This window comes from Anopheles cruzii, chromosome 3 (assembly GCF_943734635.1).
Source record: "Anopheles cruzii chromosome 3, idAnoCruzAS_RS32_06, whole genome shotgun sequence".
Lineage (NCBI taxonomy): Eukaryota > Metazoa > Arthropoda > Insecta > Diptera > Culicidae > Anopheles > Anopheles cruzii.
In genome coordinates, this window is record NC_069145.1 from 11,349,428 (window position 1) to 11,410,689 (window position 61,262).

The 61,262-nt window shown below is 51.0% G+C and overlaps 8 protein-coding genes across 9 annotated transcripts in view; 3 read left to right on the plus strand and 5 right to left on the minus strand.

Moving 5' to 3' along the window:
- Window positions 1-4,354, plus strand: part of LOC128269841 (zinc finger protein 704-like) — a 55,577-nt gene extending 51,223 nt beyond the window's left edge. Inside the window, exons 6-8 of the mRNA XM_053007246.1 lie at window positions 3,175-3,272; window positions 3,347-3,815; window positions 3,884-4,354. Of these exons, the coding sequence (XP_052863206.1) occupies window positions 3,175-3,272; window positions 3,347-3,815; window positions 3,884-4,354 (1,038 nt within the window). The remainder of the gene's footprint in view (window positions 1-3,174; window positions 3,273-3,346; window positions 3,816-3,883) is intronic.
- Window positions 4,355-14,267: 9,913 nt separating this feature from the next.
- LOC128271254 (probable pseudouridine-5'-phosphatase) lies at window positions 14,268-18,643 on the minus strand. 2 transcript variants are annotated; one of them, XM_053008700.1, is made up of 4 exons: window positions 18,432-18,643; window positions 17,383-17,776; window positions 15,296-15,514; window positions 14,268-15,063 (listed from the first exon to the last, which is right to left on the minus strand). In XM_053008700.1, the coding sequence occupies exons 2-4, from the start codon at window positions 17,489-17,491 to the stop codon at window positions 14,651-14,653; spliced, it is 741 nt and encodes a 246-aa protein (XP_052864660.1). In that variant the 5' UTR covers window positions 17,492-17,776; window positions 18,432-18,643; the 3' UTR covers window positions 14,268-14,650. The 2 variants fall into 2 exon arrangements, with proteins under 2 accessions (XP_052864660.1, XP_052864661.1); XM_053008701.1 differs by lacking the exon at window positions 15,296-15,514 and adding an exon at window positions 15,700-15,918.
- A 147-nt stretch (window positions 18,644-18,790) lies between these two features.
- Window positions 18,791-22,727, minus strand: LOC128274756 (protein ABHD18). The gene is made up of 4 exons (XM_053013058.1): window positions 22,338-22,727; window positions 20,902-21,169; window positions 20,717-20,829; window positions 18,791-20,649 (listed from the first exon to the last, which is right to left on the minus strand). The coding sequence occupies exons 1-4, from the start codon at window positions 22,427-22,429 to the stop codon at window positions 19,410-19,412; spliced, it is 1,713 nt and encodes a 570-aa protein (XP_052869018.1). The 5' UTR covers window positions 22,430-22,727; the 3' UTR covers window positions 18,791-19,409.
- A 2,056-nt stretch (window positions 22,728-24,783) lies between these two features.
- Window positions 24,784-29,241, minus strand: LOC128275543 (poly(A) polymerase type 3). The gene is made up of 9 exons (XM_053014086.1): window positions 28,971-29,241; window positions 28,596-28,897; window positions 28,271-28,526; window positions 27,994-28,190; window positions 27,718-27,932; window positions 27,312-27,639; window positions 26,883-27,233; window positions 26,025-26,716; window positions 24,784-25,956 (listed from the first exon to the last, which is right to left on the minus strand). Exons 1-8 carry the CDS (start codon window positions 29,119-29,121, stop codon window positions 26,387-26,389), a joined length of 2,130 nt encoding a protein of 709 aa, XP_052870046.1. The 5' UTR covers window positions 29,122-29,241; the 3' UTR covers window positions 24,784-25,956; window positions 26,025-26,386.
- A 3,745-nt stretch (window positions 29,242-32,986) lies between these two features.
- Window positions 32,987-40,618, minus strand: LOC128269842 (SR-related and CTD-associated factor 4). The gene is made up of 9 exons (XM_053007247.1): window positions 40,553-40,618; window positions 39,884-40,174; window positions 39,535-39,789; window positions 38,964-39,420; window positions 38,793-38,851; window positions 37,152-37,536; window positions 35,425-36,088; window positions 34,477-35,357; window positions 32,987-34,404 (listed from the first exon to the last, which is right to left on the minus strand). The coding sequence occupies exons 1-9, from the start codon at window positions 40,580-40,582 to the stop codon at window positions 32,987-32,989; spliced, it is 4,440 nt and encodes a 1,479-aa protein (XP_052863207.1). The 5' UTR covers window positions 40,583-40,618.
- Window positions 40,619-42,748: 2,130 nt separating this feature from the next.
- LOC128272220 (serine/arginine repetitive matrix protein 1) lies at window positions 42,749-46,169 on the plus strand. Its single transcript, XM_053009987.1, has 6 exons — window positions 42,749-42,902; window positions 42,983-43,599; window positions 44,100-44,188; window positions 44,355-44,574; window positions 44,635-45,254; window positions 45,350-46,169. Exons 1-6 carry the CDS (start codon window positions 42,779-42,781, stop codon window positions 45,621-45,623), a joined length of 1,944 nt encoding a protein of 647 aa, XP_052865947.1. The 5' UTR covers window positions 42,749-42,778; the 3' UTR covers window positions 45,624-46,169.
- Window positions 46,170-46,474: 305 nt separating this feature from the next.
- LOC128273263 (NADH dehydrogenase [ubiquinone] 1 alpha subcomplex subunit 2) lies at window positions 46,475-47,174 on the minus strand. The gene is made up of 3 exons (XM_053011199.1): window positions 46,987-47,174; window positions 46,789-46,895; window positions 46,475-46,712 (listed from the first exon to the last, which is right to left on the minus strand). Exons 1-3 carry the CDS (start codon window positions 47,082-47,084, stop codon window positions 46,624-46,626), a joined length of 294 nt encoding a protein of 97 aa, XP_052867159.1. The 5' UTR covers window positions 47,085-47,174; the 3' UTR covers window positions 46,475-46,623.
- A 2,467-nt stretch (window positions 47,175-49,641) lies between these two features.
- Window positions 49,642-60,643, plus strand: LOC128272664 (myotubularin-related protein 13). Its single transcript, XM_053010524.1, has 14 exons — window positions 49,642-49,696; window positions 53,624-53,709; window positions 53,781-54,718; window positions 54,869-55,921; window positions 56,006-57,162; window positions 57,229-57,927; window positions 58,150-58,938; window positions 59,023-59,238; window positions 59,341-59,611; window positions 59,679-59,834; window positions 59,899-60,120; window positions 60,196-60,320; window positions 60,395-60,483; window positions 60,551-60,643. The coding sequence occupies exons 1-14, from the start codon at window positions 49,642-49,644 to the stop codon at window positions 60,641-60,643; spliced, it is 5,949 nt and encodes a 1,982-aa protein (XP_052866484.1).
- Window positions 60,644-61,262: the final 619 nt, after the last annotated feature.

Sequence of the window (61,262 nt, forward strand, 5' to 3'; positions counted from 1 at the left end):
GGGTGACGTGTTCTGATGGGGGGATGGCAGTAAATTGGACATGGAAATAGCCTCCCGGGGAGAGGGGTCTCTTATCCGTCCAACAATCGTTCAAAGTATCAGTCTGAGGGCATCCAACATCAAACGGATCCCGTCGGGCGCACTCCGATCTCTCCCGGGTGATACTTCACTCGGGCCGATCTAGATCTTCATTAATTCAATAGAGCCTTGGAAGTGGCGTGATGGTACCGACGTTATCGGGTATCGAACACTCACCGACCGCGTCATTAGCAGGCCTTCGCCACTTCAATTAGTGGGTTTCTGCAGTGCACCAACAATTTCCATTGTGTCAGCGGCCATTCTAGTGCCTTGGAGTCTTGTGATCCGGGATCAAGAAGAACCACGGACGATGTGAAAACGGCCAGCCGCGAGGGCCCTTTTGGGGAGGTTATCTTGGGCCGCGCTTAGATAGTGGAGTAGGTGTGTAATGTTGGGCACAAGCGTTGTTCCTGTCGCCCGCGCTGGCCCCAAAAGTAGGTCATCCAGCGAGAGAGGAACTTCCCCCGCTCCCGAAAAGGTGTGGTGCTGCCGCTGCACTGCGTGACTCAAGTTACACACCCGAACGAGGAAGACAGGGAGAGAGAGCCCATCCCGGGTCCGAGGTGGCCCCATTACACAGTAACACAATTGGCCCGTTGGCGCGCGCTGGTTTGGCACAAAATGGTGGCCACCGGCATCCATTTTGTGGTGCGGCCCCTAAAACAAACAAAAAACAGGCCGGGCCGGGAAGAGGTCAGCGTTGACCCACATTTGGTCGCCGTCGGCGAAGAGGGTTACAATTCACAAAAACAAACGGCGGACCACAAAATGCCATTGGAGGCCATTGTTGTTGCCCATCGTGTCCTGTGATGCTGTGACCATCGGCCATCGGCCATTTTCTTCTGACCAGCGAAACAGAGAAAAGGCTGTGGGTCGGAAAATCGGGTCAACTCTAATGAAGTATTCCGCGGGTCGCGCCTAAAGGTAGGCAATCCGCATTACACCAACGCCGCATCGCACAGCGAACACGTTTTCCTCGCGATCCAAGATGGCGACCCATTTGAACGGTCCATTTTTGCGGACGCCATGCGCTGCGAATTTCACCCATCAAAGGTCCATCCATTCATTGGCCGCCCGTTCGCGTGCGGACCTTTTCATCGAAGCGTTACACGGCGTGCGTTACGGTGACGCATTTCCTTCCCGGACCCTGGGGGAAGCCAGAACGGCGTCCACGTTGCGATAGGGCATTAATAATCGTTAATGTTATCTCGCTGACATCGAAACTAGCTCCGGGGGGAGCCAAAAAACCCCGGAGCCCGGAACCAGGAAACGGGTAAAGGGACATAAGCCAAAAGCACTTCCCGAAATCAAATATTCGATGCGTGTGCGCGTCGTGTGCTGTAAACAAAAACAAATTTTCGGAGTTTCACACAGTTCCCGCAAATGGCCGGCGCGCGGGCTACATAAACCCAAAACCCGAACACAAACACAGCACAGCCGCGTGTAACAATGTGTAACGGCAGAGCACCCTTCTAAAGTAGGTCAATCGATAGTGTGTCCACACACACAGCCCGGTTCCCGGTTCCCGGTCCCGGTCTTTGTTGCTTGCGGCTCGCGGATTCGGGTTCCCGTTCACACTCCGGGTCTTGGGACGAAGCCAAGGACGAAGAAGGACATATGGTAATCCGTTCGGGGTATGGTTCTTTGCCGCAGCGCGCGCACTGCTGGCGGCCCGGCCACGGACCGGAAGCCGCGCACAGATGGTGTGTGCTGCGAATCATAACATGGCCTGGTCGTCCCGGCCGGCGGCCCGGCGCACCTTAGCCGGGGGACGTGTTAGCACACATACTAACGCACACCAAAACATTGTAAGCGCACCGAGTCCGCGTCGCCTTCCGGTAGGGGAAAAGGTCTTCCCGGTAGTTCCCGGTTTTTCGTCCTGCCGCGGGCGACGCGAGTCTTTGTTGCCTGCCGTGCCGTGTAACATCGCGCGAAAGCGCGCGCAATCCCGACCACCACACACACACACACGCCCATGTCCGGTACTCACTGGGTCACTGGGTGCTCCAATGCGCTTGGCCGGTATTGGTGACACACACACATTGTTGCGCAAAACAGGGAACGCGGCGCCATCCGGGAAGACCTGTTACTGAGGGAAGGGCAGGACCAGGAGTCCCGCCCCTCTCGCCGGAGTCCTGCAGGAAGGCACACACAATGTAATGGCGTCGTGTTATGTACTTTGTAGCCTAGTTTAGCCCGCGACGGGGCAGCCTAATACCGGGTAACCTAACCTCTCTCTCTCTCTCGCTCCCGGAACGGGTAGCGCGCTAGAGAGCTACATAACGCGGCGAATCCTGGAGCGGCTTTCCCGGGACCCGGGTGCGGCCGGTAGGCGAGGAAGTAAACAATGTAACCCCCGTGCGCTCCGGCCCACCGTAAACAGAGTCCGCGACCCTCCGGGATAGATGCGCAACCTGACCGTGCGCGACGTCAGCTCCTTCAGGGTACAGGGTCCGGTGGGTGAAAGGGGAGTTGTCCAAAAAGTAGGTCACCACACCGCAAGGGTGAGCAGAAAAAACACATAAGCCGCTCCACTCCACCTTCCACCCCAAACCGGGAATTCGCAATCCCCGGGCCGGGAGTAACGCGCACCGCACCGACCACTCCTGGGCGGGGAAAAAAACCCAAACCCGAATCACACGGACGGAGCGGAGTGTGGGGCGGCCCGAAAAACGGGCCCCACGCAAAAGCACGAACGCGCGCGCGGGGACGACGCGGCCAGCGCGTCAGTAGTAACGTGACGCTCCGCGAGCCGCACGCACGCACGCTCACGGTCTCCGGGAAAATCGGAACTAGGGAAAAACAGGGAACAGGGAACAGGGAACAGCTTGGCTTCCCGCATGACCGGATACGGGATAGTGACGGCCACCGTCGGTCGTGGGCTGAAGTCGCGAACGCAACCCAAAATGGCCAGCGGCCAAGTGTTGATATCGCGGTCCTGTGTCGCCCGCCGGACGCAAGTGTTCAAGCCGAAGGTGCGCCACGACCGAGTACGCGACAGTGGCGCCCCCCCTACATCTCCTTCAACTGGACACTTCCCAACGCAACACTAACGCGCCGCTCTCTCTCTCTCGCGCTCTCTCACACACTCAACAGGCCAGTCAGCGTATCTTCAAGTGCACCTGGAAGGGTTGCGGCGTCATCTACACCACATGCTCCGAGATCACGGCACACGTTAGGAACGCGCATCTTGGGTAAGTGTGTCCGCGTCCACTCCGTTCCCCCCCCATTGTCCTTCGGTTCAACTAACGCTCTGCCTATGCCGTAGACCCCGCAAACCGAACGAGTACAGCGACGAGGAGGAATTCTTCTTCACCGACACCGAGGATGAGAGCGACGGGAGCGCCCCGAATCCACCCTCGCCGCCGACCCTGAGCCACCGCGATATGGCCCGTCCACCGCACGAGGATCCGGAGTACCAGCGCCAGATCGTTGGCAACTACCGCCAGGGACTGCTGTCCCAGTCGCAGGCCCTCCAGGCGCAGCAACAGGCTGCCCAGCAGCAGCAGCAGCAGCAGCACCAGACACAGCAACAGCAGCAGGTCGCGGCCATCAAGCCGCCCCTGCCGGCCGGCCTGACCGTCGCCGCGCTGAGCGGCACCAGCAACGGCACCACCAACGGCGGTGCAACGTCCAACGGTGGCGGCACGAACGGATCGAGCTCCAGCAGCAACGGTAGCAGCGTGTCGCCCCTAATGCATCACAACTACATCACAACCTGGTCCCAGATCAGTCCGGTAGGTGGCGGCATCCCCGATAGCCTGTATCCGCCTTTCTCTCTAACCTCTAGCTCTTTCGCTTGTAGACATCGCCGCAGAAGCACGTGCGACTGTCACCTCGGCCGCCGGCATCGTATCCGTACCCGTCGCCGAACTATCAGCATCACTACCAGGCGCAGGTGGCCCAGCAGCAACAGCAGCAGCAGCAGCACCACCAGCAGCAGCTCGGCCACATCCAGCTGTCGCCCGGCAGCGGCACCGGTGGCAGTGCCGGCAACGGAAGTACCGCCGCCTACCAGCAGCTGCTGGCCGGAGCCGGCGCCGCCGGCCTTAGTCTCGGCTCGTACAGTGGCAGTGGCTCCGGGTCCGGTGTGACCGGCTCGGCGGCAGCAGCGGCGGCCGCCGCCGGTGGCCCCCAGCATCGGTCGCCCGTTTCGCCGAACCGGAGGACGCGCGGTGAGAACAAGAAGTGCCGCAAGGTGTACGGGATGGACCACAAGGACCAGTGGTGCACGCAGTGCAAGTGGAAGAAGGCCTGCAGCCGCTTCGGGGACTGATCCAAGCCGGCCGCCGGCAACCGAAAACCACCGAACAGCAGCAGCAGCAGCAGTTCCAAGTTGCCACCACCACACACACCCACAGCACCAAGCTCCAGCGCGTCGTCGGCGGCGGTTCCGTCAAACTTCTCAATATCATCGTCGTCGCCTCGGTCGTCCTCGTCTTCGTCGTCTTCTTCCACGTCGTCGTCGCGCGCGTCGTCGTTGCTGCCGGTCTCGGCCGTCCGGTCGACGATGGTGAAGCAGCAGCCGCAGCTTCCGGTGGCCGCCGTACACTCCTTGCTCGGTCCGCCACAGCAAGCGCACCACCACCATCCCCATCAGCAGCAGCAGCCGGTGCTGCCACACCATCACCACCACAGCCAGCAACAGCGCAACGGTGGCCAGCAATATTCTTCGCAATCGCTGCTGCTACTGCAGCACTCGCAACGGCCACGGCCACTCTCCACTGCACCGGTGACCGTCTGAGCGGCGATAAGACACACGATTGTTGCCGATGCTTGCGAGCCGCCCCAGGCCGGCCCTCCGTCGCGCGGGGTCTCAAGTTTAGCAATCTATCAAGAAGCTAGGCCAGCGGCCGGCGACTAAAAAACCCCTGCGTACCCCGTGGCGTACGAAGCGGAGCGCAGCAGGCAGCGGCGGCGGCGAGCCCCCCGAAACAGCAAATGAAATGGAATACGAAAACCACAAGACATTAAAGGCTGATTTAGTTCATAAAAACAAGCAAAACCAGGGAGAAGAGGCACCGAGAAAAAGGCGAACAAAAGCGGCCACGGGGAACCATCCCCCCGGGCCGGGCGGCCGATGCACGAGATGGGAAAAGCAATGACACACAAAAACGCAGATTCGCGTGTCGGGGACCAGGTTTTCGGCAATAACCGCTTGGCGCCCACCCGCCCTTGGCGAACCGAGGCGGGTGATCGATCGCGGGCCGCCAAGATGCTGTCTGAACTGAACCTTTCTTCTGATGAAACCAAACCCAAAGGCCCCGGAACAACCGACGACGACGATATACCCACTAATTGCCGTCCGGCATCGGCGGGTCTGGGCGGTCGATCACCGTGACCAGGCGCCTCCACCACCGCGCCCCTTGGAGCCTTGGTTCGCCACGCGCGTGGGCCGCGGACCTCTTACACAAACACTGGGTCCCCGACCCGGCACGGGTTTCCCGGTTTTTCTCGTGCATCGCTCGGATCGCTCGGATCGCCAGCAAAACCCTCCAAAAGAGCCAGTGCAGCAGCGCGCGCCAGCAAAGAGCAAGCGGCAAAGGTGTGTAAAACGGAAACGGCACGAACCGAAAGATCGATCAACGCGAAGGCGCGCGCGCGAAAAATGATAACCACTGCCAATAAGTTAAAAGCAAGCAAAGCAAACCGACAAACAAACCGACAAAACAAATCTAGAGAATCAGCAAAACAAGACGAAGCAGAAGAAGCCGCACTCGTCGTCGTCGTCGTCGTCGTCGTCGTATAAACCATTAAGATATGAGTGAAATCTATATGAAACTAACAGCTACCAGTTAAGCGAACGCAGCGGCAACAGCAGAGCCAGTTGGATGGGCGCGTGAACAGAAGACCTGCTGACGGGTCACGGTGAAGTGCGTGACGTGCTGCTGCCGGGGAACCACCACCCCTGGAGCCGGGAATGGTGTGCAGCGGATGCGAGTGAGTAAGAGCCGGAACCGGAGGAAGCAAATGCCGTACGTAGAGCCGTAAGTCGTAATCTTAAACTCTTCTAAAACAAAAACAAAAAACAAGCAAATTCTGTCTATGCGTAATTCGTAGGAGCATAAGTAGGGGAGAGCGCGAGGCAGAGATGAAGACACACATCTGTTACAAACGAGAAAGCCGGGAGGATAGCTGTAAGGTTTAAAGATACACACATAACTCACTCGCTCGAAAGGGGCCCCCGTGGGTGGTAGTGTACACTCAAAAAAAGCTCAGCTGCTGCAAGCTCTAGTGTACTAAGGAAAAAAAAGTGGACGGAAAAAGCTGCTACAAGAGAAGCTGCAAACAAAAAGGAGAAAAAAGGGAAAAGGAGAGAAAAACCCGAAAACAATGAGAAAAAACACTAAAACAAACCCACACACACACGCTCACACTTAACTTAACTAAATATGCAAAAGAAAGGCAAACACACACAAAGCATGATGGCGGCGCCGCTAACACACTGCTAAATCTCCGGGGCGTTTGGCGGGGCCAATCTGTGTGAACTGCTTTTACCTTATCGTTACCTTGTTCAAACCTCTCTGTTAAATCGCGCCCGCAACCGCCCGGGCCAGCCGGATTGCGTCCGGGTTTTTTTTTTCTTAAACTGAGATTATGGTGTTGCCCATCCGGCACATCCGCGTGAAAGGACCTCCCGCGTAATTTATTTGTGAACTGTGCACCGCGTCTCCGCGAGTGCACACTTGTGATAGAGGAGGAGAGCCCAGGCAAGCCGCGGGCACCCAATTTTTGGCCCCCTCGTGTACCTCTTGATCCATCGGGTGGGGTGTGTTATACTATTTATTATTTATCCGAGGATCGATCGATGTCCTGATCGTGCCTCTCTCGCGCAACATGTGCGCCTGTTTTTCGCGCTACCAACCAACCACCGGGGTGGACACACACAGACCACCAGCCAGACGTGCGCGTGCCCATTCGTGGCCATTCCTCTCTTGGGATCGTTACTTTGTTGTTAAACTGTTTCTCCTGGCCTGGCCAGGCTGGCTGGCTGGCTGGCTGGCTGGCTGGCTGGCTGGCTGGCTGGCTGGCTGGCTGGCCGATCCCACTCGTTTCGTTTTGGCGGGCCAACAACGGGCTAGTGTGTTCTTCGCAATTACCAAGACCCACCCAGAGCGCCGCGAATTGACAGACGGACGTGTATAGCAATGCAATGAATGATACGCAATTTTGCAACCGATGATCTCTGTAAAACTGTTCATTTTTTCTCCATACACATTAATTGTATATTTATAAATATATATTTGAGTACTCTCGTCGTATCGATCACGTTTGTCTGTCGGTCCCCGTCGGCTCCCGTCTGTCTGTCTCTATCTGTTTGACACATACACACACACGCACACACACGCAGAACACTGAACATTGAACTGGAACTGGAAGAAAACTTCACTATCCACACACCACATTGATGTGCGTTTGGGTGCGGAGAGTGCCGCGGCACAGCTTCTTGGGTAACGGAAAAAGGAGACAAACATGTCGTAAGAAGTTTTAAATTATATGCTTAAGAACACCAACAGAACACAAAAAGAAAGAGAGAAAGAGCGAGAGCGCGCGGTGTGTAAAAAGAAGCTAAACATGTTAAAGAACAAAATGACAAACGCAAAGTTGAAACCAGCAGCAGCAGCGCGCATCTACCCCCCACGTTCACTAAAACGACTAAATAATCTTCACAACAAACAAAGCAATTTTCGATGTGAAACCAGAAAGCGGGGCCGTGTGAGATGTGTACGATAATACTAAGGCGAACGGGGACAGAAAGTATATGAGATACGAATACGAGGGCAAAAAGCACACACACACGAAAAGGTTTTCCATCTCGGATTTTCATCACACACCCTCTGCGTACGATCACACCGCCCTTAGCCACTCCACTACCCGTCGGATGACAATCGTGAGCAAACGGATAAGCAAACGCAAACCGAAGAGGATCCGTAAGCGCGTTCCGGTTTTCCACACGAGGCGCGGTGGAACGCGATTTTCGTTCTCCGATTCCCCGCGATCGCGCTTCACTTTCTTCTTTTAAGAGCACCCCCAAAAAATGTAGCACCAACATCCAAAATTATCATCAAACGCAATGCTAACACACGACGTATGAATGTTGTATCCGACGTGTGTCGCCGAAGCCGCCGAAAAAGGAAAAGTTACAGGAAAAGAAAGTGTTTGTTAAATGCGCGCACACACCGGTGGTGGTGGTGGTGGACAGAGGGAAAGAAACCAAAAATGGAAACAACGCGGTATATGATGTGGAATGTATTAAAAAGACTAAATTTTTTGCCTATTTACAGTGTACAAACTCTTAAACGTAATATAAATTGAACAAAATTAACTCGAAAAGAAGAGAGAAAAGAAAGGAAAGAATCAGTTAAAGAAAGAAAGAAAGAAAGAAAGAAAGAAAGAGAGAAAGAAAGAAAGAGATAAAGAAAGAAAGAAAGAAAGAACGAAACAAACAAAAAGCAGCGAAGAAAGAAGAGTGTTCTAACGGTTCTCTGCTTCTTACAACATTATCCCACAAAGCTTGTAGCGAGCGAGAGAGAAAAAACAGAGCAGGAACACTGAGCGAAGCGAAAAAAGAAAACTCTAATACACACACACACAAAGCCCCAAACAATGGAAAGAAGCTGGAATGCTAATACGTCTCAAACGCGAATGATGAGACCCCGTGTCAGAAGGTCTCAGAAGAGTATCCGGTGAATGATGGTTTGTCGTGTGTGTGTGTCGTGTTTGTAGTAGTGAAAACATTTAGTGTTTCCTCTTCCGTTTTGTGTGCGTGTGTGTGTACGTATTGTTGTAAAACGAACGTTTGGGGGGAAGCGATAAAAGCAAGGTGTTAAGAAGGTGGTGCAGAGGCGTGCACCAGAGGTGAAACAATAGAAGGAGTGTGCACACTGGCGACAGAGATGGAGAAAGGCGAACGGATGAGAAAGATGCTAAGCTGAGAAGGGAAGACGTTACACGCAAACTGCGCGCATTAATATTTGGGTTACCGTATTTTATTTAACTGTATTTTGCCACCCCATTGTTTTAGGCGATGCGCGATCGAGTAAACCATAGAACAGGGTGTGTAATAAGGGGACAGGCTTAGCATTAAGAGATCGCACAGACAGACAGAGAGAAAGAGAGAGAGAGATCGTCGAGATGTAGGTGACTGCCAAGGAGCAGCAGTGGAAATTGTAATAAGCAAAGTATCGGAACGAAACCATAAGATTAAACGCAAAACAAACGACGGAGATGCCGGGAGCGGGAGAGAGAGAACAAAGAGAGACAATTCATTTACCACCCACCTTTTGCGATTAAGTTTTTTTGTTCGTGTCTATAGTGTCCTATAAAGTGTAGGTAGTAGCGACTCGCACGCGCGCCCCGTAGGCTGTAAGTGAGAGAAACAGGAAAGGAAAAGCAAACAAACAAACAAACAAAAAAAGCGGATGCATTGCAACAACACGCGTCTCTTGCTCTCGGGTGTGTGTGGTTCCCCATCAGGGCTGGTTCTATTTTTTCACTTCATCCGCCAAAACTCTTCTCCGCATATCATGCCGTCGGTGAATATCCTCGCCGGCGGAAACTCACTACAAAATGTCTTTCCTTCGCCGCAATTGCCGCACCTTGCGGTCGCACCATTGTTTCTCGCGCTTGTTGTTGCGTGTGTGTGAGAGGAGCAGCAGGAGCTTATTAGTTCGAGGAGGTTTTGTTGCGCAGCGTAGAGGTTCTTGTTTGCGGAACTTTTAGTATATGTATTTACACACACACCCTGTACCGTAGCGAGCGAGCGAGACACGGAGTTAAGCTATTAAGTGGATAAGTCACACACACACACACACAACATACAAAACGAAACCTAAATGCCAAGGCCAAGAAAGTAATAATGGTATCTCTGTATAGTTTTACGGTATTAGTTATCAGCAATCGTATGATTTAGCAGCAGCAGCAGTTGTTGGTTAAGAACGCTCCCTCTGCTTGGAACCCTCTCTCTTTAGCACTTTCTTGTTTTCCTGTCCACTTTCTCCTTCTCTATTGGTTTTCTTGTTTTGTTTCGTTGTTGATCGACACCTGTTTCGCTATTTTCATATTCTTATTGCATTAGTTCGTGTACATACATTAGAGCAATAGAGTGTCTTTCCGTTCAGTACAAGCTAACAAATGATGCTTCGATTGCGCCACAATTTACTGAGTATAACTTTATGATGATGATGATGACGATGATCACGAAACACGCTACACACGCCCCAAACCATTCTATTTATCGGCCATTTATACCTAAGATTATGTTTATGTTTTACCTCTCGCGCGATGAAACCGCACTCTGACTGTGTGTGTGTGTCTGCGTGTGTATGCTGTGTGCCAGCAGAGGTCCGTCGCCGGGTCCGTCAGTCAGTCAGTCAGTGCCTTTTCATCATCTGTTTCATCTGTTTTGCGCGATGATGCTTTACTCTTGACCTGTTTCCAATGTTCTCGTATTTGCTTTTAGTTGAATTTTTTTTCTTAGTCGATAAGTGAAACGAAAGTACCATTTTTACATTATTTTACTTTAAAGTGCGCTTTTTGTTTGTTTAGATCGTGCGTGTGCGTGTTAGTGAGAATGGTCGAGCGGTCCTCCAGCGCCCCAGCAGACGTTTGTAGCTCGTAGTGAAGCATAGTCGGCCGCGGAATGGAATGCTTTTAGGAGATGCGTCCGGGGATTGTTCATTTAAAATCAAGCCACAACCCGCGATCACTAACACCGCCGCAACACACAACACAAGCCTTAGTTGTTAGTGTAGTTCAATATACATTAGTTGTAATTTAACGTGTCGTTTGTTTTGCTTTCGGTTAAACGGTTAAACAATTATTTATTTTGTCATTAAAACATACACACACACACGAGCTGATTGGATCGCAGGACCCAAGAAGAACCTGTAAGGGAGCTAGATAGACGGCGGTGGCACCTACAATCATCTTACAAACGAGAGACCCCCGGCAGAGTGGCAAAGGTTTGGCTGTCCAATGTTTGAGTTTGAATTGGTCGCTGGGTTCCATAAAATCTCCAATGCCCCCCCACACACCCACACACACCATTAGGAAATAAGCAAAGACGATAGAGTTATCTAAGGGGACAGGATAGAGATGTACAGAGAGAGAGAGGGCACGAAGAAATCAGATGAGTAAAGCAAGAGCTCTAACAATGAACTCTAACAAAATGGTGTACCACACAATACAATAGAAAACTAACTCTAACAGACCACAGCGCGGAGGCAGAGATCATCGCTGGCAAATGTAAAGTTGTAAATAGCTCTATCAGAAGAAACCAGCGTCCGGCGAGCACCGTCACACACACACACACACACGCAGCTTCACCAAGAACCACCCAACGAAATTTAGGCCACGTTTCTGTTCGTTCGTTTTGTTAGTGTTTCTTTTCAAAACCCCTTTCCTTTCTTCCTTTGGTTTGGCTTTCCTTTCTTCCTCTGCTCCACTTTTTTTCTTCAGTCGTTTCGTTTCTGTGTTTTTTGGTTAAATTTACAATTTTTGTATCATCTTAAGTCCCCCTTTAGCTGCTCTTTTGGTACGTACTTTGGTTTGTTCGTTCGTTTCGCCTTACACACACTGCATGAGTTAGAGTTTCAAAGCTTAAAGCCCGTGAAGCGACACCAAACTAAGTTTTACTAAACAAAGCAACAAACAAAAACACAACAAACAAGCAAACGAAAGGAAAAATCCGATCGCAGGACTACCTATAACGCAGAGGAGAGGAAGTGCGCAATACTAAACACAATTATAGAAACAGAAAGAGAAAACTAACTAAAGTAGGAAGTGGATGGGAGATACAAAGATAGAAAGAGAGAGAGAACGAGAGAGAGAGTGCAAAGAAACGGTATAATGAAGAGGAAAAGATGACCGGAGGAAGAACGATGGAGTCAGAGTATAACATATAACAAACAAAATTGGTAGAATAGTGTGAATGTCCAGTAAAAACAAGCATCGATGGATAAGATTATAATAATGGATGCGGAAGCATTGGGAGTAGTGCAGAAGTATATAAGAGAAGGAAAGAGAGAGCAAGAGAGAGAGTGGCACATTTCACACAAATCAACCAAACACACACACGCGCGCAAGAGCAGACAGTTTAAGAGAATAACCCTATTCACCCTTTACTGACAACATCCAACAATCATCAGCCCCCCAAAAAAAGAAGGACTCGTGTGTAAATGAAAGACCGGCACAGATTTCAATTCGATTCCACGCTTGTGTTGTCCAAGCAATTCGACGACAACCCACAGGACGACGCAGGACGATCCGCCGACGAGTGTGGATGAGGTCGTGGTGGTGGTGGCCGCCGCCGCCAGTTGACTGTTGGTGGTGTTGGAAGCTTTCTCGCTTTTCGTTCGACAAAATTTAGGCAAATTTTCTCAATTCGGCCAAAACGCAGCGCGCACCACAGAGAAGAGCGGACGGACAAGCAGCAGCAACCCTCCTATACACGCTCACCACTGGCACAGGCACACCACACACGCACACACACGCGCGCGGGCGGTCCAACTCCGGAAAAAAGGAAACGCAAACAAAACACAAAAAAAGGAATCATCATTCGAATCACGAATCATCATTCGCGCCCAGGATCGCCGCGGGTCCTCGGGAGGATCTTTTAAAGAGGGAGAAGAGAGAGAGAAAGAGAGAGAGAGAGAGAGAGAGCTGCTCATTGATACTGTTGACCGTTGTTCGTTTGTGAGCTCGTTGTTTTTGTTTATTTTTTTGATGTGGCTTTTCTTGTTTGCAAAAAGCTCACGTTAGCCGATCCGATGTTGTGTCGTTTTTCATTGATCATTGATCATCTCCACACTTTACGCCTGTACGCCTTAATACCGCCGTCGTTGCGCCTTTGTTTGTTATATTTTTCCGTTGTTGTTTGTGTTTGTGTGGCCACCCGTCAAACGTTACGAAAGGTAGCCTGCCAGGTTGGGGAAGTGAAAAAATAAATCGGAAACACTGCAACCGGCAAAAAACGGATTCCTGTGTGTTGTGATTTGGCCGTATGGCCCAGCCGCAACCCAAATGTGTCCGTGTTTTGTTGTTGCTTTGTTTCGAGTTTATTCGGGGATGCGCGTGAAACGCATTCGAAAGGTGTTTTCGGTTCACCTGTTACGTGTGTTTCGTTCTCCTTGCATCGATATTTATTATTCTTTGACAAAACGCAAATGAAAAAACAAAAACCGATTCTTATCACACGGTCTCGAAGAAAAAATACGCGGCAAACACAAATAGCCGAACCGATCGAGCCGATCATATGAGCAAAATATGGTGAGAGAGAACCCTCTGAACAACGGCGGAATGCGAAGTGCGCGAAGCACAGCTTCGCCCCAGACAAAGCGAAACAAAGCAAGAAAAGGATAACGATACAGATGATCGTTTTTTGATAGTGTGGACCGGAAAGCGAACGCAAAACGGAATAGGGATCGATCGAAAAGCGAACAAAGCAAATCCGCAGGAGCAAGAGCGCTTGAAAAAGTGAAGGATGCAGAACAGTTGAGCAAGAAAAACGAACGACAAATGCGCGAAACAAACGCGATCACGCGATGATTATGAAGATGATATGATGATGGCAAATGATGATAATGAAGAGGATGTTCAAATTCGATTTGAATGATTTTTTTTCTAGTTTTAAGTAAATACAATATTATACATATTATAAATATATACACGGTATTAGATAAAGATAAAACTCTGTGCGATGTGTTTTTTCCCGCGGGTTAGGGGTCTTTGGGTATTGGGATCCGAAATTGGTGCAAAGCCGGCGTCAAAATATCGCCCGGAAAGAGTAAGTAATGTTCCATCCTCGCCTCTGGCTTATGGTATTCTCAATTGTACCAAAACAGCGAAAAACAATCGAAACAAACATCGTAAATCTCAGCTAACAAAAATTCAAAGCGCTACGCTGTTACCATTTAGCAAAGTTTCGAACCGCCTAGGTGCACCACCGATTGCATAACGTTAGGCGTCAATGAAACCAAACGTTGACAACCGCCGACAACGTAATGCAACCCGGGATGCATCGGGCTACCTACTGCCCTGGTATGATTTCCTGTTACGTGACGCCGATTTCCGAACCCGGGGCCCCGATCGGTTTTTTCGTCCTTTCAGCTATTATGAATTTCGTTGCCGGGGCCAGTTTAGAATTTCTTTCGTTTCGTAATTAAATAAATCGAATCGCTTTCGTTGCAAATTAGTTTTATTCTATCGATTTTTCTTTCCTCTTCAGGCGTTCATTGTTCGCTCCATCTCTCTTGCACGCTCGCTCGCTCTCTCTGTTTCCAGTAAAACATATGTGGCGTGGCCTTCGTCAAGTACGCTCACTTGCTCGACACATCCATTTACTAACTACGAAGAAGCTCATTCAAACATCACTACTACAACAGAGGGAATCGGACGGGTCGCGAAATCCGTGTGTCCTGGGCTGGGCCGCGTACGCTCTTCTCGCGATTCAACAACAAACAAACGATCCTCGGCGGGTGTGCTGCAGGCTGGGTGTTCCGATCATCTCGCGCAGCGAGCTCGGGTCCCGGCGGGCTGGCGCGCGAGCTCTCGATCTCGATCGTCGATCTAATCACGTGCTGAAGGGCGGCAGGCCAAACTGTTCCGGTTTAAAGTCTTCTAGCGAGCTCAGCACGAGCGTCGCGTGCTTGCGCTGGTCCTCCTCGACGCGCGGGTCCGGCACCATCACGGTCTGCATTCCCGCCGCAATGGCCGCCGTCACACCGTTCGGTGCGTCCTCGAACACCAGGCAGCGATCGGGCGGTGGGCTGTCCGCGAACCGCGAAGCCGCCACCAGAAAGATGTCGGGCGCCGGTTTGCCTTCCTTCACGTCCGGATCGGACGAACCCATCACCTTGTGGCCGAACAGCTCGAACAGCTCGCGGTGGTTCTTCGTCTTCACCTCGACCGAATCCACGCCCGAGCTGGTGGCCAACGCGATCGGTATGTTGTGCTGGTGCAGGTGCCGTACCAAGCGTTCCGCTCCTGGCAGGAACCGTAAAGCAAATGCGATCGATCAATGCGAAGCTTCTTTCGTTGGGGCGCGGAAAATCGTACGAAAATCGGATTCCAAAAGGAGGGTAGGGATGGGGATTAGCCAAAAAGTAGTCCGAAGCCGAGGAGGATCAAATAGGACACTAGCTACCGAAACGAATTCATACATTGTTAGCACAAACACAAAGACACACACACACACGTGTCAGTGACGATGGCTGACCTTGCAAGAGCGGTGCCTGGCCGAGGTGAAGCAACTGATTGCGCCGGAACTGCGCCAGAAACTCGTCCACCGAGCACGGTACCCGCAGATCGTTCACCAGAATCTCACAGGTGCGCTGCTCGGTCGTGCCCATCACCTTCATGCGAGTCGTCCGCGGGTACGCTGTGCTGTACCGCTTCAACAGATCGCCCAAGATCCGCTCGTAGACCGGTTCCGTGTCTGTGACACCGACGACGACGGCGGATGGTATCGGAACAGAACAGAACGCAACGCAACACAAAAGTGGCCAACGGGTAAAGCGGCAGGGGTGTGTGGGTGAAGGAGGGTGGTACGACGTGTGTCGATTGGGGTGGGTAGAAAAGAAGAAAGCAAAGGCATTAGTTTCTTGCGCTTTCGCCATTTACCTGGCATCAGTTGGCACTGCTCCATGGTGCGGTTGATGAGATCGGTGGAAACCTCCACGTACTCCGCCGGTGTGATCGGCAGCTCGAGTGCGGCCACGATCGCTTCCGCCGCCTCGTCCCTTTGCAGGCCCATGATCGATTGCTTGATCTCCCACGTGTACGTCTTGCCGTACGGTTCAGCGATCGATTGTGTTACCTGCGTGTAGAGAACTTCCGTGTCTTTTGGGGGAGACACGTTCGTCACGGGAAACGGGTTTGTTGTGGTTACGAGAAAATCAGGAGGTTTCGTGTCGTTATTAAACCCTTACACAAAACGCGTAAAACGAGTGCTTGAAGTACTTACTGTCCCCGGGACAGAGCACTTCACAATAATTCGCACCATAAACGCACACATTCGCTAGGACCCTTTTATTTGCGATTTAGAAACAGCAAACGTTGTTTGTGTTGAATTTTTCAACTTTTGAATGCGTGCTGCGAATTCTTCCCTCGAAATCTAACAGGAAAACATGAATGGGCTAGGGTAGCCTAAACTGGTATAAACACGCTGTTCGAATACTAGACGCGTTTTGAAATATTTTTGCAATTTTATACCAAATTTTGATTTTGTTCGCATTTTGGAAACAAAATAATGATATATTTCAGCCGGTTTTCGAAAACGAATAACAATGATATATTTCACAACAGTAATAAAACGCAATATATCAAATGGAATATTTCGAAATGTCAAATTTTCGGCGCCAGCGAGTATTCCAGGCTGTCCCGCGCTATCCTTCGCATTAACGTGCTGCCCTGTTACATTTCCCGTTTTGTGGGTTCCCGGTTTTCCACCGGAAACAAATTCACCAAAGGTCAACCCAACCAGCAAGATTCCTAATCAACTAGGCATTCCATCAATACGCAGCAAGCCGTAAGGCAGCGTCGTGCAAAAGCGTATTTGCAGCTTGGCAAATTGCCCGGATCGAATGACACACCAATTATGCCGAGTAATTGTTTCGCCCCCCCACCCTCTCGGGAACCGGGCGCTCTTCTAAAATCTAATTCACCCGAACATGCGTCCTTGACCCGTGTGTGCCCTTCGATGGTTTTCTGATTGATTTGCCGGAAAATAGCAGGAAACGGAAATGGGTTCCCTCCGAAAGTTGTGCTGCCCCCTTGGCCGGTCGGCTGAAGTGTGTTTTCAAACTCTTATCACACACTCTTATCGCACCGAATCTAACGAGCGTCAGCATAAAACGTGCCAAAGCGCGAGGCACACGCACACAAACACACATCCCGATTGAAGCTTGGGGCACACGCGTTCCCCATTGCAACGTCAACGTCGGTTACTGCGATTAGAACGGGAAGATTGGCGGAAGACGCCGACATCGAGCTCCGTTACTTCGAAGGACGATGACCGGTACACGGCGCGGTGGGTTCTCAAACACGCTCCGCTCCCTACGTGCGCGACGATGAGTGGTTTGTTAGTTCGATAATGAAATCACACCGCGAAGTTTGCTTCCTTATTCTGCACTTCACCGCAAACCGAAACACCAAACGTTGCACCCGAAAGCCAACCCCGTGCGGTGCATCATCGCGTGGCGGAATCGACTAAACAACAGAGTGCAATCCGCCGTTGCACCCTTTCGCCAACCGAACGTGAGCAGCGCGAATCGATGCTGGCCGGAGGAGATGGAACCTACTCACCCAGCAACAGTCCGTCCATGTCGAAGATGCAGTGAGTCACCTTGCCGAACGCTGCCATTTTGCTTCCGGCCGTGCCGAGCACCGAGCTACTACTGAACAGGCGGCTCATCGTGGTCTCGTCGGGTTGGTTTTCTCTTTCCTCGGAGTGTCAAGTGCGCCGACCAGCCGCTGGACAGGGAAGGGTTGAGGGGCGCCCGTCGGAACAGATGTTTTTTGTTTAGTGGCCACCGATCGTGCGCGAGCGAGAAGGCGCGTCCAGGGAGAACTTTTCACTTCCACGGCCGCGCAAGGATTCAGCCGACGACGTCCTTGTGGTTCCCTTCGCTCCGACGGTGCCGCTCGTTATCCTTGGTGTAGCGGAATTTCCTGTTGAATCGTTCCGTCCGAGGCGCCGCTGTTGCGGATAAAGAGAAAACTCAATCAAGAGCGGTGCACGAGAGAGCCGCGCCGCGTTGTGCAGTCGGGAAAAAGTAATGCAACTGCAGGGGGGTCTTCGAGAGCCTTGGGCGGGAGACAATAAATTCAAATCATAAACAGAGCGGAAGCGGAAGCAAAGAACAAAGAAACAAAGTAGCCATTGCATCGCAGGCGGCGTAGAATAAAATCGCACAAATAACGCCCAAGCACGCACCGGACATGCCGGATCATCGTGTGCATCCGGAAAGGCCGCTCCGATTAAGGTCAATATCGGAAGGAAAACGGCAACTGCTGCGAAAGGCGTCCAAATAGACGGTAGATAAACATCCGCGGCCAATCGATGGTGACGCATCGAGCGGGAGCAGAAAATAAGAAGGGCACCACGCAATTCTATCACCCATCTTCCGAGTGGCCACTGAGCTTTGGTTGCCACTTGCCAACGGCCGTTGTTTCCTTGGCTTTTCGCGAGAGGAATTTGCGACACTCGCTTATGTAACCCGCAGCAGTGCTGTTCGTCCACCATCGGTTCGTTCGGGCCGTGGCCCGTTTATCACTTCATTAACGCGTGCGAAGAACAATCTTCTGCCGTCTTCGCCGTTGCTGTTGTCGATCTTGTCCATTTGTTTACCTACCAAGACACGATGAACAATGGACCTCCACAAGCCAGTGACGTGACGCTGGGGAGAGACCGGTTGGAGGGGGGAGGCACAGTGCGAACTGATAACGAGCAACAATTAGCTGCTGCTGCACACGCACGCACACGCAACAAAAGGCACACGTGCTGCTGTTAAACGGGCGATCGTTTCCGTGCAAGCCGCTTCCCTCGTGGCAGAAGTGCACTTTTATTTACTCCACAAACGCACGACGCGTGTTTGTGCACTAACACTACTAACCGGGAGGAGGCGTTTTATTTTTGTTGTTACCAAAGCTGTCAACCGCGCGCGCGTGGCAAGTGACAGTTGCATGCAACGCTCCTCGGTAACTATGATGCAAGTGTTACACTGCGTCGCTTTCGTTTCGGTGCACTGCGGATACTCGATGCATTGTTTGTCGTTAAACTTCGTTAATCTTTTCTTTTCACTTTATTAAATGGAACCGATCGATCGAAGAGATTGTATTCGAGGTACTGAAGCCTAGCGCATGAACACAATAACGAAGCAATTGAATTTGAATACAACTAAGAAGACCGGACTCTGCGGCTCTTTCGCGGCAGGTTTCTACTAGAATTGCTCAATCTAAAAATACATAAAATTAACACTTTCTGGCGGATGACTTCAGACTGTCGCAGATGCTCTCTCCTTCTGACTCCTTTGTCTCTCTCTGTTCTGTTACTGTACACCCAATCATCAAAAGGCTTATCACATTCTCGCTAATCTCACAAAATCCAACCACCGTACCAGCAGCCACACTCCAGCCGGATTATCCTTCGGTCAGTGATAATTCGCGCGCTGTTCCTGGTCCGACGGAACGGTCGGCAGAGTCGGCAGTTACTGTGTTACCACCATTGCCCTGTGTATCCTGTGAGGGTCGCCTCCATTGTTTCATTCTTTGGTTAACCGGCAGATCGAAGGCACCATTTCCGATGGTTCCCCGAAAGGTCGGCTTTCACACTATTTGTGCGGTTCGTCTGTCGTTGGCGTACTACCTCCATTCACCTCCGTCCGCAGAGTGCCATTTTCGGGAACCCACTTTTTCTTCGCTCTCTCAAACGCCTCGATGATGCACGATCGGAACAGCTTCTGGTGCAGTACGTACGCACTGACGTGGCCAGCGTCAAGGTAGCGTATCTCGGCACCGGGCCAAATGTCTTCCAGACTGGTGCAGCCGTCCCGTGGAATGTAGGCATCGTCCTTCGCGCACACGGCAATGATCAGCGACGTGTCGTAGGGTACGGAGAAGTTCTTCAGATGCGTACATTCGTCCATCATGCCGCGCATAAACTGTAACGCTTCCCGTTCCCACCAGCGCTGTTTGGTCGTATCGATCGGAACCCGCTTCTCGCCGGGGGTGGACGAAGAGGAGCTGGCCGAATAGGCACCCCAGGTGATGTACTCCATAATTTTAGAGCCGACCGACTTGGACGAAGCAACCACGGCCGTGGCCGGGTCTTCGGTCGGGTTCGGTTTCGTGGCTACCGTGAGAATCAACTTTTCACCCGGCTGGCCGGCCCCTGTGTGATTTTCCTCGTTATGACGCTTGAGCGCGAGGTGGATCTTTACGTTCAGTTCGTCCACCTCTTCCTGGGTTAGCTCGCACCGTACGTTCGAGAGCAATTTCTCCAGCAGCGGTTCCGAGAGATTCAGTGCGTTCGTTCGGTTGATGTGGATACGACTCTTGAGCGGTTCCTTGTCCTGCTGCTGATCGCCCCGCTCCGGGGTCGCCTCTCGGATGACGGACAGATTCACGTCCGTCGTCGGTTGACCGCACACGAGATCCTTCGTTTCGTCAATGTCCAGCCGCAACTCTTCTACTGACTGGTCAAAGTTTTGCACGAAATGCTTGCCGGCGACAAAGGCGTCATCCACAACGGTCACCATCTTGGACAGACGCTCGCGGAAGTTCCCGTCGGCAAAGTACTGCGTTTCGAGCACGTCCCAGCTGATCGAGTGACTCATGACGCCTTCGGTGAACACGGGCGATGCGGTCGACCACGAGAGGCACGGTACGAGCACGAGCGGCTTTGGCCAATTTGTTGCGGCCAGCGAAGCCATGTGCCCTCCCATCGACAGCCCAGTGATACCGAGAGGTCCATAGCCGTTTCGTTCGCACCAATTCAGTAGGACGAGCGTTTCCAGCACCAAGCAACCGCCCATAACGAAAATGTCCGAGACATTCTGTAAACTTGAGGCCCTGTTTTTAACGGAAACGGATTAGTGATGGGCGGGGAATGGGTAAAGTAAATCACGGTCAGAATTACCGTTGCTCTTTGGGCTTCCGCAAACCGTAGAATGGGTTCTCGAGAATAATGGCCCCGAGATTGGCTTCCTTCAGCAGGGGTTTGACGATCAGGTTCCTTCGCTTCCAGAAGTACTGCAATACAGAGCATGGAGTACGTTGGTCAACGCGTCGTGTCCGCAACACGGGGCAAAACTAGTCACTTACATGATCGCCCGTACCGGCCAGGTGGATGCACATCGGTTTGAAGCGTTCGTCGTTCCACTTCAGCGGCAGCACGATCTGAAAGTGGGCATTCTGTGCGACGTCCGGTACCAGACCGGGCATGTAGATTTCCAGGGGAGTAATAAACTTGCCCTCAAGTATTTTGCAGTCCGAGGTGACCTCTTCGCGCGTTATTTCCACCGGATAGTCGCGCGGGATCAGCTGAGAGCAAGCGGCCCGGTTCGAAATGATCTTTCGAAACTCGAACAATCTAAAACGGGAATGAGCAGGACAAACAACATTTCTTTTGGCGATTGATCTATTTTAGATCCCCAGCTCTTGTTTATTGACGAACGTTTCGACGGTACCAGAGAGTCCATTCATCTTTGAACCATCATCCCCAGCATCCAAGTGTTGTCTTCTGGTGGGTAAAAATATGCTACCCACCGAAGCTGGGTAACATTCGTAAAGGAGCTTCACAAATTTTGCTAACCAACCATCTCTCGTTTTATCAACCCATTTGTCCATACAAGCGGCGTGGTGTACGTGACCAGCAGCATGCGTTGAGTTTTCAACGCGAAAAGGGTTTCTCCGTTGCCAGCTATGCTAGCAAGTATCCTTTCCCAAAGCATCTTTCCTTTCCAGGGGGGTTCAAATTTAAAGAGGGTTGTGTTACCGGCAACCTCTTATCAACAAGCATACACGTTACCGTAACAAATGATAAGGGGTTCCCTCGGAAACCGTCATCATCAGCAGAGTGGAATGCGTCGGCAACTATATAAAAACTCCCTTTCATTGGTCTCACCACCTAGCAACACCAGTGAGCAGTGAGCACACCGTGTGAGTGTGTGCGTGATGCCTTTATCTTTTTCTCACATTGCTCTTGTTTTTGTTTTGACCCGATGTTGCGACAACCGATCCGTGTTTATTTCATGCTCTCCTACGAGTCTCCAGTTGAAAGAACAAAGCAAAAATCTTCCCCGTGAACCAATTGCGTCGTAGCGCACGCACCGGAAATTGTAGCATATCTGTTTCATGGACCAAAATATGGTCTGACACACCTTCGCAGATACGCACCGCGGTTATTACCTAGTTTTCGCAGTGAAGGGAATCCAGAAACTTCTACCGCCCTCCCTCCTGCAGACGCACCATCAAATCAGGAGAGGGTGGTACGTTAGGAACTAAAAATAGTTCGTTGTGACGGTAACAACAACAAGCCGCAAGGAACTGATTAGCGGGTCATTGCCTGGGTGGCAGTGCCAACCAAGTGCAAACTTGGCACCGACTACGGGGCAGAAATACTTAAATTATGTAATTTCGTGTCGGATGATGCCTCACAGTAGGCAGTGATTCTGGCCAGCCGGCGGCCGCTTCGCAGTGCGAAGTGCAAAAGTACGATACAACACACCAATGGTTGGCCACTTTTGCCGTCGTCATACCTTTCGATATTTTCCGGTTTGCCCCAGCCTTTGCAGAAAAACTTGGTCAGCAGCAGCGACCGATAGAGACCGTCGAGTCGCGATGGAGGCATCTTTTCGCAATGGATTTCCTCGTACCGCTTTCTGCTGGTTAATGGGAAGATTCTGTTTTCTGTGTTAAATCGATCGTTGTTTGTGCACTGTGTCACTGCACTTGTTTATCCACGGATCTAGTGTTCATTGACTGTTTCAACGTGTACTTTAATAACACACACACGATTGGGGAGTTGCACAGGTTTCACTTTCCACTCCCCAACCGAAGAGAAAATATGGAACCGGGAGTCTGGGTACCGACAGAATGTTTTTATCCGGAACCTTGTTCTTGTTGCTCGTTGTTTGGCGTTTTGCGTACGAATGAAACGTTTTCGCTCTGATCAGCAATCGGAGCTTAAATAACATCGGCAAAACAAACACACTGAAGCGGCGTAAAAACATCTCACCCCTTTGCCGTTGTTGTGTGAGTGTTCTCACTTGTTCGCTGTGAAATGTTGAGGTTTGTTTACGAAGTTTACTCACTCGCGTCATTTATTTTTGCTTTTCTTAACACTCCGGCGAAATGCTTTTTAGGAAGGTGCAAATAAATAGCAGACTAATTAACGGCTTTTGGGAAATGTATTTAGAAAGATCATGATCAATCCGATCGAATGTACTGGGAGAACGGAAGTGAATTATTTCGGGTAGTCTCTCTTGGTTGAACTAGGGGAATTTGACGCGGTGGTGTTTTTAAATCCAAGATAACGTGGCCCACCATTCCCCCACTGTATCTTCGTTGGCCAAACCCAACAATGAGGTGTCCTTGAGAGTATAACGCGATCTCTCTTAGCAAATAAACAATCTGCCACCTCCGCGCATTAGCAGGCGCATCACAAAGCCGGCGCCAATCGGTATCGGATCACTCCACCGTGCTGGTTGCGCGCGCATCTTGTTTTGCGCCATCAAATACCTTTCTAATGCCAGCCGTCTAGACATACCACTTCTTGGCCGACGTTTCATAGTCGTCGTCTTCGTTGTCTAATATCTGCTAACGAAATACTTAGAGCCGAGCTCGTGGGTATGTCCAATCCGTATGTATGGGACAGACGAGCCTCCAAGTTGGCAGCGAGTACGCACCAACCAAATTGTGCCGTCCGAATGTCTGCGCAAGAGATGCCAGCATTAACAATGTATTTTCGAGTGTCATGATTATTTTTAAACCACTCGTCGCAAGTACAAAATTATTACACCCAAACCATGCATCTTCACCTGCAGGATGCAGGATTGATATGGATTCAGGTTTCATCGTTTTTTTCTTTCCTTTCTGGCACTGGTTTCGGTGTTTGACTGCAAAATTTCTGAACAGTATTCCCTCTAATGCAAGAAGAGAAAAAGAGATTAGATATGAAACGGGGGTTAAATGTACCTTTATTGAAAACTTCTCAAATCGGTATGCGATACATTGAATGTTACATTTGTTTGTATTTCGTTCTGTCGAAGTGCTTCTTTCGTGCTAAACCTGCGCCAGTACTCGTGTTGGTGGTCACTATCAACACTATTCTTCTCTGTTCCGTTTGTTTCATGCGTTGCGAGAAGATGATGATAAGACCCATCGACCGCCGGTTTCTGATGATTCGGCAGACTAGTCAGGTTTGTTGTTGCACATTCAAGGATCATTTAACGTCCGCGTCCCATATTCCCACAACCTCTTCGGCGTTTGCCTCACTGATGCGCGATCAGTGAGGAAAAGAAAATCGTTTGAAAAAGGTTTGTCTCGACCGATCCATAGATTCCTTCCATCGGCGATTTTCGGTTTAATTTTCTCACGGCAGTCAGCAGACGCCGAAGACTCAGACTTTCCCGGTACATGACTGCAGGGGCGCCCAGGTTCTGATATAGTTTTATGTTTGTGTATATATGTCGCGATACCTCCAGCCAGGAGTTATGGGAAACAAATATCTTTCCCGGTGGAGGTAGCTAAGATGTATTTTTATACTATAAGTAGCAATACAATCACTCTTACTTCCGAGTGAACGAAATTACGCCATGTTGTTCTCAGTTGGCTTCACTTGCTGCGCAAGAATGTCGAGGGCCGTCGTACCACGCAGGAGCAAAGATTTAAGTAAATTATCATAAGTTAATTTTTTGCTTGTCCCTTTCGAATGCCGTTACAACGGTATTATGAATCCGTGTCCCTAAGATGCTTGCTACTGCAGTCCTTACCTCTCTGGGAACCTTTCGAACCTATCTTCACCATACCGGCACCACAAACGCATTCCATTTGCTAATGTTGCTGCATTGCCTTGTGTATATCTACACACTTTGCCCTTCATTCCGAGCGACCTAGCGACTCTGGTCCCTAGAATCGACCGAATAATGATTTTTATGTAATGAAGTGGAAAACGGGATCATAGACAAGGGTGTAGTCCAAACTCGAGGATCCAATTTTTGCGAAAAATAAGCCCACAGCCTTTCGATTCGAATGCCCAAATTCAGGGATGCATGGGATATTTACTTGCTCGGTTATTACACCGTTCGTAAAGGAAAAGGCGATAACCCAAGATTCGCTTCAACATATTGTCAAACGAGCGGTAGCGGAACTGAACTGTAAAAAGTATACGTGAGAAAGTGAACAATTATGTGAAGATGAAATAAAACAGGAAATATAAGAGAAAAAAAGTTACACGCCGACCAACGATCATCGGTGGTTCGACGGCCACAAAAAAAGGACTTATGAATTACACTCGGCAGCGCACACGACACTGCTACCATATGAACGTACGTTCCCTTTTATCAGAGCTTCGACGGAGTTTGCTTGACAATTCGTCTCCGTTCATCTTGTTCGCTGCCTTTTATCTTTTTTTCCCTTTGCCGCACTTACTATGGTTCTCTATTTAAGTGTCATCTCTATCGTGCTAACTTTTACATTCTGATGTTTTTTTTATATTACTTTTATCTACTTCGTTTTTCTTTGTTGTGTGCTTACTTTAGCATCGTACTTCTCTCTATCTCTCATCGTTCTGCTTCAATGATTATTTACATTTTGCCTGCCGACGGTGGCGACGGCGGCGGCGATCGATCATACCTCAATCGATTTCGATCCGAGGGCCGCTACAGAAGCCCTTTTATATGTACTAATTACTATTTGCATACTCTTTCACGCTCTGCCCTCAACACGTACATGTTCGCCCCCTGCAAGTAGTGCCGTGCAGTGTTTGACCATTGCCTCTAATTTGCCATGAAGGCCTACGTTCGTACCTACACGCTGCTGATGCGGTTCACGTTTCAAGCTGTGGCTGTCACCCTCCCGGTGTTGCCTCGTACTGGATTATATCAAATTTAAGAAGAAAATAAATCACCTCCGTCTTCCTGCGCATGGTAGGTGTAACGCATCCATGGGTCCTTATTTTGACTTCACCTTTATCGTCGGCAGCTTGGAAGAAGGAAATCGTATCTTACCTTACGCCGTGCACCGCCGCCATCGGCGAGCTAAAAGAGCAGTCGAACTTCACGAAACATTTCAATTATCTGGAGCACACTTGCGATAAAAAAGAACTGGCGTTGATGCAGTCCTCCTTCGAACTCACTGTCGAGCAATGTTTGACCTCTGTAAAAATTGTATAACATCAATCGAGGGTCTATCAACAACGGTGACTGATCCGATTTCTCTCTTACCATTGCTTCGAAATAAACGATAACGATAGCTGATTCTCTGCATCGTGATCTTCTTTTTAACTTCGCTGCACATTGATCGGTTTGTGATCCAGCTTCGTAAAGTGTTTCACAGGATTTGCAGCACGCCCAACGTTCATTATTAACAACTACAGCCGCTCCACGACTGAAACGACAACGGGAGCAGCAACAGCAGCACCGGTACCAGCACCACCGGCAGCATCAACAACGGTAACACTACTACTGACACTACTTTTAAACTCATCACCCACCACATCACTCATCATCGGGTGAGCATCATCGGCAATCGATGAACTCACAAGTAGATCGTTCGCGTGGAACGTCTTGGAACGTCGTTGAATCAGTCAAGAGCAGACCACCTCGGTGGCTGAAGAAGCTGCCGGTGGGTTGGCTCCATTGCTGCTGCTGCTTCGATTATCTGCGCCATTACCGTTGCCAGTCGCGTGATCGGCCTTCGTTGGTTCGCATGAACTGTCCTCATCGATCAAGGTGCCACTGTTGGACGGAGGAATTGTTGCGACCTCTGACTCGAACGCCGGCTCGCAATCCGGACTGTTGCGATCGCCCGCCGGTGACGGTGGAGACGCTGCCATCTCTTCGTCCTGCGTTTGCGTAACCGGTGGCGAGTGATCGTTCTGGGATCGATCGAAACTGCTGTTGGAGGCTCCATCGAACTGAAACATTCAGAAGCGTTCCACCGCGTTACGCCACCACGAGCGATAGAGAGAAGGGAAGAGAGTGAGAAAGAGGACAAAGTAATGCTGCCAGCGCCACCACACATACTCTCCCAGTGGCCAACACTGGCTCTCTAATGTACGTTTTAGGATATGTTACACTCACGGAATCGTTTCGCCGCTTTTTCGTTGCACTTCCCGCACTGCCATTCGAGCCCGTTCCGGCGACGGGACTACTACTGCAGCTGGCCACCAGACCGCTCGTTGAGTTGGACAAATTTTCGGACGACTTTCGCTTCCGTGAACTGTGGCCGCTCGTCGATCCGCCACCATTGCCGGATGCAGGTGACGCCGAACCATTGTTGGTTGCACCGCTACCACTGCTGGCGGTGGTGTAACTGTCGGAGATCTTACGCTCGCGCTTCAACAGATTGGGGTCAAGGTATTGGGACAGTTGCTTTCGCCGTACGTGTCGTGCTTCGATTTTCATTCCGTCTTTCAGTAGTTTAATGTGCACCTGAAAGCAAAAGAACAGACGACACCCGATGAAGTAATCAGCAGCAATCAGTCGGCCGATAGAGCAAGTCATTCTTACTGCGTGCTTGTGCACGGAATCTGTGAAGCTTTGTATGCTTTCCGTGAGGTCGACATTAAGATTTTCGGTGCGCTCAAACTCGAGTCCGATGAACCAGAGCGAACAGAAAGCGGAAGGCGGTTTTCGTTCCGCTGCACCGTTCAATGTTGTGGCAGAGTTCTGCTCGTGCTGCTCGTAGCACTTTGGATTCACGTGCGCCAGATTGATGTGTTGATTACGCTCGAGGTTCAATATAAGGTAGCGTATTTTTGACTCAACCAAACCGCACCATTCCAGATGATCGTCCGCGTTACTTGAGGTCACTAATAATACAATAAAATGCCGATACCTGGAAACCATGCACAGGGACGAGTGGATTAGCTTCTCGTGGTTCGCATCGCATCGTAGCACGGCCACCGTATCGTACCTGTAGAAGAAACTTGGAGCTTCGAACAGCTTCTCCCACATCTGTTTGCCCATCATGATGTCGTCGGTAATCTGCATTCCTCGCGTAAACTCCATCAGCATCACTTTTCGCGTCGAGCTGGATACGTTGAACGTAGAGTTTTGTTGCGGATACGCCGGCGTAATGATCGGCATTAGGTGAAACCGATCCTGCACGTTTACTCGTGGATCCCAAACCTGGGACGGAAACGGAAGGGTTAGTTCTACGCCAGTGCCAAGCAACCAACGCTCTTATTACCTGAAAGCCAAGATTTACATTATCCGGCTGCTTGAGTAGCACGGGCTGAGGCCACTTCCAGCGGGAAAACACCAAGAAGAACTTGTGCACCAGCGTGGCAGCGACCGCGTTCGGGTAGAGCTGGCATGTCCGAGCCACCAGCATGGCCCACGAGACGCCTCCAAAGTATCCTAGAGAGTTCGAGTAGATACCGTGCCCTAAACCGTGGGGGGATTTAGTAAAAGAGAACAATGATGATCAAAAGAGAACTAAGACCGCACGCTCTATGGCCACTTACGTTTCGCCCACAGTTTTATCGTTCGCAGCGCGAGACGAAAGTTGTCAATGTTTGGTACGAGCCGAAGAATTTCATCCGTCACTCGACAACCGTTCAGACTGCGGACGGACTTTTGGTCGAGATTTTTCAGCAGCATGTCGTCCCGCAGATCGAAATTATCGGGAATCTCTTTCAGGGCCAACCGAGCGAACAGCAAATCGATTTCGATACCATCAAAGTTCATCTTTACGACAGGTACAAACGCTTCCTCGACAGCCTGCGCAAAAGGGATGGTGTATTAGGACTCTGGGACTCTGGCTCGACCCGTGGCAACCCGGTAACCTACCCGGCACTCCGTCACCTCCGGTTGCTGTTTGAGAAGTTCAAAGAACGATCCAAAGTAATCGGACCGGTCAATGTTGCGCGGAGCCACGCACAGGGCATCGATATCGGCGCCCTTGTGGTGCACACCGAGACGGTACGAGCCGAAGGTGTAGATTTTGCCCCCCAGCTTTTCGGCCATCGCTTCCGGCATGTTCTTGGCGATCGACACATCGCGCACCCACTGTTTGACCAGTGTATTAAGTTTGGCCAGAATCTCCATACGATGGTTCAGCTCCGACTCGGCCTCGAACACATTATACGGTTCTGCAATGGGAAAGTAAAAAGTTGTTATTCTAAAATCCATTTCGCCAGATCGGAGGGGAATCAATCTGCCTACCTAGCGACTTTTGCAGTTCCTTTGTCTTTTGTAAATCTTCCGGTTTCGGTTCCGCAGTGCTGATGGCTGAGGTCATACCGAGGGTTTTGTTATTGCCCGGAGACCCCCCGCTGCCACCGCCATTCGCATGCGATCTTTCGTTGCTCCACATTTTGCAAAACTAAGAGGGTCTACGATCGGTCTACAAGCAGCTTCGCGCCGCTATCGGAAACTCTACACACTAAGGCTGCCTCATTCGGGGCAAGTCCATCTACCATCGGCGGCAAGCTTCCCGTCCCTTTCGCACGCGGATTAGCCGAGTGCTCAGTAATCAACTCTGCGACTAAATCTACCAACATTCGCGTATCATCAACAACCTAAACTAATGTGCATGCGATGTAGGTTCACGTCCGATTTTCGTTTTGCTTTGTTTTTCTTTTAAAGTATGTCAACCAGAAACTGTATTTCTGCAATATCAATGTCGTTCGAGTCGAAACAATAAAACAGTTCTTGAGCAAGATACAATCCCGATACTAGTTGGTGCACCGTGTTCCGTTTCAAGTAGAGATCCACAAGTCAAACTTTGTAACCGGGTGTGCTAGAGAAATGATATCCTAGGTGATAAAGTAATAGAAAAACGGAACATAAGTTTGTTATGTGATTTTTCTGGCCACCGTGGGCATTTTACGTACCCTTTCGATCGAAATTAAAACACCTCTAATTGTTAACACGAAATTCCATGCTCGGTGCACCGTCGTTAAATTGTTGACAATTGTTACCCTTGCCAGCTGCAGGGCCAGGTACGCTGAAAGGCCGTCGTGACGTGCTCACCAAGGTCCTGTGGTACTTTCCCATCCACCGACCAGCAGCGTGGTTGCTGTTATTTTCTCTTCCGGCCAGCAACACCCTGGACACTCTCCGGTGTTCAACGACGAACGTGCATAGCGGTTTCGCTGCGAAGCGGAAACCCAAAACCCACAACACCGAGGAGCGTGTTGCCCAAGAACCAGCAAGGCTTTTGCGGCCTCCAGGAGGGCCTTATGCCAACTTTCCACGGTGCCGTCGCGTCGATCGAATGATGGCTTCTCTTTCTCCGTTCAACAGTGTTTTCTATACTGCGCGTTGCTTTGCGATACGGCGTGTCGCTGAAAAACATGAGTAGGCTTGTATGAGAAACAAAGCAACCGTCGCCCAGTAAGGATATTGTAACTCTCGAAGGTCAGTGATGAAATGGATAAAAGTGAAGAAAGAAACACCTTTTCACCTTAGAGCGGGGTTCGAACTCTAACGTTTCAGTAGAACACCGATTCACTGATTACTGAAAATCACTGATTACCATAAAAACGAAGATGACTCAGAAGTCAGTGTTCCTCTCAAGAGACTTCTAACAAAATGACTCGCCAATATCTCAATCCAACACTGACCACATTGCCAAACACCCTTTCGTACGTATGACCATGAACACGTTTTATTACCTTCACACCATTTTCCGCCACTAGCAGCCAGAGAGAAAAGACGAAAACCCGGCGTTTGTAACCTTCATCGGTCGCTGGACTACCCAAGCGGCGGGTACAACAACAACACGAGATAAAAGTCGTCGAAGGTGAGTAAAAGTTTCGGGCACAACGTCAACGCTTTTGTCGTAAACGAGGCACGGCGCCACACGGCGAGCCGGACGCAATCAGCTTCGACGCCGTGGAAAATAACGTCGTGTAACGGTAGTGCACGAAACGGGGTGGATGATGCGGCTCTTACTTTGGCACACGCAACAAACCGCGAGAAGGACGACAAACAATTGACGCGCACACACACGCACGGTGTTCTGTCGTCACACAGCCGGGTGCACGGGAAAAAAAAAATCAAAAGGTAAAACTGAGGGTCCAACTGAGGAGGCGCGATAAGGAGTGTTTGGACGCGCCGAATTCGAATGAAAACAAACGGGGCAGGTGGAAAGAATAAGAAACACACGTACACCGCACTCGCTGTCTCTTTCTTTCACGCGCCTGCTTTTCGGCAAAGTGGAAAATTCGTGGTAAAATGAAATCGAACGAATGAAAACGCGAAGAGGAAAAGAAAAACCGAAAACTCACTCCGCACTCGCCGTCCACCTGGAACCACTATAGGCTCGCCCCGCCTGTTCGCGGTTACATTTTACGCGTTTATTGCGGACACTGCGATGCGACGGCCAGGCGTCACCTTTCCTTCGCAATCACTCCGAAGCGCTATCGAATCTGCGCTGGCCTCGTTTCTTGCTGACATCAAGGATCAGCGCCACCGATGGTTCCGGATGTTTCCGGAGCAACCATCGCCACACGCGGAAGCACTGGTGTTGGCGCACACACACACACTCATTCGCAACACGGCCCGTGCCCGTGCCGTGTCCCAGGCCCGGAGAAATGCGTTATGCTTACTTCCGCCTGTGTGCCGCACACCGTTTCCGGACAGGGAGCACCCGTTTCTCACACGCACTGTTTCTGCGTGTCACGTTCCGTGTTATAGCAGGCCGCGAATGATCACAGCGCGCTCCGGCAACAAAGATGCGCTACGTGGTGCACTATTTCCGCAGATGAAGGGAGCACTAGACCCACGGAAAACGATGCGTCCACTTGCTTCCGGCTCCGGTCCGTGCGTATGCGGTTGGTGTTGCGAACGCTACGCGAAAAAACGTCTTTTCCAAAATGGCGGATGGCGGATACATGAAACACGAAACGTCAAAACGTGAATGTTGTTTTTATGAATTTAACCGATTTTTGAACCCAACTTTGACACTGCGAACCTAACTTTGATGACGAACCTGACACCCGAGAGAGAGAAATAGCAGCGTCTACAATTGAGTGTTGAGGGCTCCAAAAGGCCGGGCTCGAAGCACTGTGAACTGTTGTTATTATCTTGATTATAGACTTTGAGCTTGAGATTCACTGTGAACTGTGAAAAGGCGAAAGACTGAAAAAAATGTGCGTGCCGCAGAGAAACGTGCAAGAAACACGAGCAGCTAAGAAAATTTCACCGGGGACCGCTCACCATTTTCGCCCGCCTTTTGGGTGTCCGATTTTTTCGCCATTGCCCGATTTCAAAAATCAACACCGATTAATCCAAAGTATCACGTATAGATGGCGCTTCATCAACGGAAAGTTCGTTTACAACATTACAAAATATTACAACAAAATAGTAGAAAAATATTCAAAATCACGCGAACTCTTTGAGGCAGAAAATGTGACTCAAGCCAACACAATTTACTAGAGAGAAGCACAAAGTGAACCATTGATCATTGTGAAATTTTACGACCAATCGAAGAAGTGTGTTCAACTAATTAAAACTTACCTTCAATTGCATGAGCTCAACATCTTATATTTTCGATTGGGATCCGCTTCGGTTTACTGCTAGTTTGACATAGTTTATGAACAATCCGTTTTACCGGTTGTTGATGTGTTTGTGTACTTTTTTTTCTTTTTTAGCCTACAGACAATTATCCTAGAGGACACATATGCTAAAGACCGTTCAACTGAACTGTACTAGAACCAACATATTCTTGGGGGATTTTTGGACGCGTTGATGACAATGACCAATGCATACGAAAAAGGAGGTAAAACCAACCATAAGACAAATTTCCTGTTCGTGAATCAGAACCAGAGTTTCATAACTTTTATCGGCATTCTTCCTTGTTCGGGAATCGCTTTCTAACAAACACTCGTGGGACATATTTGCAATTCGTTTACTGGTGTGTTTATGGAGAAAGATGGCGAATGATCACCACAGCAGGGAACCAGCACTTGCAGTTCCAATAAGCTAATCTACTCAAAACTACTCTTATTCTATGCACAATTCTCCTCATTCTTACCCCCTATCTATCTCTGCGTCAAACAGTCTGGCTTCGTGATGATGTCCTTGAAGGAGTATAGATAGGAAATTAGATTTATATTCCTTTTGACGGTTCGTTATTGATGTCAGTGACAGTTCACTGATTGACGGCCTGAGGTTTCACTTCTGCGGCTTCTTCTTCTTTTCGACCAACAGACTTTAGCCCCGTTTCCCATAATTTACTCGGACGGAGCAGTTTCCGCTGCCACGGGGTCTTCTGGAGCACATTTAGAAGCAACGATCGAGTCTTCATTCACTTCCGGAGGCGCCGACAAATTATCTCTCGACTGCGACGGCGAAGTTTGTTCGAATTCCTGCGTGTTTTGTTGCCTCTCATCGTATTGCTGCTCCGGCTGGCAATCGTTGTGCGGTTCAACGTTGTGTCCACTTTGCAGTTCCGGCACGTGTTGCTGATCGTACTCATAGCGTTGCTGTTCGCTGTTGAAATCAGATCGATGTTCGTCGCCGTCATCCGACGCCCTCGCTCCGTGCGACGAATCGTCTTGCGTTAAAAATGATCCACCTTGGGGTTCATTTGATGGAGGAAAACCCCTTGCTTCAGCATGGTCGTTTTCACGCTGCTGCTCTAATAGTTGGTTGTTGCCGTACAGTGTTCTTCCATCCTCCTCATCGGGCAGGTTGTTCGTCTGTTCGGAGTCATCCTCCTGTTCGGGGGAATAGAGAATCGGTTGTGGACGCTCGTCGTCCGGATCATCGTTTCGCTGGCGACGATGATGATCCCGCCCGTACCGGCGATCGCTAGAAGATTCATCGTCACCACGCCGTGTTCCCAGCATCTCATTTTCCCTCACGTCGTTGCCCCTCGTTTCGCCACCATGCTCGGAGGGTGCACGATGTGATGAGGATTCCTCATTTCGCACCATCATTTCTTCGCCGACGGAGGGGCCTCCTTCTTGCTGCGCTCGATCGCCCTTCTCAGCTACTTCCTGTTCACCCTCGCCTCGGCCGCCCGATTGCTGATGATCGCGATTACTTTGCGACCGACCGCCGGCCGATGCTGCATTCCAATTATCATCATCATCCTCCCAGCGCACCGCACGAGTCGGCGCGTTTCCGCCACCGCTCCGGTTGCTACTGCCTCGAGCATTGAATGGTTGCCCACCATCACCACCACTACCGGGGCCTTCGTCTCCACTGCGCCAGTTTTGCCTTCCACGGCCGCGGTTGCCGCCATCGTCGCGGTTGCCATTGTTGCCACGACCGCCACGCTCGTTCCAATTGCGACGGTTCGAGTTGCTATTGCTGTTGTTGCCACCGGAATCGTAACCGTTGCCGCCACCATCGTCTCGATCGAAAAAGGCGCCCTGCTGTTGACGATCTTCATTGAAAAATTGTCCACCACCGCCGCGCTGATTGTTGTTCCGGCCTCCTAACCGATTGCCAAACATTCCTCCGCTGTTACGGTTTCCTCCGGCACCGCCATGGTTTGAAAACTGACCATTACGTCCTCCCTGATTGCGGCCACCACCATCGCCACCGCGTCCACCCTCTCGATCGCCTCCTCCTGCACTGTTGTTGAATCGATTCTGCTGGTAGTTGCTTCCTCCTCGGCGCGTGAAGTCAGCATTTCCAAAGTCTGTAAAATGCAACCGAAGCTTATAGAACACCCGTTTGTGGCCCTCACAACATTGGTCCTGTGAACACCTACCCCCGTCACCGTCGCCACCTCCACGGCCACCAAAGTTCCGTCCTCCTCCAGTTGCTCCTCCTGCTCCGGCCGCACGTTGCTGTTGATGGCTGAATTCCAACACACCGGCCAACTCTCGCAAGCGCTCCGAAAGGGGGCGATCGTCCTGAGTGTTGTCTCCGCTGCGGAAATTGTTGCCACCACCCCAACGGCTACCACGTTCACCGCGATCACGACGCCCGCCGCCGCCACCCCCGGCATCGCCACCACCACGGCCATCGTTTCCGCGATCAAAGTTTCCACGCGGCTGCTGGTCGCGATCGCGACTACGCCGCCCACGATGGTGATGATCGCGGCCACCATCGTCACTCGAGCGAAAGTCTCTTGCTCCCCGTCCGTTACTATCGCCACCACCACCATCGGCGCCATCGTCACCACTTCCTCCTCCATTGTCCGACATATTGCCCCCACCGAGAGGCGGCCCGCCGAAGAATGCTGCGCTGCCAGCTGGTGGCCCCGGTGGAAGATTTCCCAAACTCGGTGGCAACAGCGGTGGCGGAGGCTGATTGAAAAATGCACTACCGTGCCCCCCGCCACCCGGTGCCACCGGTCCGAGGGGCCCCGTGTTTGGAGTGCTTTCGTCTTCCATTTCAATGTCCATATCATCGGCGGACGATTTGCTCATATTCGAAACAGCAGCCACCGCACTCAAGAGGCTTGCGCTCGCTGCACTGCCATTGCCCATCAGCCCGGCCGTGGGCGGTGGTGGAGGAAGCACACCAAAGCCGCCCAGTGGCAGGGGAGGTGGGTTGCCCGGAAGCATCATACCGGGAGGTGGAACGTTTATGCCCAACCCGGACACCATGTTCGGTCCCATCGGAATTCCCATCGATAGTGGCAATCTAGAAAGAAAACCGGCATGATAAATCGAACGCGGACTTATGGGAGTGTGATGTGCGTCATACTTACCGAGTAACAGCACCCATCGGGAAGGGTGGAAGCCCCATGCCTAGCATAGCGGTGGGCGGCGGCTGGCTCGTATCGACGGCACCGAGTGGGAATAGCGAAGGATTGAGCATTCCGGCAGCGGCTGCAGCAGCGGCAGCCGCCGTTGACAGGTCCGACCCGTCGAGCTTCTTCAGCCCCATGCCAGGGGCCAGCATTCCCATTCCTTGTGCGGTGATCCCAACGCCACTACTGCCACCGGCCACACCGGGTGCACCACTGCTACCACCGCCCGGGGCAGCCTTTTCCTTCATCCATCCTGGCATCGTGTCCTCGTCGAACATGCCGCCATCTTCGAGCGAATCCAGGTCAGTGGAGGGGCCAAGTTTCGGCCAGGGAATGTAGCTGACGCCCAAATCGAGATCCCAATAGTCCTTCCACTCCTTGCTCTTGACACCTTTGCCAGCTGCCCACGAGATCGTGATCGCTCGACCGTGCATCTTGTGGTTCTTGAGGCTTTGCATGCACTTGAACGCATCCTGCCGGCGGTTCATGACGATAAACGCGCACCCGCGGGGTGGTATCATATCGATGCTCACGATGTCACCATACTTGCCGAAGGTATCGGACAGCTCCTCCTGTTGGACCAGCTTCGAAAGGTGGCCAACCCACAGTGTGGTGCTGCAAACTGCGAAGGAAAGTAACCGAATGGAAGAGTTTTATTTCGGTTCACGGGAAACAAAGAAGAATGAGCAACCACAAACACCATCGCAACGTAGCAGCAGCTTAGCTTGGCCAGCGGCACGGAAGGTGGCAATCGAAGGCGCGAATTCCGTTCACCGATCTTTAACCAATTTAGTCGCACATTCAGGGAACAGGATTCACTGTCTACAAAAAAACTTGTTCATTTCATACAGACGTCGATCGCTCAAAACGTTTCCAACAATCTCTGCAAACATTGCCGAATTTATGTTTGTTATTAACAGCAAACAATAAATTACGCCACGGGCACCAAATTGTGGTGACTTTAAAAAGAATCGATTACTTTTGGGGCTCATTTACGAAACATGAGCATTGTTCGCTGTCGTGTGTGTAGTAGGTCCGAAGGAATGACCCTACGTTGTACTCTCTGTAACTGTGCTTCTTGTGCTTCAAATATACATATATTGCTTTAAGTATTGCGAATAAAGATTGTTTTCTGATTTTTATCACCAATTTAGGTAATGTTTGAAGCTGCTAAGATAAGGAAAGTTCCAAAACATGCACCATGCTTTAACTAACAAAATACGCCATACGCCAAATGGAGATAATAAACACAGCCCGCCCGTAGCAAAAGGTCACGACATTTGACTCTAAATTTCGAGATATGGCTGCGAACATTTGCCGACATGTGTCGAGAACTGAAAAAGCCAAGCCAAAATCAATCAGTTCAAAGCCACGCACGCGTTGCCACGAAGATAACGACGACTACGAACGAAACCGACCGACCAGACACGGGTTAGCTCGTCTGGCCATTGCTGAAACAATCACAGAACTACTATTGTTTCCGTTTTCACTTCTCCGCACGAACGGCTGGCTCTTCTTGTCGATGTTGCCGCAGTTCATTTCTTTACTATCACTTTTCAGGCACACTTTTGTTCGGATCACGAACACTGAGTTATTCTGGGCACACCACCGGGCCACCGTTCGCTGCTGCTGCTTTTGTGCGCTCTTGTGGGTTGCTCCTTTTGGGCGTATGATGCCGGTCTTACCACTCAGGTGTTCCTTTTTGATCTCCGGCAATCCCTTGCGCTTGCGTTCGCGCTCGTGTTCCTTCTCGCGCTCGCGCTCCTTGTTCGAGGACCCACGATCACGTGACGATCGGCGCCGCGATGATCTCGGCGAACGGGATGCGGACCGTGAACGGGAATGGGAACGGGACGCGCGTCCTCTACGACTGCTACTGGCCCCTCCACCGCTTCCACCTCCTCCACGACGATCGCGTGGTGAGCGCGACCGGCTCTTGCGCCGAGACGACGATGAGGACGATTTGTAGCGATCGTTGTTCCCGCTTCCGCCACCGCCGCCCACGTTGCCGCCTCCTCCTCCTCCTCTGCCACTGCTTCCTCCGCCCATCGGCATGGGATCTCCGAGTATCTGCGCAATGGTTGTAGAAGAGGCATTCGGGTTTGTTGACGTGTTGGTGTTGGGTCAACAATGGTCGCCGCGATGGAAAATCGCAACCGAGCATTTGTGACAATACATGGACAAAAAGAGAAACATAGAGAAATAGAAAAAAAGAAAAGAGAAAAAAGGGGAAAGAAAAGATATCGTTTAAACTGCATATCCCGTGTAATTCCGCCTGGCCCGCGGTTTGCGGCGAGAACCCGGATCCTTCTATCGATTCGTTCGCTCAAAGGGGTTGAGCTGGTCTCTTTTCGTACTTTCGAGTTGGCAGATCGATCAATCGACCGATCGATCCACCTTTTGGCAACCGTGCGCTTCGGCTTTTGGCTTTCATTTCGTTTGGTTTGGCTTGATCTGATGCGTGTGTTTTTATCTCCCATTGGCGTAAGTTTGGCGTATATTTGAAGAAGAAAACAAGGTACAATATTTCAATCCTATTCAACTCGAATAGGAAGGAACTTACCGTCCATCCATCGCTGGAGCATCTCTGCTTCCTCGCAAAGCCGAATTTGTCCAATTTGGACAAAAACGGACCTTCGAGGGAGAGCAGGACACCGAGGGAGATGAGGAAGAAGCCGTTCTTAGGTGCACACACAAACACACGACTCGCTCGTACGGTACTTTAGCCCTACCTTTTGTGCCGCGAGCGTTCTTCTTGCCATTGCCGTCTGTTGCCGTTGGGCTTACGTGTCGGTGGTACCGCCATTACTAATGATCATTTAATGTTTGCTTTACAGTTTGAGAAACATTTCTTCGCTGGGCTTCGTTTACGATGTTACTCATAATGTCACATTACTGTTATTGTCATTAATATTATCGTCGGTATGATGGTGAAAACTCATCGTCGTGTGAAATCATCTATCCTAGGTCATGTTTTCTAAGCTCCTCGAGTAAACAAAACTTATATTTTTCAACAACATGACAGACAAACTTCGTCACAACAGTAATTATCCTCAGTTATCTTATAATATTTCTCAGGAAAGAAAAACATTTGCTGAAAAAAAGTTCAGCATACAAAGTGGGTCAGCAGATAAATTCGTCGGGAATATAAAACGTATCCCAACCTACACACTACACCACGACAGGTGGTTTGAAAGTGCAAAACATCGAAAGTAGCAAAGGACGTAGCTTGTGTCCTCACAGTCAACCATTTCTATTTGCCAGGTGTGCAGGTTGTGGTTGCTTTAGTGGGCGACAAAGAAACGAATAGCAAAAGCAATAATCACCTCAACTCCGGTTATCGCCACATCGTTATCAGTATCAACATCCTTCGCTGATGAGTGACCTAAATAGATCGAGATCGAGATCAAGAATGGAAGAGAGAAAACAAGTGTGCATTAGGAGCGGAAGATGTTTGCAAATTTCTTCTGGACTCGGGCAACGGTTCCGATACCTACCGGCATTCAGATCGATCGGCGGTTGACGACTGAGATCGCATTCATTCGCAAACGGAAGCTTCATCAGCACGCTGGCCAGATGCTTCTCAAACTTTTCCTCCTGCAACCGCATTTCGGTCAGTTTGCTCTGCTTTTCCTCCTGCTGCTTCAGTTTCTGCAGGTTCTGCAGTTGCTTCAGCACGTTCGGATCGGACAGTATCTGCGCAATGTTGCCACCCGGCATCTGTGTCAGATCCGGAAGGCCTCCCGCAGCACCACTGCCTCCGTGTGGGACGGAGGGTGAGCTTTTATCTTCCTCCTCTTCGCTGCCGTAGTCAAAGTCCAGTAGCTTCTTATTGAACTTAACCTGATCCTTCGACGCTTGGGCAGCAGCCGCAGCGGCATCGCCGGATGTTTGGCGCATCAGTATTTGCTGGAACTGTTGTAGCTGTCGGATGGTGTTGGGATCGAGCTGTTTCTGTGATACGATACGGATGGGAGCGGTAAAGCAAAACGTGTTGAAGTTAGTTTATAATTATTGGAACCAATAATAACCACGGAGTGTTACGCAACAGACCGTTTGCCAATTTACCGTTTCACCCAACTGCAGCGGTCCGCCGTGATCATCGAGACCGCTTCCCATGGAAGGGCCTGCTGGCGATCCTAGCATTAGCCCACCAGCCGAATTCATGCCGTTCGCTCCCGCTTGCTCTTGTAGTGCAGCCTGCGCATGGTACTGCTGATGGATCGGGTGATCTGGATTGGCCAGATCGAACAGAGGTTGTATCACCTCGGGCAGGAACACCATGTTCTTCTGCCACAAGTTCAGCACCCGAATGATTTTACTCTAACAAAGGACACAGGAAAGGAAGGACCAATAGTTTTGTGACTCACACAGCGATCTAGCGAGTGACGGTCAAAACGTTTAGTGGCCCACTTACCTTGTCTTCCGGCGGGCAGCGAAAGAGATGCGCAAAAGTCGCCTCCATGTTGCGTGCGAAACGAGGGGCAAAGACATCCTTCTCCGGACCAAACTGGTGCCGCGATTGGCGCACAATCGAATCGATTACGTACAGACCGGGAATCTTGTACTCGCATTTGCACTTCTGGATGAACTTTTCCACACTCTGCACCACATGCTTGTAGAACTTGATTGCCTTCATCGCACTGCGTGTAATCGAGGCCATCTTGGCCTTCGATATCGGCGGCTTTGACTCATAGAGCCCAGAGAGCTGCAAGAACAGAGAAATACACGCATTAATTATGCGCCACCACCATGCACACTATTCAACCCAATCATAATAATCCACAAATCATCACTCAAAAAACAGAACCACCACGAGATCACCCGTCATCAGCGGATTTTCCACAAATTTTTTTTTTGTTTTCATTTGTCACGGCTTTTCTCACAAAAATCCTTTCGTGGTTGTCGGCCGTGCAGAAGAGCCGGTACCGATTTGGCCGCAAAGCCTGTTCCTCCAAACACCTCGTGCACTTTTTTGCACATTATGGTCTTATCAACCCTTTCGTTTCGACCACTGCGCCACATTGCCACCGCCTATCCACGACCACCACGCGCACGGGCCACGGGTAGTGGCCCGAATTCTCACCTCCTGATTGAACACCCGCACAGTTTCCATGCTGGTCGCATCGATAGTCGCCGCCACGATGGAAAATTTTTCGCACAGAGCACTAGGCACAGGAAAAGGGGCAAAGATTAATCCGCAGCCTCTAGCACGACGACGCGACGGTAGGGCATGGAGTTTGCCACTTGTCTAGCAGAGCAAATCCGGTTGCGAGCGATTTTGGCCACAACCCGTTCACATGCACTGTTGCAGTTGGGAGGCAATCGGTTTTCCTCGTTGCCGGCGGTTTATTTTCACAGTCCAACTACTGTTTAATTCACCATTCGTAGCGAATTTGGTCGGACCGATTTTCTACGATCAGCACAAGCACAGAATTTCTCAAAATGGCTACTCCTTGTATGGCACACGGTCGTGTACGTCGATGCATCGAAACGGTTGAAAATCGAGTATCGCTGAATCGATTAATGGCAAAAACCGAGGCTGTCAAAATGGGGGTACTGAACAGCGTACAGAAAACAATTTTTCCTATCTTTTTTTAGCAAACGCACTGTTAAAACATGGACCAAAAATAAAGAAAGCAGCGTACAAAATATTAATGAATCCTTTTTCTAGTTGCCAATCGAAACCGCGAACCGTGAAACAATTCAACCGTGTCTCTTCCAACAGCACAGTCGATGAAACATTTAAAACAGAGACCTTTCGTTCGCAGTGTAACGCTTCCAACCTGTCAATCTGGTAACGGTGGTGTAGTAACGCAGCTGAAGGATAAATCCGTTCTTGGAGGCAAAGATGGCGTTTGGTTCGGTGTCTTAAAGCGAGTGTCCGTGTAAGCGCGGTTCGAGAAAATAAAGCACATTATTCGGATGTAAAAAGTAACAAATCGCAGCGAAGGGAAACGCATTTTTCGGCGGAAAATCGCGCTGACGTGAGGGAGAGTGTTGGGAAAGCACTCGCAGTGTCGTCGTGCTGCAAATCGAGGTAATAAAATGGGCTACATTCTGTGCTCTGTGCTGATGTCGTGTGTGGTGCTGTGTGAGCAATAAAAACAGAAGGAAAAATTGCATATGGCATCCTGACTTTCGGTACTTATCGGGTTTTTCGTGAAAGTCGTTGTTAAACCAACAGATAATGTCGGGAATGGTTTCGGTTCGCGTCGTGGTTCGTGGTTCGCTCGTGAAGGTGAAAAAGACGATCGGCGGCCACCCGCGGTTGTGTTGTTTGGGTTGCAAAAGAAGGAAGGCATCAATCGAAGTAGGCTGAAGCCAAAAATGCTATTCCTGGCAGTGCCGTGTGTCCTGTGTCTCTTTTGTGCATGGCGAGATGGTGGCACAAATAGAGGCCAAGAGGAGGACACCACAATCGGAGCAGCCTTACGTTGCGCGCGTTCCCGGTGAATTTTCCAGCATTTCCTGGATTGGAGCATAACTTCGCGAATATTTCAGAACGCCCGCCGCCGCGTGCTCGTCGTGATGGCTCCGGTATTCGGTCGCGCTTCACGTCCTGTATCGTGTCCCCATCGCAAATCCTACCGAGTCGCGTTTTCGATTTGAATTGAGTTTTAATGTCGCGTTTCGCTTTCGGGAAAACTGTTTCATTCGTCGCATGGAACTACCTTTGATCGCAGTCGTCCTTTCCGGTTTCTCGGTCTCGGTTTCGTTATACGGTCGTCGAATATGATGCCGCGCGATATGCCGATATGTCCGCGTAGCGAGGAGCCACTCTCGATACATTCTGTAACTGTATCACAGCTTCACAGTGCGGTTCCACGATACTGCCTTCAGAAAAAAGTCAAACAGCCTGGCCATGGTGCAGCCATGATGCACCGCCAGAAGCCGCATTCCACGATCAAGAAATTGTGGCGAATGTTTTTCGCTGCCACCGGGAGATCATCTTACTAATCCTGATTGCTTTTCTCGTTTCCACCATCTCACCGCACGGTTCCCTTGCATCTGAAGTACCCCAAGGGACACGTACTTTTGGGTGCAGTACCGACGTGCGGGACTACAAAACCCAAACAGTCACACCCAAAGGCAACCGGTACACACAATAGCACTGGTACAAGAAGCCTAGAAGTTGTTCGTGATTCAAAAGTGTGTGCGTGCGTGTGTGATCATCGATCGTTCGATCGCCCGCATTCGATTCGTATTTACTACGAATTCATAACTACGGTCGCGATCCTTGCGATCGATTCGAATCGCGCGGGTGTCACAAATCTATCGCTGATCGCCGCGTACGTTTGACCGGTGATCGATGTCGTTGCGACGGCGTGACCTAAGCCCCCTACCGCGCGGGAGTGGTAGCGGGGGTGGAGGGTCTCTCGGTGCCAGCAGCAAGCTACGAATGGATCGTAATCCAACAAGGGCAAAAATTAACGGTAAGAGTCTACACCGTGACATTTCTATGAGATCCAAAAACCATAATGTCTTCCCTTTTACCATTCACGCCCTCCACTAGATCCCAGCCACCCGGCAGGCAAGCGCAAGGAGATTGACAACGTAATGAAAAAGGCACGCGCCTTTCCGAACGAGACCTGGGACAAAAAGCTGCTCGAGGCGGAGGAGAAAGATCCCAACCGTTGGCGTCATACGGGCTACAAAAAGTTGTACATCGAGGACGACCCCAGTAGCTCCGATTCTGGACGCGGCGGTGCTCCCGCTGGACGCTATGGCAACGGGGGACGCCGCAGTCGTTCGCCGCGCTCTCCACGGCATCGTCGTACACCGTCGCCGTTGCCACCGATGCGGAAGCGGCGCATCTCATCTCCTTCACCGTTGCCGCTGCGTCGACGGTCTCCTCTGCCATCACCGATTACTCGAAAACCGTTGCTGCCGGAATCGAAACGCCGACCGCGGTCACCCTCGCCGCGAATGCGTCGCAAATCACCTCTGCAACTTATGACGCGGCGCCCATTATCGCCTGAATTACGTCGCCGATCGCCGCCACCGAACATGATGCCAGCAGGATCACCACGCCGACCTCGGCGCTTGTCTCCACAGCCGGTACCGTCATCGAAAGCGAGCCGAATGCCACCGGTTCCGCGATCGAAACGGCCACCTTCACCACCTCCCAGGGTAAGCGTTTGTTGGCTGATCTTGCACAAACACACAGTAGCAGGATCGCGTGCGATGCAACGAATCGATCGAATGCAGAGCAATCGTCTTGTTTACAAGCAGACCGACGATTGCGCCGCAGAACACCTTCTGGCGTTGAATAACCATTTTTCTTTTTCAGCCGATAAAACTTTTTTGTTAGCTTTCGGTTGGACTGTTCCAGTTCAACTATTAAGTAAAGAAGAATCATAAGCAACCAAATTTCATAAAAAAGGAAAGCATTTCCTTTCAAAATCAACATTTCACTTCTCTATCTTATCAATGTGTGCCACTTACTGCACGATCCTTCCAGTAAATAGGTTAAATGTAAAGGCCTTACATGTAAATGAATATTTTAAGAAACATTATTGGCTTATTGTTACTTTTGGTGATTATAGTAGTTCTTAGTCTGAGGTGAGGGTAAGAAAATGTTCTCGGCCTGTACTAATAGTTGCGTTATTTCTTTGCCACGATGCCCGCAGATGAGTCGTTCGGGTTCGATGAGCAGTTGCTCTGACGACTCCTGCTCTGCTTGCTCGGCCAAAGATCATCGTCGTCGTCGACGCTCTAGGTAAGCATGGTCGTTTTGATCGAGAAAATCAACGATGGGAAGTTTCCTAACACCGCTATGTCGCTGGAAGCTAAAGACGTCGAATGTAGAACTCGCGGGTGGACTGGTGTAATCCTTTCCTAAAATTACTCGTGTCCCTCTCGAATCCCTCCGGTGGGAAATGTAGATCTCGGTCGTTTTCGCATCCGCGTCCGCGCGCTCGTTCTCCGCCGCACAGCAACGGTTCGAAAACTCACCGACGCGATGGTCTCGGGGCCAGTCACGAAAACCGCATACGCCCCATGAGTCCGCCGCCGATGGATCCGCGACGCAAGCCAACAGTACTTCCGCCGTCCTCATCGCATCAATCCGAACGACTACCGAAAGCTCAGCGAAGTCTCGAGAAGGTGAGTAATTCAGTAAATGTAAGCGCGATCACTCTTATCGTAACGATCTTATGAACGTAGGATCCCCGTGATCGAGTCGCCCGATCGATTCCACACCCGTCGGTTCCAGAGCCGCGCCTGAGACGTCCTCAAACACCTGAATCGGATCGAGGACGAGTGTTATCTCCACCGAAGCGAGCAAAGCACAGCAGTAAACATTCTTCGGCCAGCTCTGTGGCAGTCCCGCCAGAGGATATCCGCCCAACCAAGAGTAGCGGCCGTTCGTCGAAGCAGCAACCACCACAGCTAGCCACTAACGGTGGTCAGGAAGCGAATGCTCAACCGGTGGCGGGACCCTCATCAGCGGCTCCGGTTGCTGCTGGTCACAAGAAACACAAAGAAAAAAGTGCGGAGAAACTACGGGCTCGCGTTAAGATCGAAGGAGAACCGAAACAAGCGAGAGCCGTCGCCCGGCCACGTTCGCCCTCCAGCGGCTCGGAGGAATCGAGCAGCAGTGAAAACTCTCTGCCTCGTTTTACGGCCACTACTCGCCTCACCCTGTCCGAGCGCTTCGGGAAGATGGCCCAGTGGAGTGTCGATCGATCGAACATGGAAAATATGCGCATCACCAAGAACTCGGCTGGTGGCGATCTGAAGGTGATGATCGAGGAGGAACTGGAAGCTCCACCGACACGCTACACGTAAGTTGGTTCAGCGGTTAAGTGGTTTCAACGGAAAAAACTGCATCCAAATGTTACGTCTTGTCTTGTGTACGTTTTCTACTTTCCAAACACAGCTACTCACCGGCTCCCGCTGGTCACTTCCCCGAGGAACTGATGACCACTGGACCCAGCGGACTCTCGTCGTGGGATGACGTACGAGTGCGCTACGAATATTACAAGGGCCGAGGCTACCTGCGCGATCTCGACCTCCAGGACTACATCAAGTGGGAGGAATGGTGGTACAAGTACCAGGAGTGGTTGAAGCAGGAGCGCTACTATGAGCTCTGGGAACGCACGCAGATAAACCGGCGACGGAAGAAAATCCCCATTTCGCAGCGTCTCAACTAAGCCTGTCCGAAGACGGACAAATGATTGTGTGCATCGTACGATCATTATTATTACTACATCGGTTTAGCGGGGGAAACCGTCTTATCATCAACTTTGATTTTTGAATTTAAGTTGATGCACTGTCTGTATTCGAACTGACGACGAACAGAAGGGAACCGGTCGATCTGTACGATGTCCGTTAGATAAGAGATCTTCCGGCGAATCACAAAAGAACATCTGATGATCGTCATGTAATGGAATGATTTCTGCAAGCTTTCATGACTGTTTTGGCCTGACGGACTCGGATAGTCACCCAAACTTCCGAGCTTAGAAAAGTTTGCCACAATTGAAGCGTCTTCTACGGGATTCAAACCCGTAACGCAAAACCATGTACGACAGTAACGAATGAAACCACTTTACAATTTGTCAACTTTTCTGTTCAATCAATCGATGATCTTAAAACGTAATGTTTAAGTAATATAAGAATGTTCGTTCTTCCTCATTTGACATGTCTACTGTTTTACGAATTCACCTTTTTCAAATATCTTTTCTTACAAACGTAGAACGTGTGGCAGTTTATGAATGTAGTTGGCACGCACGTGACACGTTTTCCGGACAGCAACGACGGGATTAGTACTACTTCCATAGTCTTTCTTTTTTTTATAGCTTTTTCTGAAATCTGTAACGTACTGTGTGCGTGGAAGTAAACGAAACAACTCATCAAACATATTGCATTGACAACTGAAATAGTTTGGCGATGAATAGAGCCGTGTGAACTTTGTTCCAGTTCGTAGATGACAGAGGACTAAGTTTAAAGAGGAGCAGTGTGTAAGTGTAAAAATAAAATCTAAATTATTGCACTTAAAGTACAGTTGTGGTTTTACATTCGAAATTATTTATTTCCTAAGCACATGCGTCTCTTTCGTGCTACAGTTTTAGTTACATACAAGCCTCCTAACGAATCCAGCACGAGACCACTTTGCGGAACCATATCGACAAAACTCCTTTTTGTGTTAGACGCTCATTGTCCTTTGCCGAGCATTTCAATGTGTTTGGAGATGTCTTCGGCAGTTGCTTTAGTCAGTGGAACCGACTTTTCTTTTCCCATCTCTACAAAAAAAAAGAAAAATACACCAAGGCTTGAGTGGAACGGACAAAGGTATCTTGCATTCGCTGTTCATCGTACCGTAACGAACCCAAAGTCTGGGCTGTACGCCGCTGCATTCACGCACCAGAATTGGGAGCGAAGGATTATCGCGCTTCAACTGAACGTAGCGGGTGTTTACGAATTCACTGTTCGAATGGACGGAAGGTGGTAGTCGGCGATGAACGATTGTGTAATAACAGACAGCTAGCGACCGAGCGGGGCAACATCGTTACTTACCGTACGCCTTGTGACTCTTCGCCCGTTTGGCACAGGTGCAGCCGGAGTTCCTTTACGGACGGGCTGAGCCTTGCGAACCGAAACAAAGTTAGCCTCATGTTTAGAGTTTATTTCACCCGCTAGGATTCCTTTTCGCCGATGGCCAAGAATATCGAAAGCACAGAAGAAAAACAAACTTTAGCCACTTTGCGTTGACAGTTTTGACATCGATTTGACGGCGTGCATCGTTTTCCTGTCATAATATGCGGCTTTCGAAGATTCGTCGATCTGATCGTTTTTCGAATGCAGCCAATTGTTTCAAAACGAATTTAAAAAATTCAATATTTTCCGTGAAGTTTCTGAACCACGGAATTAGAATCCGTAATATTCGACATTTGTTATGCTGATTGGTTACAGGATTTGAAAACAGCCCAAACAAAAAAAGCATTTATTTTTTAATTTTTTTACCGAAGATCTGAACCGTGAGACGGCCAATCTCACTATATGGACCGGATTGTGTTATGGATCTCTTTCTGACTACTACACTATATTCTGTATTTATTCAGGATCACAAGTCTACAATTGTTTCACCTTTCTGCTTCCGCCATGCGTTTTCCCTTCGCTCTACGTTCAGCACTGCGCCGCCGTTTTTGATGGCAGGACAACACTTTGCTTCATTTCATGAACGTCTGAAAATGGACATGGATACGGTATACTTTCACTACTTATAAGTAACAACTTACCGATAAATGCTTCCCGATGATTAAAATTACTTACTTAAAATTACCTATTCAATAATTTGTTTACGTCGTGAGCTAAACTGTCAAATGTTCGAACGGTTCGCGAGAATGCCGAAGTCGACGCTCCATTGGCGCGAAAGAGAAGCTGTCGAGTAGAGAGAAATCCCGTCTCAGTATGAAGAAAAATAGTCTTTTTTTGTTTGGGTCGTTTGCCACAATTCGTTTGTGTGTTTGTGATAGCGTGAGCAACAGCGGTAACAACGAATTGGAATTGTGGAAGCACAAATGAAAACGGAACGTCAAACGCAACGTTGGTGTGCCTACGAACGCAAGCATAGAAAAACGGCCGTGGCAGACAAAGGCCACCGCCGGTAACGGGAGGCCGAGCGGAGCACAGCGTTCGTTCTGCCGGAGTGAAAACAGAGAAGTTTTTGGAGCGCGTGAGCGGAACGAGACGGTTGCTTTCAGTTCGACTTTGCTCTGACTGGAGCTGTCAAAAAGTGCTGACCAAGAAAGTCGAAGTGCGGTCGAGTGTTGCAGAAAAGTGCCCGTCCCCGAGTCAACGGAAGGACATCCGATAACGATCGGCACCTGTGCGGTTTTGGGCTGCTTCTGCCCACCTTGCCCCGTGGCCGGCCGCCTTATCATCGAGCGTCGAAAGCATCATCGGCCGGCTGTAAACGCCCAGGGTGCGGTCAGGGCCAAAAATACCAACAAACATTGCGGAAACAAACGCTCTCTACTGCTCGGTTGCCGGACCTTCGCCACAAAGCCAAACTTTCGCCACACCCTGCCTTGCACACCCCGGGGAGGCTCCGTGCGTGCGTGTCAATAGTTTAGTGTTTGTGTGGCCTGTTCCTCCTCCAGTCAAGCGACCGAAACCGCTCAATAGGTCAAACCACCTTATCGAACAAGCGGAACATGAAAACACGCTCGGTCGCTTCGTCAGTGCCGGAATGAAAGCGGAAGGCCGCAGTGATCGAATTATGAAAAAAAACATAACCACCGTTCGCCGAGCGCATCCTGTTTCTGGCTTTCCTGGCCTCGCTGAGTCATTAGAACGGCGCGTGTCTGTGATCTCAGTTTTTCTTTCGGAAGCAGTGTCAGTTTGGTGGCCAAAGTCAGGTGCCTGTGAAGGATGTGTGAATTAATTGTGATGCCTTTTCGTGCGGGCTCAAACATATCACGCGTGCATGCGTGAAGTGCGTGTGTGCGAGGCGTAGGCTTTGCCGTGTTTTTGGGCGATCAACGACGCTGCATAGCAACGGGGAGCCCCCCGCCAATTCTTCAAGACCTGCAGTGCGGAGTGCAGCGGAGTGTGAAAGCCATCCTATTCGTATGGTGCAGGTCTGCCGTGAATTTTGAGAAGTGCGTCTAGATAATATTCCGCTTTCGGAGTGTGCTGAGTGCGGAGAATGTAGAAGTCGCCCCGTTTAATTTGTCTACGCGCGAGCGCGCGTGTGTGTGTGGTCACGGGCAGTGGTAAAGGGCAGATAATTGTGGCAACAAGTGCAACATCGCGACGGCAACGACGGAGCACGAGCGCCCGCGAGATAAAGAATCGGCTGCGGTCTGCATTAATTATTGGACCGGGCGTGTGCGCTACTGTGTCCGCACACCCTGTCCCTTCTTTGTGCCGGCCACCAACTGCTGTGTCTGCGAAGCACGAAGGAGAAGGAATTGAATCATCATTAATAGGATTCGTCATCGCTCGCGCAACATCGCATCTAGTGCTCCTCGGTTGGGTGCTCCTGCTTTAGAAAGGGACCGCTTCTTCTCGTCGCGATAGGCCATTTGTCGCCTCCCAGATGCTGGCCTCGGAAGTGGAACAGTGATCAGTAGGCAAGAACCCGCGCCTAGGGGAGTAATCTGTTCCGCAGCACCACCACCATACACAGCGCTGTGCGCAATGGAAAGCTCGCGTAATGAGTCGAAAATGTCGCGGCTTGCCGATTACTTTGTCATTGTCGGTTACGATCACGAGAAAGAGCGTAAGTTGAGTGAGGAATTTGCGTTGCGATTTGTATGTTTTCTGCTGCTGAAGCTAAACTGTTTCGTATTTCTGTTTGGTACCTCATTTGGTGTGTAAACTTATCGATAAGGAACGATTAACTCACCGCAGCTTCGTCTTCCGCATTAAAACTCCATTGGCTAATCGTAGCAAGCGTAAACGTAATTGCCCCGTTTTACTAACAACCTTCCCCGGGGTGCGTTTGTGCTCCACAATCGACGCGTTAGTTGGCGGCGATCGTTATTTGTGCAACCGTCGTGCAGCTGTAGATACATAGGAACCGCATGACGGGCTCCTCCTCCTAGGTCATAGTGAATCCACAAAGAGTGCACATTCTTTTGGCTTCAACGTTGCTCAACTGTGAAAGCTTGTCAATTTCTGTCGATCTCTGGCGTTGTAATTTTATATATTCTTTTAGTACTCAATATGACACAATCGTTGAAATCATCCTTAATCTTCTTTGCTGATAGGCAGCGACAACTACAGGAAGTGAAACAATTTCTGTTTTAAGCAAAAATAGTTACACTAAAGTAGGTCAAAAATGTCCCATTTCCACGAAAGGTAGATTTGTCTTCACAACTAAAAACGTAATGTCAACCGAACCGAGTTCAGTCAACCGAAGTGATTTGGTTTCCGTTTTCTATCTTCTATGGTGCCACTTCATAAATGGTGCTTACCTCATCTCACAGGAACGCACCATACATGGGGGAAACATGGCATTGCGGCGCGTTCTATTTGTTGACCACGAGAGTGCATTTGAATTTGACCCCACAACTCACATTCTATCGACAACGATGGCGATGGACTGTGAGACGGCGCGGCCCGACAAGTCAAACTAACCAACTAATCAATCCAATCTTCCCAGCATCACTTCCAGCTGACCCACGGTAGCCCCGGAGCAACCGCAGCATATCATCAGCACACATGGGTCTTCTCCAACGGGCCAGTAGAAGTCGAAGGAGAATGTCTACCCCGAGTGTGCAACGCCTTGGTCTGTTGGCCACATTCTGTACGCGTGTTTCTCGCGCTTTATTTCAAATCAACAAACGATCAACTCACATGGCGCAGTGAGTGAGAGCTGATCGCGATCGCATCTTGTGCTTACACGATCATAACTTTTCTTTTCTGGCCACTCTAGAAATCTGCCACAACTACTGGCGAGGAATGTGAGGAAAAAGCAACATTTCGTCTGGCGCACGGTGGTGGCCGCCTCTATCCGCCAGATGGAAGCGCCGATACTTCGGAAAATGATCAATAAAAAAAAACGATCGGTTCGAGCCACGGCCGATGTGGCAAACGTTTCTCCGGCACAAACGTATCGCCTTCGGGCGTCATAATGGTGTTTTCTATCGTGGCGCAAAGTAAGCGTTTGGCACGCATTTGGGAAAATGTAATAACAAAGCGAATCGCGCGCCCTCCGCCGCTACACGATCACGTATTTGTGCAATTTTCGCGAGATAGAGTTTTCTACTCCCGGTTAGTCGAAAACTCGAATACAACTCCTTTCAAAGATACGAACAAGACTAACTATATTTCTGTCTGTTCCGATCTTATATAATCTCTTATCCTAACTTATCTTTCGGTTACCTTATCTTTTTCTGGCCTTATTTGCCTGAGTCATTCGAAGGTTGGATGTACGCAAATGGGTTTGCAGAAGCTGATCTGCTTGTTGTCCCGGTGTACCCCTAACGGATGTTCTGCTGGATGTCGTAGCAAGTTCAGGCGTGTCGTTGTTATCTGATGTACCCGGCGATTGACCGTTGAGTCAGCTAGCGTTGCTTACTCGCGTGCTCGCTTGGAATTTTCTTTTCGCGATCTTTCGATCGTAACAATTTTCAGCTTGCCCGGTCGCGGTGGACTTTCCTCTATGCCGCTGCACGGTCGAATCGTTTTTCTTACATAAAACCCTTCTAACACACGCCCCAGCGGTCAGGCCAGATGGTTGAAGCCGAAAGTAGGAGTTGTCTCCTACACGCTTCGGTGTGTTGTTTTCGTTTTTCGTTCACAATTTTAACGCCCAAGGTTTCGCCCAAAATCGGCTGACCGAAAAAGTAAGTGGAGCGAATGATGGCTAATTATCCAATTACCCAAGGTTTCGCTGTGTTTATAAACTAATGATATAGGTTGCAAACCCAATTAGCGAACGGGCTAAGATTTCATCGTTTCATAATAAAATGTTGCACTTTAAACACAACAAAGAGACATTTAAAGTATACAACAAAAGATGAAAGTACTATCGGTTACCGGAAAAAATTAAAACGCTCAAGACAGGAGGTTTTCTGTGCTCATTGTCGTCGGCACAGCAACGTCGTACGTCGTTTGCGATTTATTGGGGCTTCTAAATGATGCTTCGGCTGCTTTCGCCGGCGATAAGCGGCCAGCTAGGGCAGCCCGCCGACGTCAATCTCGAATGGTCAATGCTTCATCACCTCATCAAGCGTAGCTACACCGTGGCGACATCCAGCCGCGGTGCCAGTTAGGCCTCGGTTACTTTCGCCATCGAATCGCGCACCCCACGGCGTTGGTAGTCGGGAGCAATAAAAACACGGCGATCGGTGCGAAAAGGATGGATCACTTTCGTATATCGTTGGAAAATGAAAGAAAACCCTACCCGGGGCTGGTCTGGTCTGGTGGGCTGGTTTTGATGAGCGCGGTAGCGACGGGGTACGGGTAATTTGAACCATGAATCCCTGCAGCCTGCAGCCTTAGGGTGGTGCGTGGCTGGTGCGAACGGCACGATGAATCATTCCACCGCGCGCCGGTGGTTTGCGTAGAAAGTGAAATCCATCCTTCCGTTCCGCTGCCTGCTGGCTGACCGCTGTGACCACCCATGCGATGTTTGACTTTATTTGTCCGTTATATCAGGAGCAAGAGATAGGGCGCATTCGAGGGAACGTAATTGAAGAAACGCAAAGTTTCAAAACTAGTCCCACACAGATTAGTGTGAAGCAGCGTCTCGGGAACGTTTGTTTGTTTACAGCAGCGATGGTGTGCATTCCAGCAAACGCGGACAAACATGCCCGGTACGACCGGTGGCCGCTATTCGGTTACGGTAATGCTTAGACCGAAAAACCGATAATGAAAGCGTATGTTTAAGAAATGTTCTTCAATTGTGGCCTTTGGACCTGTTCAATTGTACGAAGGTCTTTTATTAATTTGTGTCTTTCTCCTGCCACCTGCAAACCCGGGTTCTGTTTTCTATGCTACGGTTGGTGGTAGGAAATGATTTTGCTCCGCATAACGCGTGTACCTTCCCTATAGAATCACAGCATCTGCCTGTGCTCTGCGTGTTGCGGAATTTGGCTGTTGGCCCGGGCAGTAGCAGTGGCAAAAATACGCACCGGTGCTGTACTATAATTTTGTGGCTGATCTTCCGCGTTGTTCTCTGGTCGGAGGGAGTGCACAACCGCGACCCGTGGCGGTGCGATAATGCGTCCGAACAGCGAAGGTTAATTATAAGCCAACGGTGCGCCGAGCACGTGCTCCGCGGAGGAAGATTACTTCGAACATGAAGCTGTTTGCCCATAAGTTTTCGTCTCTTGAACTGCTCTCGTGGCTCCCGATAGCGCTGAGAATGGCACGCTCTTCACTTTTTGTTGCATTCAACTCACACTAATCGGAAGACAAGATTGTTCACTGTGCGCCAGGCAAAAACAGAACCTCACTGTCTGACGTAATTGAGAGCCCGGACGGAGAAACGGTTAACGTTTTGTTTTTTATTGTTATTTGTTGCCGCTTGTGCCACCCAAAGTACACGCTTTTCGTGAAGGTCTTTTTCGTTTCGCTTGATTACGAACCGGGCTGGTCTTCGAAGTTGTTCATTTATGTTATAGTTTACAGTGTTCCTTAAAATTGTGCAGCTACAGTAAAGAATAATGGTCTCAATGAATGATTCTTGCATTTGCAGGAACCGGCTCGCGGACGGGCAAGATTCTACAGAGATTTCCCGAGAAAGACTGGCCCGACACACCGTTCATCGAAGGAATAGAATGGGTAAGGAGAATGCGTAGAATTTGTCAAATCTCGATCATGATGTTGATCTTGTCATTTATTTATTTTCGTAGTTCTGTCAACCACAAGGCTGGGCACTGTCGACCGTGCGCCAGGAGCCACAGTTTTTCGTCTCAGTGCTAACCGACATGGACGGTAATCGGCATTACTGTGCCTGTTTGTGTTTCAACGAAACGATCGCCATCACGCCCAGCAAACCGATCGATGAGGAGGAAGAGGACGATAATCTGTCACCGTCGGCTAGCGCAGCGGTATTGGCCAGTGGTCCACCGTCGATCACTCACCACAGCATCATGTACGCCCCGAAGTGTCTCGTTATCGTGTCGCGGCTCGAGTACATAGAAGCGTTCCGCAACTGCCTCGGAACCATCTACACCGTGTACTTGGAGAGCCTCAAGTTTCAGCTCCACTACCTGATCGGGAGCATCCTCGGTTGCATTCAGGTCCCACCACCCGGTGGCCCGCCGGTACGCTTTTCGATCGGTGCCGGCGATAAACAGATCCTGCAGCCACCGCTCTCCAACACTCTGCCGGTGACCGGTTCCTGTGTCAGTTTGTTGTTCCATCAGCTCGGCATCAAGAACGTGATGTTGCTGTTCTGTGCGGTAATGACCGAGCACAAGATCCTGTTTCACTCGACGAGCTACACACGGCTGACGGATAGCTGTCGGGCACTGACGGCCCTGATGTATCCGTTTCGCTACAGTTTAGTGTACATTCCGATATTGCCCGCGTCGCTGCTTGAGGTACTGTCAATGCCGACCACGTTCATCATGGGCATTCATAGTTCGTTGCGAAGTGAGATCAGCGAAATTTTGGACGTGATCGTAGCCGATCTCGACGGTGGATCGATACACATTCCGGAATCGTTGGTACCGCCCGTCGCCCGACTTCCGGCCTCGCTGTGGGATGCGACGGAAAACGCGTTGCGTATGGTACTGCACCCGGAGCTGGCGCTGGCTGATTTGGCCTTCCCCTCCTCGATACAGCTGCACCATCACCATCAAGCCAGCCATCATGCTCCACATTCCCACGGCCACCACCACCATCACCATCCAAACCACCACCACCACGCGGCAAATCCGGGCGGCAATCCGAATGGTGGCACCGGGCCAACGAATGGTCCAGCGAATGGGTACAGCTTCCGGGAGCAGCGAAACGACGTGATGCTCGATAAGGAGATCCGGGCCGTGTTTATGCGCCTTTTTGCGCAGCTGCTCCAGGGCTACCGGTCCTACCTCACGTTGATACGTATCAACCCGAAACCGATCATCCAGTTCCACCGGGCCGGCTTTTTGGGGGCTCGTGAGCTGGTGGATTGCGATTTTTTGTCCCGCGTCCTCGACAGCATGTTCTTTACCGGGTTCGTGACGGAACGGGGACCACCGTGGCGGGCGTGTGACGCTTGGGACGAACTGTACAGTACGATGAACGATTTGCTCAAAACGGAAGCGCAGGATGGGTCGCTGGTGCTGATACACATCCAGGAACTGGCCCGCCAGCTGTTTACAAACGAGTTCCCGAACCCGCAACCGTTTCAGCAGAAAGTGTTACGACCCCCCGAGGGGGCCTTCGCTCGTATCCACCAACCGCCGATGCCACTGATTGACGCACAGGACGTGCAGTGCGTGATCGACGATGGGTTGAAGGCGAACGATCTGCAATCTCGTATGCAACCGGTGCGGGTAAAGTTACGGATCGTCCCGATGGGCCCGTACCTGAAACCGGCCCCACAGGAGATGCGGCCGATCGTCAACAACAGTGCACGGAAACTGGAGGTGCTGCGGAACTGTATTAGTTGCATTTTCGACAACAAAATCACCGAAGCCCGCAAAAGCTTTCCGGCCGTGCTGCGGATACTGAAGCAGCGGGAAGCACGCCTCACGATGTGCCGCGAGCTGGCAAAGATTGCCCACGGCAACAAGCAGCTCGATCACCAGCAGTTCGACCTCGTGATCAAGATCATGAACCGCGCGTTACAGGATGACTCGGTGAAGGATGAGTTCGGTGTGGCGGCAGCCTTGTTGCCCCTTTCGTCCCTCTTCTGCCGCAAGCTGTGCACCGGAGTGATACAGTTTGCGTACACCTGCATCCAGGACCATCCGGTGTGGAAATCGCAACAATTCTGGGAAGACGCTTACTATCAGGAAGTGCAGACGGCGATCAAGGAGCTCTACCTGCCGCTAGCGAACTGGCCCCGCAGTTCGGTGGCAGGAGCGCTGACGATGGGAGGTGGTCCGAACTGTTCCGGTGATACACCACTACTCGCGCACTCTAGTTCGCGGGACAAAGTTTCGATGCTGTCCCGTGCGCAAGAACCGTCGGCACTGGAGATCGCGGCGGATCAGATGCGCGAGTGGGTCGCCATGGACAGCGTTGGCCAGCAGGAGCTGATCAACAAGGAAGAAAGCACGCTCTACAGTCACGCCATTTACTATGCCAACCGGATGGTGTACCTGTTGGTGCCGCAAGACGTCGGCGGGTTGGTGGGCGGCCGGGCGCCACGGGCCGACGGTCATCGGGCGGAGGACGATACGAGCGTTTCGAACAGTGTGATCGAGTCGCGGAGCCACAACAGTGATCGGAACAGTGACGAAGGGTTCGAGGAGCAGCACGATCCGGGAGAAACGGGTAACGCGGTAGCGAAGATGGTGTGCAAGTTTATCGATCGCGTGTGCACGGAAGGTAACGTGACGGCGGAACACGTTCGCAATCTGCACCAGATGGTGCCGGTCACGATTCAGATGCACATCGAAACGCTCGAGGCGGTGGCACGTGAAGCGAAGCGTATCCCGCCGATTCAGAAGCCGAAGCTCCAGTACCCGGTGCTGCTGCAGGAGGAGAAGATCATTGGCGAGCTGCGGGCGTACCTGCTGGCGGACGGGCGCGAAGATAAGGAGGGTGGCGGAAGTGGCACACTGTTGCCTGCGGAAGGTGCCCTGTTCTTGACCAACTATCGGGTCGTTTTCCGGGGTTCGCCGTGCGATTCGTACTCGTGCGAACAGAGTGTCGTGCGAGCGTTTCCGATCTCTTCGCTGACGAAGGAGAAGCGCCTCACGGTCATCTACCTGCAGCACCTGGAGCAGGTGCTGCCGGAGGGTATGCAGCTACGCTCCGGGACATTTCAGCTGATCAAGGTAGCGTTCGACGAGGAGGTACCGCAGGAGCAGGTTGAAGCGTTCCGGAAAGCGGTGCACAAGATGCGCCACCCGGAGGATGAACTTGGCCACTTTGCTTTCGCCACGCACGGACTGGGCCCGCACGTTGGGCTGGCCGGTGGCCACAAGGTGAAGGAGAAGAATGCCACGTTGAAGGACTTTGCGAAGAAAACGCTTCTTCGGACGGCGAAGAAGGCCGGTTTCAAGCAGAAAAGTGGCGCCACGAAGCGAAAGTACATTCTACCGGGCGCGGTCGAGTATGATGATTCGGCTTACGGTGGCGGTAGTGGCGGTCCATCGCCACCTTACGGGGGCTCGAGTGGTGGCCTGCCCGCCGCAGGAGGTGGCGGTATGAGCGAGCAAAACAACAACAGCCACCTGATGCTCGACGATGAGAATGTGTCGGACGAAGGCAACGATACGCTGCCTCGGGTGCAGGTGAAGGACGTGGAGCGACTAAAGGAGCGTAGCTACGTGCGGGACTGGTTGCGGCTGGGATTGGGCGACGTGCAGACGACCGGCTACCGGATCAGTGCGGTCAACAGCAACTATAGCGTGTGTCGCACGTACCCCGCGATGCTGGTGTGCCCGAAGGAGATGTCGGATGACGCGTTGCGCTGTATGGCCCGGTGCTACAAACAGCACCGGATACCGGTGGCCACCTGGAGGCACCGGAACGGGGCCACCTTGCTGCGTGGCGCCGTGCCGCAGGCGAAGGGCGTGATGGGAATGATGCTGAAGGGGCACCCGGGCTCGGCTAACACGTCGACCGAATCGACGAGCTTCCAGGAGCAGGATCGCTACTTTGTTCAGGTGATCAAAATGACGCCACACACGCGCACCATTCGCCACCAAACGTGGGGTCTGTCGGACTCGAACATTTCACTCGACTCGTTGGCCCTCGCGGCCAGCAATTTGATGAGCCGCTCGGATATGGCCACCCTTACGCCGGACATTGCACGCAAGCAGCAGCACCACGGCGAGAGTGGTGGTGGTGGTGGTGGCGCCGGAGGAACTGGAGGAGCTGGTTCGGGTGGCGGAGGTGGACTTTACTCGATCAACAATTCGTCCTTCTCCAGTTTCGGTGCGATGCGATCGAACATAGTCAAGTCGAACAAATGGGCCTCTCTGAAACCGAACCGAGCCGGCAGTGCGGTGCAGGGTGGTGGTTCGTCCGGGATGAGTGGCGGCCCGGAATCGAGCAGCTTACGGGACGTGAACCACTGGGAGCGTGAAGCGTCCGGTCATCATGGAGCTGGCGCAGGCCAATCGCAGTCCCACTACACCTTCCAGCGTGTTCCGTTGTACTTTTTGGGAGAAAAATCACAATCGAAATCGGCCAAACTGTCGGAGATGTACGCCGAGTTCATTCCGGTCGACTACACGGACGTGCGACATTCGCGTACCGCGTTCAAGAAGCTAATGCGGGCCTGCCTACCGTCGTGCGATACGAACGAACCGGATCAGACGTTTGCGAAGCTCATCGAGCAGTCGGACTGGCTGCAGCAGATCCGTGGATTACTGCAGCTCTCTGGGGCCGTGGTCGATTTGATGGATCTGCAGGAGTCGAGCGTTACGCTGGCGCTGGAGGATGGGTGGGACGTTACGGCACAGATTTCATCACTGGCGCAGCTCTGCCTCGATCCTTACTATCGCACGATCGAGGGCTTTCGGGTACTGATCGAGAAGGAGTGGCTCGCGTTCGGGCACCGGTTTGGCCATCGGAGCAACTTGAAGCCCAACAGCAGCTCCGGATCCCCGTTTGCGCCCACCTTTCTCCAGTTTCTCGATGCAGTCCACCAGATACAGCAGCAGTTTCCGCTGGCGTTCGAGTTTAACGAGTTCTACCTGCGCTTTCTGGCGTACCACCACGTGTCGTGCCGGTTCCGGACGTTCCTGTTCGACTGCGAACTGGAGCGGGTCGAGTTCGGCATAACGGCGATCGACGATAAGCGCGGATCGCTCAACTCGCACCACAAGCACGTCGTCGAAACGCTCACGATCTCCGACGACGACAACCACATCTACCCGGGCATGGTGGTAACCCGTGACGGCATGAACGGAGGCCCTAGTGGTGGCGGGGGGGCCGGTGGTGGCGCGGGATCTTCTTCTTCGGGAGGCGCAGTTGGCGGGCGAGCGAATTCCAACACGCAAAAGTTTGGCCCTTCGCTGTTCGACTACATCGAACGGCAGCACGCCAAGTCACCGATGTTCTACAACTTCATGTACACCCCGGACCCGGAGCGGACAGTGCTGCGGCCACAGAGTGCTATCTCGGTGCTGGAGATCTGGTCGTACTACTTGGGCGAGGAGCTCGCCCAAGGGCCACCGTACGATCCCGAGCTGGTCGGAAGTGACGCAATGGAAGACGATTGTGATTACCTCTGTGCTATGGGCTCGGTGGGTGCGATGGGCGGTGGAGCCGGGAATGCGGGCAGTCTGGGCAGTACGACAGCGGCCATTTCGGGCCCACTCGGTGCCATGATGCGACAACCGCGGCGACGGGTGGTCACGGTGAACTACGATAGTCTTAGTCGGCACGAGGCGGATGCATTCACGAAGCTGCTCGAGGAGCTAAAGGCGGCGGAAGCCGAACGGGGACTGTTGCCACAAAAGTGGCGCCAGGTATGGGACAAGTTGGAGTTACCGCATTCCGACTCTTTGACCAGGCACGCCTCATTCAGCAGTGCGCTGGTGCGTTCGCACGGGCGATTACTTCACAAGCGGTGAGTAGAGGGAACCCAAAAAAAACGGGCCCACCAGAAGGTTCTCACGCGTTGTGGTGTCTTGCAGCTCAACACTCGAAATTCTCATGCGCGGCCGGCAAGCCGGGTTCCACCAGGAGAACTTCCTGCATCCGCATCGCTTCGAGAAGCACGTCTACTCCGCACCGATCAACTGCAACCATTGCGGCAACGTTCTGTGGGGTCCTCTATTGAATGGTTTAAGGTAAGTCATCTTTTTGCGGGTCGATGTAGGTTTTTCCTCTCATGCCGTGCACTCTGGGTCGTAGATGCGTTGACTGTGGCAACACGTATCACGAAAAGTGTGCGGAATCGGTTCCTAAAAACTGTACCAAATACAAGGCCGTCGAGGGCGGTAACCAGCCGACTCTGGCACGAACGCAGGGCGATAACAATAGCGTGTCCTCGAGCGTCAACACCACCAACACCAACAGTCAGCACTACTACGAGCAGTACGATAGCAAGGTGGCCGATGATCGCACACACGAAGGGTGAGTTGATCGAAGACCAGAATCTTTAAGACTGCATCTGATTTACGGTTGGTTGTTCCGTTCTCTAAACGGCAGCTATCTGTACAAACGCGGGGCCATCCTCAAGAACTGGAAACAACGTTGGTTCGTGCTGGACTCCCACAAGCACCAGCTGCGATACTACGACACGATGGATGATTGTAGCTGTAAAGGATTCATTGGTAAGTCCCGAGCCACGCGATGCTTGGTGCCGATCAAGTACTGAGCGACGTTCGTTTTTCCTACTCACCTGCAGAACTCGCAGAAGTGCAATCCGTCGCTCAAGCCCCACCGCAAACTGCGCCAGCGCCCTCAAAGAAGGTCGATGATCGTGCATTTTTCGATGTAAGCTACTGGAACATTGGTTGATTAGCTTGAGAATTTTAATCTTTTACCCGGCTTCCTCCGACAGCTCAAAACCAGCCGCCGTACGTACAATTTCTACGCCCAGGAAGCTTCCAGTGCACAGGAGTGGATCGAAAAGATTCAAGCCTGCCTGCAGTAGAATGCCATCCGCCCGCTCGGCAGACGCCCGTCGGGGACGCTGAACGGAACGTGAACGGATCCAGCGATAACGTAGTTATCACGCCGACAGGTCCTAATCGCTTTATCATTCCCAACCATGTACCGCCTTTGCTTCTTGTGCCTGTGTCCCTCGATAACTCTTTCTCTTATATTCAGGATCTGTGCCCGTTTGTTTTGCTATTTATTGTTGAATTAATTCGTTTCGCGCGTTTCGTTGCGATGGAGTAGCCAAGCAAACAGCCACGAAACAGTTTGCGTTTGCACCCTCTCGGAAACGATCGTCGTTTTAGACCAACGGAGAGGACACAGGACAGCCGTGGGTATGGGAGCGCTGGTCTGGTTAGTGATGTAACATCGTGTTGCTCAATAGTCGCGCCTCCGACGAGTAATGAGGCGCATATGTGTATAAGCAGCTTTCCACTACAATGCGGGTATAATCTCACGCTCATTTTAGCGAAGGCTCCGTTCTTAGACCCTTGCGCGCTTGCAGTACTAGTAGCGTTCGGCTTCGTTCTAACACGGACTAGCTCTCGATCATCATGGTCCGTCATAGTGTCGCAAAGTTGCATGAAAAATGTGTAAATGAAAAGATGGTGAAC

Excerpts from the sequence above, each read along its gene's own strand:
- LOC128272220 (XM_053009987.1), top strand. The coding sequence starts at position 42,779 with ATGTCGTTGCGACGGCGTGACCTAAGCCCCCTACCGCGCGGGAGTGGT. Across the intron at positions 44,575-44,634 it reads CTCAGCGAAGTCTCGAGAAG|GATCCCCGTGATCGAGTCGC; the intron begins GTGAGTAATTCA and ends TTATGAACGTAG. Across the intron at positions 45,255-45,349 it reads GCTCCACCGACACGCTACAC|CTACTCACCGGCTCCCGCTG; the intron begins GTAAGTTGGTTC and ends TTCCAAACACAG.
- LOC128275543 (XM_053014086.1), bottom strand. The coding sequence starts at position 29,121 with ATGTGGAGCAACGAAAGATCGCATGCGAATGGCGGTGGCAGCGGGGGG. Across the intron at positions 28,527-28,595 it reads CGGAGGTGACGGAGTGCCGG|GCTGTCGAGGAAGCGTTTGT; the intron begins GTAGGTTACCGG and ends CCTTTTGCGCAG. Across the intron at positions 27,933-27,993 it reads ATGTAAATCTTGGCTTTCAG|GTTTGGGATCCACGAGTAAA; the intron begins GTAATAAGAGCG and ends TTTCCGTCCCAG.
- LOC128269842 (XM_053007247.1), bottom strand. The coding sequence starts at position 40,582 with ATGGAAACTGTGCGGGTGTTCAATCAGGAG. Across the intron at positions 39,790-39,883 it reads GCTGCCCGCCGGAAGACAAG|AGTAAAATCATTCGGGTGCT; the intron begins GTAAGTGGGCCA and ends GTCCTTTGTTAG. Across the intron at positions 34,405-34,476 it reads AGGTGGCGACGGTGACGGGG|ACTTTGGAAATGCTGACTTC; the intron begins GTAGGTGTTCAC and ends TGCATTTTACAG.
- LOC128274756 (XM_053013058.1), bottom strand. The coding sequence starts at position 22,429 with ATGCCTCCATCGCGACTCGACGGTCTCTATCGGTCGCTGCTGCTGACC. Across the intron at positions 20,830-20,901 it reads TGGCCGGTACGGGCGATCAT|TACTTCTGGAAGCGAAGGAA; the intron begins GTAAGTGACTAG and ends TCTGTATTGCAG. Across the intron at positions 20,650-20,716 it reads CGGAAGCCCAAAGAGCAACG|GGCCTCAAGTTTACAGAATG; the intron begins GTAATTCTGACC and ends CGTTAAAAACAG.
- LOC128273263 (XM_053011199.1), bottom strand. The coding sequence starts at position 47,084 with ATGAGGCTAACTTTGTTTCGGTTCGCAAGGCTCAGCCCGTCCGTAAAG. Across the intron at positions 46,896-46,986 it reads GAAGAGTCACAAGGCGTACG|TGAATTCGTAAACACCCGCT; the intron begins GTAAGTAACGAT and ends CCATTCGAACAG. Across the intron at positions 46,713-46,788 it reads CAGACTTTGGGTTCGTTACG|AGATGGGAAAAGAAAAGTCG; the intron begins GTACGATGAACA and ends TTTTTTTTGTAG.
- LOC128272664 (XM_053010524.1), top strand. The coding sequence starts at position 49,642 with ATGTCGCGGCTTGCCGATTACTTTGTCATTGTCGGTTACGATCACGAG. Across the intron at positions 59,612-59,678 it reads GGGCGATTACTTCACAAGCG|CTCAACACTCGAAATTCTCA; the intron begins GTGAGTAGAGGG and ends GGTGTCTTGCAG. Across the intron at positions 59,835-59,898 it reads CCTCTATTGAATGGTTTAAG|ATGCGTTGACTGTGGCAACA; the intron begins GTAAGTCATCTT and ends TCTGGGTCGTAG.
- LOC128271254 (XM_053008700.1), bottom strand. The coding sequence starts at position 17,491 with ATGAGCCGCCTGTTCAGTAGTAGCTCGGTGCTCGGCACGGCCGGAAGC. Across the intron at positions 15,515-17,382 it reads CATGGACGGACTGTTGCTGG|ACACGGAACCGGTCTACGAG; the intron begins GTGAGTAGGTTC and ends TCGGTGTCACAG. Across the intron at positions 15,064-15,295 it reads CCAGGCACCGCTCTTGCAAG|GAGCGGAACGCTTGGTACGG; the intron begins GTCAGCCATCGT and ends GGTTCCTGCCAG.